Source organism: Clarias gariepinus, chromosome 27, assembly GCF_024256425.1.
Source record: "Clarias gariepinus isolate MV-2021 ecotype Netherlands chromosome 27, CGAR_prim_01v2, whole genome shotgun sequence".
Lineage (NCBI taxonomy): Eukaryota > Metazoa > Chordata > Actinopteri > Siluriformes > Clariidae > Clarias > Clarias gariepinus.
The window spans coordinates 22,701,762-22,773,850 of record NC_071126.1 but is presented as its reverse complement, the minus strand read 5'-3'; the positions used below and the strand labels follow the sequence as shown (position 1 = coordinate 22,773,850).

The following is a 72,089-nucleotide window of genomic DNA, read 5'->3' as shown; positions in this document are numbered from 1 at the left end:
CCTGCCATGTTTCAGGATGCCGAACATCTAACATCCCCCCCGTTTAACCAAGCCGCTGAGCTTTGCCCCTTTCTGAGAAACTGGCAACGTGGAAGCTACTGCCAAGTATATCTCCTTGGGTACTAAGCACTGTACAGAGAAACTACAGGATTCAGTTCTCACATCACCCTCCGCGTTTCAATGGCGTGGTCTCCACTTCCATGAAACCGGAAAGTGCAAGAGGAACGGGGGGCTGCGTCCAATTTTTTAGATTTTGCGGGCTTTACCACTATCTAAAAATAAATCAATGGAAATATTGTCACAACACAGGAGGTTCCTAAGGGGCGCTTTCGGGGGCGAAGCTTACCAGTATCGGGTCCTTCCATTTGGTCTAGCTTTTTCACCCGCACATACACAAAATACATGGATGTAGTTCTGGCTCTTACGACTCCAGAGCATCCGTATTGAATTACATGACTGGCTGGCCCAGTCTCAGTAGCTAGCGCTTCGACATCAGCATGTCGTTCTAGCTAATCTTTGTTTCCTAGGATTGAGATCCAATGCCATGAAAGCATGCTCTTTCCTGTTTAGAGGACAACATTTTTGGGTGTCACATGGAATTTGAGCGTAAGCGGGCACAGCTGTCTCCCGCTCGTGTCGAATCCATTCTCAACACCGTCAAGGAAATCAAGCTAGACCAGAAAGTGACCATCACTTTCAAAGATCTTAGCTCTCATGGCAGCTGTATCCACGGTGACACCTTTGGACCTTCTGCACATGAGAGCATTTCAGTTGTGGCTAAGAACCAGGGGATTTTACTCTAGGGCCAATCCCCAATAAGGGCTACGCGCCAGGTGCTTCGTACCCTTCCTATGTGGTTCAGACCCCGGTTTCTGACTCTGGGTCCCACTCTAAGTTCGTCTTGTCGTCGCAGATGCTAACGACAGACGCTTCCCTCAGGGGCTGGGGTGCGGTCTTAGATGACCGTCCCGCCCAAGGGAGCTGGAGAGGCCATCTTTTTGCGCTGCACATCAATTGCCTCTAAATCATGGCTCTATTTCAGGCCCTAAAGCACTTCCTCCAGCAGTTGACACTACCATGTCCTAGTGCGGGTGGACAACACTATGGCAGTCTCATATATTAATTGAGACTGTGCTCGCGCCGCTAAATAGCTAGCACACCAGATTCCTGTCCCTCAGGGCGATTTACATTCTGGGAAAATTTCATGTAGCGGAGGTGGACCTCTTTGCCTCGCAAGATCAGCAAATGTCCCCTAAAGATCATATTAACATTTACTGAAACATGTTTCTGGATGATCCCTTTAAAGGGGTCATACAGGCCTACATGCACTTTTTTAAGCTGTTTGGACTGAACTGTGTGTTAGAAAAATGCGTACACAACCACTCTACGATTATAAAGAGCCGCCCAGTGGTTTTCTTTTCATTTATTACAATAACATCCCCCTTCTGAAATCAGGCCAATCACAAATGCCTGTCGATGTGACGCCACACCGACAGAGGACGCTCCTACACTAGTTGATTGACACTGGTGTTTTAGCAAAGACCCGCCCCGAGTGAGAAGAAGCTGTCGGCCATTGTTTTTCGCCGCTGGAGCAAAATGGCGCCTAAGCGAGTGTTGTGTACAGTTGTTGGGTGTAATAGCGAACACAGAAGTTGTCATTCACTACTTAGGGTTAGTGGCCTAGGGTTCCTACCTAGGGTTAGGTATCTGAGCCACTGAGGACGCAGTGGCTGAATTTAGTTTTTAAAGCTAACGTCCCCGCCGATTTACCTAAATGCGTTCATGTTTGCGATAATCATTTTTCACCAGACTGCTTTATAAACGCGGGTCAATATAAAGCAGGTTTTACTAGGAAGCTGCTCCTAAAAATGGATCTGTACTAACGCTTCGTGTTCCTGCTTCATCTTCACCCGGCTCGGTGAGTGTGATTTATTTTACTATGACTCTTTGCAGATCGCCTTTTCTAATAATCACGATGAATGCGGAGTGTAAGTTAACTTATACTCTCATAGAACATGGTTATGGCTTCTTCTCTATGTACATCCGTCTCTATATAATCCCTAATCGCCCGTTTATAATAAACAATGCATTAAAGTGATTGTCTAGTTGCAAACTGTGTACGTAGTCGGAAAACTATATTATGCTTACCTTTGTTACGTTAGATGGTTTATAACGATGTCTGTCGAAGATTAAGAAGTCATGTAAACACATCAGTAAACACATCGCGTCCGTATCTCTCTCAGTAAGCTTCCCTGGTTTTTGTTGTTGTTGCTCGCGGCAGCGCAACAGCCCGTTAATTCATGCCCATGCAGTGATGAGAAAGACAAATTGAGTCGATGCATGTCCATTCTTTTAATTTCTGCGTTGTCAGGCGATATTACAAACTTCCGCGTAGGTTCTGTACTTAAATCAAACCAAAAACGACTGAAGAAAACAGGCTCAGGCTCTATAATCCAGCGTTTTCCAGTTTGGACTGCATTACCCACTAAGCACTGCGTTGTGGGCAATGCTTTGTGGGTAATGCAGTCCAAAGCATTGCCCGCACTGGACTACACTTCCGTGGCTATACCCCACGTGTGTTGTGAAGACACGCCCCACAGAACTGGGGGGGGGCGGGCTCAGCAGAGGTCATGAGCATTTAAATTAGCATGTACTGAAACAGGTTGCTGAGAACAGAGCTAGTTTTTACCAGGTAAAATTAGTGTTTTTTTTACACAATAATTTAGAATTTTTAATTAACGTATAATACAAACTTTTTATTAGGACCCTAAGGATCATATTAACATTTAATGAAAAATATGATGTGTAGGACCTTTAAGGTGAGTGATTTTGTGTGTGTGTGTGTGTGTGTGTGTGTGTTTATTAGTCCAGTCTTTTTGTGTTGAGGAGACAGATGGCTTGTGGGTTAAAGCTATCACATAGTTTGGATGTGAGTGCCAGAATGGTTCGGTACCTTTTTCCAGATGGCAGGAGGGTAAGAAGTGAGTGTGGGAGGTGTGTCCAGTCAGCCACAATGCTGGTGGCTTTGCGGATGCAGCGTGTGGTGTAGATGTCTTCGATAGAGGGGAGAGAGACCCCGATGATCTTCTCAGCTGTCCTCACTATCCGCTGTAGGGTCTTGCGGTCTGATAGGGCACAATTCCCAAACCAGACAGTGATGCAGCTGCTCAGGATGCTCTCAATAGTTCCTTTATAGTAATAATTGAATTGAATTGAATGATCCAGTAACAAAGACAGCATGCCACTCTTCCTTAAATGCTGGAAGAAATTAGTGGTGAATGAGAATCCGGTGTGCAGGCAGACCAGTCCTGGGGGTGTGAAAAACGCATGACAGCCCGGGAAAAACATGGCAGCATGGGAAAAAACATGATAGCAGGGCAAGAAACGTGACAGCGGGCAAAAAAACATGACCAATCCAATCTGGGAGCAGAAATGGCTTGGAGGTTTTCTTTTCTCACCAGAGGGGAGTAAGCTGCATGCCAGATGTCTTCCTAGCATAAGTCAGAGAGTTAGGGTGTCAATTGGAAAAGTTTCTTAATTTTCTGGATGTCAGAGCGAACTAACCTGGAGTGACCAAAAGACGTAGCTTAGCGGTTAGCCCTTTGTAGCGTGGATGGTAAACCCAAACGCGGAAGCAAGCGAGTAGGCAGGATAACCACGCGAATTAGACTCTCACAAAAGGGGAGCGAGGGAAAAAAAAAATAATTTAACCAGCATCCTATAAACACACACTCAAATCAGAAAGCAAAACTTGAATTCTGTACGAAGATGCAGATTCCTTGTAGACAGCCAGACTTTGTCACCTACATCGTATAATCATCCCGGTGGGGGTCGACGGCGATGTTGGGCGATGTAGCGGGTGTTGGCTCGTTGAATGGCTGCATTGGCTTGGCGACATGCCCGTCGACACCTGCGGACCAACTGTTGAGCCGAAGGTATGTTAACCTCCGGTTCTTAATGTTTGAACATCGGAGGTTGGAAACCGTAGCGCTCCTCAAATGGGCTTAACTTGGTGCCGGTGGACACGTGAAGATTGTGAGAAAGTTCCGCCCAAGTGAGGTGGTGGGCCCAGGGGCGCTGGCGATCAGCTACAAAACATCTCAAGTAATAAAAACTATTTATTTAATCAAGCATTTTTATAAATAGATTTGCCTTAGGTAAAGGAGCAGATCTGGGGGACTCATGGACGTAGAGTATTATGGTAAACTGGTATGTTTAGATGCTGTCTTCCCCACTCTCATTGATCACTCAGGTTTTTTGACGGTGAGGTGATTGTTTGCTTTCATCTCAGAAAGCCCTCATGTCTGTGTTTCCTTTTCGCTCTCCCTTTTAGTTATGCTGTCATACTCCTGCCGGAGTCTCTGCTTGCACTCTACAGTAAATATACATTTACATTATACATTATGTGACTGTGACCATACCTAACTGTTATCTCTCCTCTTCTGCTCTCTCTCCCGCTCTTACTCTTCCCTCTCTCACCCTCTCCCCCCTCTCTCTCCTCCTCTCTCTGTCAAGCTACACATGTCGTTCCTGGGCTGCCAGTGATCCTGACTCCCTCTACCCTCTGGACCTGTCTGACCCACCCTGGTGCCCCGCTTCTGGTTGGAGATCTCGTCACATGGATGCCGTGTGTGTCTCTTTGGGATGCGTCTCGTGTCTGGGGATGTTTCTCTCTACCTAGAAGACGGTTTTGGCCTCGACTGGTGTTGGCAGCTGTTTCTCTGAGGACCTGACAGTTCGATTGTCCATACAAAACGACCTGAGTTTTCAATAACTAACTGGACTCCATATTAACATCAATTAACATCAACTGTTATGCTGAACTGCCTGCCAACCAACACACAGTATGAATGCAGATCAATTACCTTTCTCTGTTTCAACCAAATGAGGATGGGTTCCCTGTTGAGTCTGGTTCCTCTCAAGGTTTCTTCCTACTACCATCTCAGGGAGTTTTTCCTTGCCACTGTCGCCCTCGGCTTGCTCACCAGGGACTATCTAACTATCTGACCATTTTGATTTATACACATTCAAATTCCATACAAACTTAAATAATTCTTTTAATTGTATAAAGCTGCTTTGGGACAATGTCAATTGTTAAAAGCGCTATACAAATAAATTCAATTGAATTGAAATTGAAATTAGACGGCAGAAGGCCTTCCAGAACCGGGCAGTGAACTGGGGCCCCCTGTCCGAGATGATGTCCTTGGGGAACCCATGCATACAGACTACGTGCTCTAATATCAGAACGAACTCATTAATGTCCTTGGCCATGAATGATCACCAGAAGGCGTGTCGGATGAATTGGAGGGTACGCTGGGTGCCTGGGTGTCCGGAGAGGGGAGTGGAGTGACCCCACTGGATGACCTCATTCCTCACGGCATTGGGCACGTAGAGTCGTCCAGGCGGCACAACTGCCGGTTTTCCTTGGAGTTCTTGGACCCCAGGCGGTAGGACAGATGGAAGTTGAATTGTTCGAAGAACAGGGCCCACCGCGTCTGTCTGGGGTTTAACTGCTTTAGATTGCAGATAGTGATAAGATTTTTATGATCGGTCCAGATAATAAATGGCTCTCTGGCGCCCTGGAGCCATTGTCGCCATTCTTCCAATGCCCACTTTATGGCCAGCAGCTTGCGGTCCCCTACCCTGTATTGCTGCTGAAATCTTTTGGAGAAGAAGCTACAAGGGTGCAGCTTCTGATCTGGACCTCGCTGGGATAAAATGGGCCCAGCCCCCACATCCGAGTCGTCCACTTCCACAACGAACGGTTAATTTGCATCTGGATGGAGGAGAATAGGGGCGGTGGTGAATCGGCGGCAAAGTTCGTGGAAGGCGGAGATGGCAGCAGGGTTGAGTTGAAAGTGATGAGCTGAGGGTCGTGTCAGAGCGGTTAAAGGGGCCGCAACTGTACTGTAGCCCCGGATAAAGCGACGATAGAAGTTCGCAAACCTGAGAAACCGTTGAAGCTGCTTGAGGGTCTTGGGTAGGGGCCAATGATGCACAACTTCTAGCTTCTGCGGGTCCATGGCCACACCCTGGGGCAAGATGACAAAACACAGGAACATGGTGGAGTTCTCATGAAAGCACATTTTTCTAACTTACAGTACAGTTGGTGGGCGATCAATCTTTTCAGCACCGCTCTGATGTGTTGGATATGTTCTGTGGGGGTGCGTGAGTAGATGAGTATATCGTCTAGGTAGATGAATACCCACCGGCCAAGCATGTCTCTGAGAACATCATTGATGAAGTGTTGGAAGGCTGCTGGTGCATTGCAAAGTCCAAACGGTATGACTAGGCTCTCATAGTGTCCTGTGGGGGTGATAAAGGCCGTCTTCCACTCATCGCCCTCTCTGATACGCACCAAGTTGTAGGCGCTCCGGAGGTCCAACTTGATAGTTATGTTGTTGAGCCCCCGATAATCGACACATGGGTGTAGTTCGCCGCCTTTTTTCTTCACAAAGAAGAACCCCGTGGCAGCAGGTGATGAGGAGGGCTGGATGGTACCATGGCGAAGAGCAGAAGACACGTACTCCTCCATCGCCTGCGTCTCGGCAGTGGACAGCGATGAGCCGCGTGGAGGGACAGAACCAGGCTGAAGATCTACACTCAACAAAAATATAAACGCAACACCTTTGTTTCTGCTCCGATTTTTCATGAGATGGACCTAAAGATCTAAAATTCATTCCAGTTACACAATATTACCATTTCTCTCAAACATTGTTCACAAATCAGTCTAAATGTGTGATAGTGAGCACTTTTGCTTTGCTGAGATAATTCATCCCACCTCACAGGTGTGCCACATCAAGATGCTGATCTGACATCATGAGTAGTGCACAGGTGTACCTTATACTGCCCACAATAAAAGGCCACCCTGGAATGTGCAGTTTTTTGCTTTATCGGGGGTCCGGGGACTCAGAACCGGTCAGTATCTGGTGTGACCACCATTTGCCTCATGCAGTGCAACACATCTTCTTCGCATAGAGTTTATCAGATTGTTAATTGTGGCCTGTGGAATGTTGGTCCACTCCTCTTCAATGGCTGTGCAAAGTTGTTGAATATTAGTGGGAACTGGTACACACTGTCGTATACGCCGGTCAAGCACATCCCAAACATGCTCAACGGGTGACATGTCCGGTGAGTATGCTGGCCATGCAAGAACTGGGACATTTTTAGCTTCCAAGAACTGTGTACAGATCCTTGCAACATGGGGCCATGCATTATCTTGCTGAAACATGAGGTGATGTTCATGGATGTATGGCACAACAATGGGCCTCAGGATCTCATCACGGTATCTCTGTGCATTCAAAATGCCATCAATAAAATGTACCTGTGTTCTTCGTCCATAACAGATGCCTGCCCATACCATAACCCCACCACCACCATGGGCCACTCGATCCACAGCATTGACATCAGCAAAGCGCTCACCCACACGACGCCACACATGCTGTCTGCCATCTGCCCTGAACAATGTAAACCGAGATTCATCCGTGAAGAGAACACCTCTCCAACGTGCCAGACGCCATCGAATGTGAGCATTTGCCCACTCAAGTCTGTTACGGCGACGAGCTGGAGTCAGGTCAAGACCCAGATGAGGACGACGAGCATGCAGTTGAGCTTCCCTGAGACGGTTTCTGACAGTTTGTGCAGAAATTGTTTGGTCATGCAAACCAATTGTTTCAGCAGCTGTCTGAGTGGCTGGTCTCAGACGATCTTGGAGGTGAACCTGCTGGATGTGGAGGTCCTGGGCTGGTGTGGTTACACGTGGTCGGCGGTTGGATGTACTGCCATATTCTCTGAAACACCTTTGAAAACGGCTTATGGTGGAGAAATGAACATTCAATGCATGAGCAACAGATCTGGTTGACATTCCTGCTGTCAGCATGCCAATTGCATGCTCCCTCAATGCTTGTGGCATCTGTGGCATTTTGCTGTGAGACAAAACTGCACATTCCAGGGTGGCCTTTTATTGTGGGCATATAAAAGGTACACCTGTGCACTACTCATGATGTCAGATCAGCATCTTGATGTGGCACACCTGTGAGGTGGGATGGATTATCTCAGCAAAGCAGAAGTGCTCACTGTCACACATTTAGACTGATTTGTGAACAATGTTTGAATTTTAGATCTTTAAGTCCATCTCATAAAAATTGGAGCAGAAACAAAGGTGTTGCGTTTATATTTTTGTTGAGTGTATTTCGAGGTCGTAAGGTCGATGAGGCGGCAGGTGGGTAGCGTGTCGCTTACAAAAGGCTTCAGCCAGGTCCTGATAGGCGGCTGGAATGGCGTTGGTGTTGACGTCGGGGGCCTCGGACTCCCTAAAGCATGTCCCAGCCGAAGCCCGCAGGCAAAGTTCGGAACAGGTCAGCCCCCATTGTAAGATCCGGTTTTGGGTTTCCCGGTTTTCCAGGAGATCAACGGGTCATGTTGTAGGAGCCAAGGGTATCCAAGTATGATGGGTGGTGATGAGACGGAGGTGAGGTGAAACTGGATCGATTCATGGTGCTGGTCGATGATGAGGGTGATGGGTTGAGTCTGGGTCGTGATGGGGCTGGAGGAGAGAGGCCGACTGTTGACTGATGTGATTCGAACCGACTAGGATAACGCTTCCAACTCCATTCCCAGTTTTTTGGCATAAGAAGAGTCAATGAAGTTACCTGCGGCACCGGCGTTGATGAACGCGGTACTTCTGACCCGTTTCTGGCCAAACTGGAGGTGTACCTGTACCATGAGCTGAGAGACGCTAGGTGTCGTGACAGAGAGGTGAAGATGGCCCAGCAAGCTGCTCCCATCGCTCACCGGGCTTGGGCATTTCCTTGGCGACGTGGACAGATGGCTCTATGGTGTTCCGCTGACCCACAATAGGCACACCCTCTCTGAAGCGCCGTTCTCATTCTGCAGCGGTCAGGGATGCGCGTCCTAGTTGCATGGGTTCCCCGGCCCTGGTGTTAACCACGGCAGGAGGTGGAGAACCGACATGTCCATGGGTGGTGTAGGTGGCGGAGGTCGAGGGTCGTGGGGTGGTGAAGACGAAAGTGGATGCTGGCGGCAGGGTTCTCGGGGCTGGCTTCAGGCGAGAGAGGAGGCGTTGGTCAATCTGGAGGGCGAGTTAAATCAATCCCTCCAGCGTGGCGGGAACCCCTTGCCCGGCTAGTTCATCTTTAATTCTGAAGGCCAGTCCCTCATAGTAGGACGTCCGGAGCGCGGTGTCTCCCCAGGTAGTCTGGACGGCGAGAGTGCGGGATTCCGCGGTGTAGCGGCTCACGGACGATCCTCCCTGCCGCAGGTGGTATAGCTTGGTGTCGGTCTCCACCTCGCCCGCAGGGTGTTCAAAGGTGAGTTTGAGCTGCCGGGAAAATTCGTTATATAAATGAGCGGTATCCGAATCAGATCTAAGAACTGCCGTGGCCCACTCAGCTGCCTGCCTGTATAGCAACGAAACGAGTAGCGCGATGCGCAACCGATCGGTGGAGTACTTGGTGGAATTGAACTCAAACACCAGATCTAAAGCCGTCAAAAATATACTGCACTTCCTGTCCGTGTCATTACATTTCTCTGCCGCGACAAGAGGCCGGCTAGCCGCGTTAGCAACATCTGCGCGGAGATCCGCGTTCTCCTGCCGGACGTCTTGGAGGCCCCGGCGCAGATTAGCAATCTCTCCGGTTAGCTGATTGATAAGCGTGGCGTGCTGATCTACCACATCGCAGAGGCGCACGTGATCCGCTGGGTTTACCGTGGAGGGCTCAGTCATTCTGTCAGAGCAAACTAACCTGAAGTAACCAGAAGACGTAGTTTAGCGGTTAGCCCTTTGTATCATGGATGGTAAACCCAAACGCGGAAGCAAGCGAGTAGGCAGGATAACAACGCGAATTAATCTAAGGATTCTCACAAAAGGGGAGCAAGGGAAAAACACAAATTTAACCCACGTTCTATAAACACACACTCAAATCAGAAAGCAAAACCCTGATAACCCTGAAAAAAGCCTGAACCGACTTGGGCGAACTCAATGACTGAGTGAAGTTCCATGGTTTGTTTACCTCTTTTATACTTCCTGGTTCGCGACTGCATTACTTTCGGGTCTTAGTGCTGGTCGCGGATTGAGTGTGTATGACACTGGAGCACTGAAAGGTTTGCTCTAGTCTCTACTTTAAATGGCAAGACCAGCCTTGAAAGCCATATCTGTATCCTTATCATTTAGATAACTGCTGCCTAATATTCTTTGGCAAAATCCAAAGTCTAAAAATAGGCCTGGCTATTGGTTATCCAGAGGCAAGGCTAGGGAGCAAAAAAAGTTTAAAAAGGTAACCTTCTGTTAGCAGCCTTGAGTCATCCCTGAAGAAACATCACTTTAAAAATGTGTCTTTTTCCAAAGATGGACAAAAATGTAGTAATTCCTAAATTCTATTTGTAATTAAAATAAAACATTTACACTTTATATATATATATATATATATATATATATATATATATATATATATATACTGTGTAAATAATACTTTTTAGGCAGCAAAGTGAGTAGTTAGCACTGTGGCCTTGCACCTGAATGAATAATATTATTAACACAAAACTCAGCAACAAAATTAGCTCATAACCTGATAAAATGTTTAGAATTAAACTGTTCTTGAAAATGGAATGAAATTAAATACATTTTTATTTGTAAAGGATTATGTGCCACTAACCTTATTTATTAATGTATGTTGTTAAAATTAGATTTTAGTATCTTTAATTAAATGTTTGATTTAACTAAAAGAAAGCATGAATTGTTATAAGCTATCTCATAATTTATAAAATAATCCATTTAGCAATTAATTAATAAATTAGGTAATTAGTCGTTTATTTATTATTATTATTTTTAAATAAATAAAAAAAACATTTGGCGCTACATTTCGATGTTAGCCTCTTAAAAAGAAATTCATGTCTTTTAAAATTTATACAGATACAATCCCCAAGCAAGACCACATCCATCTTACATTTATTTCATGTATTTGGATTACATTTTAGACACAAATTAATAATCACATACACTTAATACATGAATGCACGGCCTATTACAAATGCAGGATGATAATATAAAATAAATACTAATAACTGCTGCATATATAAGGGTAATGAGGAATAACATACTGTAAAAGCACACTGCAATGTCTGTTTTTCCCTAAGTTGATATTAAATTCTACTGTTTTATTTTAACTTGTGCATAAATAACTTGGCTCGTGCCTCTGGATGTTCTGGAGGATGAAGGTCTCACAGCTGCATAGTTTAAAACATCTTCATCATCAGCCTGATAAAGAACAAAAGACATTTATAAACCACGTTCATTAAAAATGTAAAATTATTCACATGATAAAACTCTGGATTACCTGGTTTGTGTTGTTTTGTGGGTCGCAAGCCCCTAAATATAACAATAATAATAAATATCAATAATGTTTTAATGTAATAAGAGTTTTTGTGTTACTGAGAATAATTTAATTTAAAACAAATAAAATAAATGTAAACAAACCTTTTCTTTGTTTTTTAATTAAAACCCCAACCAGAACCATGATTACAATAAGAAATATTAAATTGGAGGTTGTTAAAGCAAAAGTAATCCAGTGGCTATTTTCTGAAAAGATAAAGCATAATTTGGATCAGTTTTACCATAGCTCTCTGGATTCTAATCAAAATTCTTATTAAATGTCTTACCTTTCATTTGATTTTCTTCCACTTTAATTCCGTTAGTAAAGAGGATTTGTCCACATGCAGCCACAGCGCAGTAGAAGGTTCCATTATCCGAGGTTGTGAGCTTCCCCTTGGGGAGAGTGTAGACACAGCTCTGTGTAGGAGAACCAGCCTCGGAGATCTTCTTACACTCATCACTGCCGTCTCCATGAGTGTAAATGATTCCTGAATGAGGTTCTCCTGAGCGGTGTCTGAACCAGTACACACTCTGTTCTTCACAGCTTGGAGTAAACGCTTGTACTGAACACTGGAGTGTGAGCGACTTTCCGTCCTCCATCACCGTTACAGTCGGGGGACGCTGCCTCACCTCCTCAGCTTTAACATCAATTATTCATATTCATATTAATAATAACATTAATAATAATAATAATAATAATAATAATAGTAGTAGTAGTAGTAGTAGTAGTAGTAATAATGAGTGTTGTGAAAATATAGAAAATTCTGAACAAAATGTTGATCTGAATCAAGTTGAAGAAGAAGAAGCAGTTATCAGAGTAAAACTGTTTACCTTCAACAACTAAAAAGGTTCCAGGTCCAAAGTGTAGTGAAGAGCTCTGCACATCTGCACAGAAATATGTTCCTGTATCCTCTTCTTTGAGATTTGTAATGTTGAGATGAAATGGTTCATTTATGCTGAATCGTTTATTAGACAATCCTAATCCAACTCTGACTGAGGTTTCGTCTCGTCTCACTATCCACTGAGGAACGTTTCCATAACTCTGTTTTAACCAAACTGCATTATTTGTGTTACAGTTTAGAACTACATTTTCACCCCGCTTTAATTTTTTTACTTGAATCTCCTTTATGCCAGATGTTTTCACTGGAACACATGGGTATATTTGGTTTAATAAGCTATCTAATATTTAAGTTAACGGTAATAAAGACATTTATAGTGAAAATATTTTAAATATAAATATAAGATAAAACTCACCTGAAGTGAAGAGAAGGAGGGTCATAAAGAGTGTGATCATTGCTCCTGGTTAAAGTGATAGTGAGGTAACGTACTTGTTTGTTCAGTAAAAAACAGATGCAGACTAATGCCTGATTGGATGATTTTAAAGCTGTGGACTGATTTGATTGGTGCATATTTATATGGTATGATATGATATGGTATCATACAGAATGTCTGACTCTTCCTCTCCTAAAGAAATTTTCATGTCGCACAACCACTATATTTGGTTGATGATGGTGATAATAATAATAGTAATAATAATAATAATAATAATATTATTATTAATAATAATAATAATTACACTAACAGTTTTGCCATATTTACAGGAAGGAAATACACATTATTAAACATTTTCTGAGACATTTAGGGTAAAGTTGTTCACTGCCTTGTGCTTCGCAATTTTTGGTTCCCAGGTGTTTTGCGATCACTTACTGTAAGTAATATTACTTAAGGTCCTATGTTATTACTGTGGCTGTCATTGCATCTTCTTTTTTACCTGATGCTTTTCAATTTTTTACACTTTTCTTGGTTTGATGTTTTGGCCATGGATACAAAAACTTAAAAAAACAAAAAAAAAACGTGTTTTTATCTAACACACACACACACACAGCACACTCTGTGGCAAGTTTCTCTTTCAACACAAAGAAAAACACCTAAATAAAGCTTCCTAACAAGCCACAGAAGAAATGCATTATGTTACCTGTTAACTTCATTTCTGTCTCTTCAGGACGAGAGGATGAAAGTGCACCCCAGCAGGTAGTGCCAGAAGCTGAGGACCACTCAACTGATGGCTAGACACTCCTTCTCAATGATTCTAGACAACAGGCAAATGCCACAACAGGCCCCTACACAAGACCAATTTTACCTGACTGAAAGCCTGTTTACATGGCTCTGTTTATTGGACCAGATCTGGTGCTCCTTTTTGACTGGGGTCAGTCATCGGACTGGTGACATCAATTTAGGGATGCACCTGCACATAACTTGAGCTGAACTGCAAGTACCATATTTCCACCTTCCCAAATGCACACTTCTTTGAGCTTACTGTGAGCCCCACTGGATTTTGTGATCTCAAGACAGCCTTGGGGTGTTGTAGGTGCCACTGGCAAATGTTAATATAGATGAGGGTCACCTAATTATGCTGTGGCTACTTTGATTCCATTAATTTATGATTCCATTACATCCATATAAAACATTATCTTGAGCTCTTCTTAAACCACAGTTTTATTGTGTTTGGATAGTCTGCATGGTCAGCTGGATATAACCACACCTGCAGTGGTCTTAGTGAGGTGCTTTATGAAGTTAGTACAACCTGGCAGAGGCAAAGTTTCTCCTGCAATACAGCAACTTGGCTCTCTTTGATGGTGAGAAGTGGTCTCCAGAGGGAACTGTGGTGAAAGAGTTTTTTATTCATTCATCTAATCTCATAGGTGACTTTTAAGGTGTAAGTTTTTTTTAGGTTACATGTCTAACTATTCAGACTTCTTCTTTACTCATCATACACTAACAACTCCCTATTCCAAGATGGCGCCGGTGAGGTCGGCTGCCATCATGGCTGCTCCGACCACCTTTTCTTTGTTTTTTAAGTTAGTTTTCAACCGACAAACTCATCACCATTGAGTACATTAGGTATGATAGAGACACGCTTGTTTCTATTGGTATACAATGTACTCAAGTTTTTAACTCCGGGTCTGAGCTGGCCTAGTAAGATCCTGATCCGAGCACGATGTGAGGAGAGCCTTCAAGAGAGTGAACACCAGGAAAGCAGCAGGACCAGACGGCATCTCAGGTCGTATTCTCAGAGCCTGCGCAGATCAGCTAGCACCTGTGTTCACAGAGATATTCAACCTCTCTTTATCTCGGTCGGTGATCCCCACATGCTTCAAAGAGTCCATCATTGTTCCTGTCCCGAAGTAACCTCATCCTGCTTCACTCAACGATTATCGCCCTGTAGCCCTCACCTCAGTAGTGATGAAATGCTTTGAACGACTGGTCAGAGACTTCATCATTTCTTTACTACCCGACACACTGGACCCATTACAGTTTGCATACCGCCTGAACCATTCCACAGACGATGCAATCTCTCATCTCCTCCACACATGACTCACTCACCTGGACACTTGGAAAGGGAATTATGTTTAAATGCTCTTTATCGACTACAGCTCTGCATTTAATACCATAATTCCCTCCACACTCACCACCAAGCTGGAGCACCTGGGACTCAGCTCATCTATGTGTCAGTGGATCTCCTTCCTTCCTAACTGGCAGACCACAGGCAGTAAGGATGGGCGGACATGTCTCAGCCTCCCTCACTCTCAGCACTGGAGCCCCCCAGGGCTGTGTTTTGAGCCCCCTGCTGTACTCTCTGTACACCTACGACTGCGTGGACACTACTAACTCCACCACCGTCATCAAGTTTGCTGACGACACTGTCATGGCCTGATCACAAACAATGATGAGACGGCCTACCTAGAGGAGATTGGGAATCTGGAGAACTGGTGCCAGAGGAACAATCTCCTCCTGAACGTCAGCAAGACAAAGGAGCTGATAGTGGACTTTAGTACAAATCAGGAGAGGAACTACCAGACCCCAGGAGCCCAGTGGAGAGAGGACAGCTACTAATACCACGGTGTTCACATCATGCAGGACCTGTCATGGTCCTGTCACATCAACACCGTGGTAAAAAAGGCCCGACAGCGTCTCTACCACCTCAGACGCTTAAGAGACTTCAGACTGCCCTCTAAGGTGCTCAGGAATTTCTACTCCTGCACCATAGAGAGCATCCTGACGGAAAACATCACGACCTGGTTTGGAAACAGCATCATGCAGGACAGACGAGCTCTACAGAGGGTGGTGCGATCAGCTGGGCACATCGTCTGCACCGAGCTCCCTGACCAGCACTCAATCTACAACAAGCAGTGCTGGACTAAAGCCAGGAAGATTGTGAAGGACCTCAGCCATCCCATCAATGGACTGTTCTGCATGATGCTGTTTCCAAACCAGGTCGTGATGTTTTCCGGGATGCAATAACTGATGTTAAGTGTGATTGCTGGTGGAAAACGGAACGGAACGTGATTGCTGGTGGAAAATGTTTTCAAGGATGCAATAACTGATGTTAAGTGTGATTGCTGGTGGAAAACGGAACTCAATGTCAGGTTTTGGAGAGTCGACTGAAACAGATAACTGGGGAAGGAGGTGAGCAGTACGGTAAGCATGTACACATAGAGACTGAATTATAAAAGATAAACAGGTTCAGAGAAACTTAACACTGGCTTTTAGTCAGGAAGGTAGAGCAACAACTCTCCCCTGAGCATCAACGGCTTCTTTGTGGAGATCATCAACAGCACCAAATACCTGTGTGTCCACCTGGAAAAGAACCTCACCTGGTCCCTCAACACCAGCTCTCTGCTCAAGGAAGCCCCAACAGCATCTTTTCTTTCTAAGAAAGCTGAGGAAGGCCGAGCTTCCACTACGGATCCTCACCATCTTTTATAGACGGACTATAGGGAGCTGCTGCATTACTGTCAGGTTTGGGAATTGTGCCATCTCAAGACCCTACAGCGAGTTTGAGGACATCTACACCACCTGCTGCATCTGCAAAGCCACCAGCACTTTGGCTGATTGGACACACCCATCACACACACTCCTTACCCTCCTATCATCTGAAAAGAGGTACCGAAGCACTCGGGCACACACATCCAGGCTGTGTAACAGTTTCTTTCCACAAGCCAACCGTCTCCAAACAAAAAAGAACTGGACTGATAAACACACACACACACACACACACACACACACACACACTAATCAACACTATCAAACTATCATACAAACCAACCTGTAAATGCTCTTTTGCACAATATTCATCACTTGTTCATTTGCAAAAATTATTTTTTATCTTTGCTGCTACTTATAGGGAACGTTAACTGTTTCTCCTCCTGTTACCTCAACTCATTACCACATTTGCACATGCACTTCATGTTGTCTCTTTTGTAAACATTTAGATAGTTTTTCTTTTAACTTTAAATGTCAATCTGTCAGTCGGTCAGGTAATTCGGTTACTTTGATCGCTGGTTAGTTTTTGTAATTTATGTTGTATCTAGTACCTTGGAGGAACATTGTTTCGTTTCACTGTGTACTAAACTGTATATGGTTAAAATGAAGTGTCACTGACTGCAGCATCGCTCTCACATCACACAATGTTTTCACACAAACAGAAACAGCATTGTGGTTTCATGCCTCAAACAGAGACCAAGTGTTATAGCCAGGGCCTCAGACTAACTTACATCTTATCTTTACTAACTTTGCATCACTTATTTTGTCACAAAAAGTAATGTTTTTGTTCTAATCTTAGCCACAAATGAATGGGGCACATTAATAAAAATTAAGAAAAAAAATATGTATAGGTTCAGACTGTGAACGAGATTGTGCTTCCAGTTTGTGAGGGGTATTTAATGCTCAAGTTCAAGTTCAAGTAGGCTTTATTGTCATTACAACCATATACAGTTAGTACACAGTGAAACGAAACAACGTTCCTCCAGGACCAAGGTGCTACATGCAACATAAACTTACAACATAAATTAACAGACACACTAAACTAGCTAACCAAGAGGCCTAGTTAGCTGGCTAGCAGAGACAGGACAGAGAGACCTAACATAAATTACAACATAAATGAACAAAAACTTCTTTTGCACTCTAAAAAAAGCATTAGATTTTAATATCTTAGAAAAAAATGGGACTAATACTACTGCACCTCTTGTAGGTAATAATCATTATGGTATCGCCATGAATCAAACTGTTACACGTCCGAACTTATTTGTGCAAAACATTTGTCTGCAGTGCCGCTGCACTCTGAGCTTCAGCACCTTTGATGTGGTGAAAATGGTTTCATGCTGCTGTTTGTTTTAAGATGTTTGTTGTCTAGTTTCCATTTCACAAAATAGAGTACGTGTCATGGAAAGTAATGCGGTCAAAGTGAGTTACAAACATGTGAAGCCCCAGTTGGGGACATTACCAGAAGAGCACTATATATAATCACCATTTACAACAGACAGGCAGACCAAATAAAGTAAGGTAACATAATAAAACCTTAAACGGAGACACGGACATACATAATAATCACAATCACAGCAAGAAGAAAATCAAGCTACTGTTTGTGCATTCCATCTAGAAGCTTCCTTAATAACACTTGGTTTAAGTCCTCTTGGTGCTTTGTACTTTTTTTTTTCAAGATATAAAACATGAAGACCTTTAGCCAAGTTAAAAAATTCACATTGTAATTATACTGACCTGTCCCTTGTTCAGTTTGATTTCTCTCTCTCTCTCTCTCTCTCTCTCCCTATATATATATAAAATGATGCACTGTTAAATTTACTCATATTGTTCACTTTTGGTATTTTCTGTTGGTCAACATTAGTATTAACCCTCGTTGTGAGCCATAGTTCCTGTATTCGTCTTCATGCTTGTACATTGTTTGTTTGTTTTGTTTAATAATGTTTTAACAACATTTTAATAAACCACCATCTGCACTTGCATTCTGCCTCTACTCCACATGTGACAGGTAAAGCCATGGATAATGACTATTACTTACAATTAATGGGGCCTTGTTAGGCCACTGGGCCTTGTTTTTTTTCCTTATTTGTTTGCATTTATCCACAAATAAGTGTAAACAGTTTTGCAGTCCCACAATGCTTCACAATGCTTCACAAATTGTAACGGTTAACCCCTAGAGGGCGCCAAAGCGCATGGGTTTGTTTGTTTTATGTTAGAGTTTATGTTTAAGTTGGACTGCGTGTCCCAGACTGCACCTCGGTCAGGTGACGTGGGAATTCACCTGAACCGAGGTAAGATAATTAAGTTGATTATAAAGAGCCTGACTGGAGCACAGTCAGGCGTCTAGCTTTTGTTGTAGTTGTTGTCCTTGTAAGATTTATGTTGGTGTTTATTTTATGTGTTTATTTAATAAAAAGCAAATACTAAACCGCCAGCTCGCCTCCTGCAAATTATGCCACGCACACTCAAACGCCGACTGAGAAATCGTGACAGAAAGCTAGACCGTCGAAGTGGCATAGCGGAGGTCACTCCCCCAGATGTTTTTTGGGGAGGCGCTATCACCATCTCGCCCGAGCTGGCGGAATGGCTGGAGGATAGCGAGGAGCAAGGTGAGAGAGAGCTCTTGCAGAGCTGGGAAGGATGCAGGCTCATCGAACCGGCGGACTGGCTGGAGGACAGCGAGGAGCAGCGAGAGACAAGAGCGCGGCACAGCTGGGAAGGCTGCAGACTCGCCATTCGGCGGACGCCGTTTAAAGGTGAGGCAGCGGGGAGATACACGGTCCCAACCACCATCCAAGAGGAATGGGCCGAGGAGGCCTGGCAGGACGGTGACGTGGATCTAACGGTGGAGGACTACACGTTGTTGGCGCAGCAAAACAGAGAGCGCATTTCCGACCTGCGGGAGCAGGTGGCGCAACTCCAAATGCTGCTCGTCCAGGTTCGAGAGAACCACGCTGTAGCTCCGGATACTCTCCCTCTCTCTAATCTGGACGACGCGCTCCTCCTCCCGCTCCCGCCTGTAGTCAACGCAGAGGTCTACGCGCCGCAGCTGCACGGCGACGTGGACACGTTTCCTACACCGCCTCTGCCAGACATGGGGGACGTCGCTCCCGCTCCACCGCCGCCAAGCGTCGTGTGCGGCACTGCCGATCTGCCGCCGCCAAGCTGCACGAACTTCGAGCCAGCGCCTCAGCCGGGCTTCGAGGACGGCCTGCTGCTTCCTCCGCCTCCCGGCTTTGAGGACATCGCGCCAGCTCAGCAGCCGCCGACGGACGCAGCGAACGACGCTCCGGCTCCTCAGCCGGGCTTCAAGGTCGGCCTGCTGCTTCCTCCGCCTCCCGGCTTTGAGGACATCGCGCCAGCTCAGCAGCCGCCGATGGACGCAGCGAACGACGCTCCGGCTCCTCAGCCGGACTTCAAGGTCAGCCTGCTGCTTCCTCCGCCTCCCGGCTTTGAAGACATCGCGCCAGCTCCTCAGCCGCCAGCGAGCGTCGCTCCAGCTCCGCCGCCGCCGCCGCTCAGCTCAGCGAGCGTCGCTCCAGCTCCTCAGCCGCCGCCGAGCGTCGCTCCAGCTCCTCAGCCGCCGCCGAGCGTCGCTCCAGCTCCTCAGCCGCCGCCGAGCGTCGCTCCAGCTCCTCAGCCGCCGTCGAGCGTCGCTCCAGCTCTTAAGCCTTGCATGCGGGCATGGATTACGCAGGCTTGCCAACCCTGCTCGCGAGAGGAGATCGACCGCCTCGATGTTGGGGGTCCAGACTGGGACCGCTGGGGAGGGAGTCCGGGTCCTCCGGTAACGCTCCGGAGGAGCGTTTTTTAGGGGGGGGGTACTGTAACGGTTAACCCCTAGAGGGCGCCAAAGCACCTGGGTTTGTTTGTTTTATGTTAGAGTTTATGTTTAAGTTGGACTGCGTGTCCCAGACTGCACCTCGGTCAGGTGACGTGGGAATTTACCATCTCGCGCTGATTTCACCCAGCTTATAAGGAAGCGCAGCGCGCTGCCTCGCCGCTGGATTATTGTGTGTTGTTTCGCCGCAGTTTTCTTGCGTTTTGTTCATGTAGTTTCACGTTGCCAACCTCACCTGTTTTCTCGATTCCGCCTTTCGTCTCACGATTCTGATTTTGTTACTTCTCTTGGATTTAACGGCTTCGAACTTTCGCTTTCGTTACTTGACTACGGCTTAGTCTCACGTCTCGGCATTGACGCTACGCTGACGGATTTTACGGCTCAGACCCACGCTCGCGCTCTCTCGACTACGGCTTGTCCTCACGTCTCGGCATTGACGCTACGCTGACGGATTTCACGCCTCAGACCCAAGCTCACGCTCTCCCTACTACGGCACACCGCCACGCCTCTGCATTCACTCCGCGCATACGGATTTCACGGCCCCGAGCGCGCGCACCTGCTGACTCAGTCACGCCCCTACAGTGTTCGACCAGAGCTACTCGCGTGCTGCTTCTGCACCTGCTCCTGGATCCATCCACCAAGCCCAAGAGTCTCTGCCTTTGTGACAAAACCTGTGTATTCCTCCCCTCTTGTTCCTTCCTACCTCTGTGACGTCACTACCATCCCTCCCACTTCCTCTGTATTGTTCTATTAGGATGATTTCACTCACCTGTCCCCTTTGGTTTCATTTTAATTATTTGCTCTATTTATTCCCTCTTCCCTTTTGTCCTGTGTTAGATGTTGTTTCACGCTGGCAGCCGCTTGCTTGCTTTGTGTCCAGTTTTGTCCCGCATATGTAATTTCTTACTTTGGCTCCTGGTCAGTATTTTCTGGTCTGTGTTTTAATCCCCCCCCCCCCCCCCCCTTCTCTCATTGTTTTTGTCTCTTTTGCATCCAGGCCTGATCCTGTTTTTTCTTAGTTTGGCCTTATATGAGTTTGTGTGTGTGTGTGTGTGTGTGTGTAAGTGAAAGTTGTCATACACAGGGGCCACCCCCCAGCCCCCAACTTATCTGCAAGCTAGTGGGTTTGTGTGTCTATGTTTTTTTTCCGCTGTCAGGCCTAAATTAAATCACCTATATAGGTATAAATAGGTAAATCTTTCTAGTATATACTCGTTCCACTGCATCGTAACGGCTTAGGGCATTGGGGTGCTACAGTTAATTTTACACGTTTAGACTTCACATCTTAATACAACAATAGGACCAATCAAATCAGTCCACAGCTTCAAAACATCCAATCAGGCGTGAGTCTGGACCTGGTTTTCTACTGAACACACAAGTTCATTACCTCACTATCACTTTGTCTAAACAGGAACGATGATCACACTCTTTGTGGCTCTTTACTCTCTGCTTTGTCTCTGCACAACTGGTGAGGAACATTTTAAACTTTAATGTATAATAGTCATTTTACATGTTTAACCCATTTATTCACATCATTAAACATAAAATATAAACATTTTTACAGCACAAATTTTTGACATCAAGGATCTGCAGGTGAAGACAGTGAAGCTCAGAGAAGATGTAATTATGTAGTGTAACATTAGCGGGGTCACAAACACAAATAATTTGGTTTGGTACAGACAGAGTTTTGGAAAAGTGCCTCAGTTTTTTGCGAGACCGTACGCTAGCCCTCCTGGCTACATATTGGCTGAGCGATATAATGATAACCGCTTCAGTGTTACTGTAAAGGACCAAAAGTTTGATCTCAACATTAACAACATCAGAAAAGATGATAAAGGAGAATATTTCTGTGGATATGTGGAGGGAAGTACAATAAAGTTCACATCTGGAACACGTCTGCAGTTTGAAGGTAAACAGTTTTACTCTGATAACCTGCTAATTCCAGATCAACACTTTAACCAGAATTATGTGTACATGTGCATTAAATGTTGAATATTTTACATTATTCATATTTAGTATCATTTCTGTTTATTTGCTACTTTTCCAATTTATTTGTAAAGGTGAAGAGATGAAACCCTGTCCTACACCTGGAACACTTAACAGCAGCGATGGAGAAGGTAGGGGTTTTGGTTGAGTAAGCTTAATGTTACTTTCAATAACTAAACTTTGTAGTTAAACCATTTCCTGTTAGTAAATCATCCAATATTATATATAAATATATAATATAAAAGTTGCACATTTTTATAGGTCCAGGAGACAATAATTGGATTATTGCCTTAATAGCCTCCAATATAATATCTGTTATTTTAATCATGGTTCTGGTTGGAGTTTTATTTAAACATCAAAGAAAAGGTCTGTTTATTGTTATTATTATTATTATTATTATTATTATTATTATTATTATTATTATTTATAGAGTTACTATATAAAGTTGTCACTAAAGTATGTATCCTTTCTCCATTTAAACTTTACTTGTGTGTATTATTGTTCAGGTTCTTCATCAAGCAACCATCAAACTTCCACCAATCAGGTAATCCAGTCTTCTATTCATTGTGATTCTGTTCTGTTAAATAAATACACATCTGACCTACAATCCACAATGTACAGAGAATTTTAATAGAAAAATATTTACAAAATATCAATGTAATCATTATTTTTAGTCTTTTATTTTCCCCATAATTTATAAACGTCTCTTGTTCTTTATCAGGCTGATGATGAAGATGTCTTGAACTATGCAGCTGTGAGTTTTGCTAAGAAACCTTCATCCTCCAGAACATCCAGAGACACGAAAAACCATCAAGACGTTTATGCACAAGTTAAAATGTAATAGAAAAGAAATACATTTAGACTTAAATTTGGGTTGCTTTTATATTTGATTGTTTTATTGATTATTTATGTTTAAGGTCAGGGACATAAAAATATTCTACTTATAAATGTATAAATGTGAATAGGCAAATTTACATTTACAGGTAAATTATGTCTGTAAATTGTATTGTGGCGTGGGCGGGGCGGCGGCTGACGACCAGCATGCCTTGCGGGGATGTCGGTGTGTGTTCACCATGTTGGGGAAAGGTGTTTGGGTTGGTGGCTTCGGCCCTGTTTGTGTGAGGGGTGTGTGACGTGTGAAATGTGCTCCAGTTTAAGCTAGTGCTGAATTGGATGTAGGCTCCTGAGTGAATGTGCTGCTCATGCCTTACATGCTGTGTGCTTAATAAAGTACTCCCAGCCATTGCATTGGGTAGCAAATAAGCTCACTCGTCTCTCCAGCATTCTTCCCGGCGTAAAAACGCTACAGTATAATAATAATAATAATAATAATAATAATAATAATGTGTATATACACGATAACAGTCAGTTGTTATTTTCTGAAACAGTTTTTACACTGTATCTGGTATTGTTTATTTTTGTATTTTTTTTATATGCATTCAGATCTGCAAATATTCCACTTTAAAAAATAAAACTGTGCTGTACTCAATTTTTTGAGTGAAACATTTTTACACTTAAAAATATTTAAGTAAATATAAAAGTTGAGAAATCGTGTAAAATATACTTCATGAATTGAGTTCAAGTCAGTAAAAAAAATTAAGTAGACCTGAATAACTATATTTAGTACAATGATGTACAAAATTGAGTAAATATAATGTAAATCAATAGTTAATGTAATAGTTACCCCAAGTGAAATTGAGTAAAATAATTGAGCAATTTAATTAAAATGCAGAGTAGAAGAAACTGAAAATTAGACTATTATTTAACAAACAAATGTGCTACATTTACTAAATATTTTAACTACTCATACAGAATTAATATGTTAATATGTTTAAAAAAAAATTTAACTATATTTAGCTTTTACTCAAGGGGTATTTTAATTCAGGTCAATGTGTCTAATGACACCAAATTATAAACAATACACACATTATTATTTAAATTAAACATTTATTTGCCAAATTTGCAAATGACATGTAACAAGATCATAAACAATGAGCTGATTTAATCTTATTAGTAAACAGTCTCACGAACTGTAAGTGGCCTCTAGGGGTCACTATAAGTAATTCTTCAGTCAGTTTATTCATGTGATGAGGTTGTGATTATAAACCCAGAGACCTGTATCATTTCTCAACAGTTTAAAGGTTCAAATTTCCTTTGTCCAAGAAAGTAAGTAAGTAAACATAGTTTGTGTAATTCTAGTGCTGTGTATTTAAAATTTGTTTAAGTTGCTCTGCCTCATGTTCACATTTGTGTGCTGTTTAGCCCCGAGCCTGTAAAGCTAACTTCTACCTCAGGAAGCAGTAAGTTTAAAGTTTGCACCCTTGGTGAGCGGAGCGAGGTGTGTGTTTTTGATTCCATGTTTAAGACAGGGAAAATCTTTAATGATGTTTCTGGAATTTTGTTTTGTTGTGTCTCTCTTACAAGAAACGTTTGTGTGTTTATATTGTTTAAATACTGTAGTTTTAAGGTTCATGTAATGTGCATAACATACAGTATGTATAAATGCATGATGATGTAGTGTAAAGATGTGAGGGTTTTATTTGTAAATTTATGTTTTGCCAAAGGCTTATTTAACCAGCTATTTATGTGTTTATTTTTAAAATAAAATCAGTTGCACCCGTTAGAGACTCTCTGCCTTGTATTCAGAAGCCAAGGGCTGCGACACAAACAATACTTCTGCCACAAATATTATACAGTTAACACATGGAAAGTAGACTTTTTTATTAGAATCTAATGAGTCACATTTTACATCTGAAAGATTGCACACCTTCACACTTCAGTTTCCTGCAAACTGTGGGATCCATACAAATGTGTGTGCAGACCTTCTCAGGTCTTAAAGAAGCAATGACAGTCTAAATGAACACAGGACACTAAATATCCATGACCAACAGTACCATGCTTCACTCCATAATGATCGAAATTCCTTTTGATGATGCAACAAATGTGCAGAGCTTACACCGCCATCCCATAAGCTCGCACCTAAAAAAGGCTTTGATCACCAAAGGCATTTTGCTCTTGCAGAACAATGCACAACCTCTCTCTCTCTCTCTCTCTCTCTCTCTCTCTCTCTATATATATATATATATATATATATATATATAGAGAGAGAGAGAGAGAGAGAGAGAGAAATATTGAGAGAAATAAAGGGAGCTTTTACTATAAAAAGTGTGTTCAGTTATTTTGCACAATCAATGGTCCCGCTTTGACTTGAATGTCCGTTGTATAAAAATGATACTCAACTTTATTTACGTATTACTATCAACTATATAATTCACCAGTGCCCGGTGTCTAAACAGTACAAGAGTCCGGACACTGCACCTCATTTCTGCTGTTTAAACCCGCTTTCTAAGTTTTATCCTTAAAGTGTCGGAGTGAAACGAGCAGACTCGCGGTTCAGTGTGTGAGGTGGACCCGTTACACTCATTATTTAAACATGCTAGTTTTATTTATATAGGCATACTAGTTTTTATATATATATATATATATATAGGCAATTTACTCAATTATTTAAGGTTTTGTTGTTAAACATAAAGAATATTGAGTTGAAATGAGTGATAATTGTAGTTCTTGAAACAAATCTATATAATTTTTCCATTATCAAATATTTTGATTAAAATGTATTAAAAAATATTAAGGGCATGTTAAAAATATAATTCAGTTAGTCAAATACTTATTTCTATTTGTGAAATAAACTTGAATTATAGTTTAAATTTAAGACAAAATTAATCGTTGTTTTTTAAGCATTTATTTTGATTTGTCAACTCGAACAATCATGTATGTGACTTTACAGATTTTATTAAGGTAACAACCTTTTTATTACTGTGAAATTTACAAGGCTATAGAATCATTTTGTCTGTCAAGATTTGACTTAATGTAAGCCAAATATTGAGGCATAGTGAATCCTCATCATCACCTCAAATAAGTTAACACAACAAATTGTATTCTGAAAACTGCTGATCTACTCTGTAGGTGTATTAAACCCTGTCTTCCATCTTTCTTGGCAGCCCACATCCCAACTGCTAAGCCTTCACTCTTTGCCCAGTTAGGCTTAGCAGATAAGACTTTACAGAATGATTCTATTATTTATTATTGTAATAAATAAGTTTTTACATTGTTTTGTATATTACATGTGTATTGTTTGTCATTTCCATGCATTTCTCTTTTCAAATGTCAGTTAAGCTGTCGCTTTCTGCTTCATTCAACATTTCGAAAGCAATGAATCATGCTTTAAACAAAACAGTAAAATAATATTAATAAGAAATAAACTAAAACTAATGTTTTGCTGAATAAAAATTTAAATGTATTTAAGTAATGATATAAAATATACTCTGGATGTACAGTATTTGTATTGACACTGTCACATAAGTGACCACTGTCAGGAGAATTCCCTGATGTTCTACCTAATGCTAGAAAACTTCTGAAATACTGTACTTGAAATTTATGAATTTTATGATAAATGATCCCAAATTTAATATAGTTTACAACATATGGTGTTGACCTGTTATGGCTGTAACCATAGCTGTATCAATATCAAATCTAAAAAATAAAAAAAAGATTAAACTTACAAGAGCCTAAGTATTTAAACAGATTATAGAATAAACAGGGAGTCATGAAATAGTCCCTGTTGACCACAAGGGACTCAGTCTCAGATCACAAGATTGCCTGACTTATTATTAATCATAATAATAATAATAATAATAATAATAATAATAATTAATTTCTCTTTATTTATTTTATTATTATTATTATTTTAAATTTTTTTATATTTCTGATGATATTGACAGAAACTCTGGACACAAATTCAGCAAGTTAAAAATTAGATTAAAAATGTAATTATTTATTTTTATCAGATATTAAGTAATTAATATTATAGTAAGTAATTATTTTACTTAGTATGCAATAAGTTGTAGTGGCAGTAGTAGATACTTTTATCCAGAAGAGGCAGGAACATACGGTGACATATAAGAGTGGAGGTAGAAGCACTCAGGTCGACTACATCTTGTGTCGACGTTGTAATCTGAAAGAAATTAGTGACTGCAAAGTGTTGGTAGGGGAGAGTGTAGCCAGACAACACAGAATGGTGGTGTGTAAAATAACCCTGGTGGTAAGGAAGGTGAAGAGGACAAAGGCAGAGCAGAGGACAAAGTGGTGGAAGCTGAGAAAGGAAGAATGTTGTGTAGTCCTGTGGGCCAGGGGTAGCTTAGTGGTTAAGGCATTGGACTTTGGTTCGGAAGATCCCAGGTTCAAATCCCACAACCACCAAGTTGCCATTGTTGGGCTCTTGAGCGCGGCCCTTAACCCTCAACTGCTCAGATGTGTAATGAGATAAAAATGTAAGTCGCTCCGGATAAGAGCGTCTGCCAAATGTATAAATGTAAATGTAGTCTTCAGGGAGGAGTTGAGACAGGCTATGGGTGGTTAGGAGGTGCTTTCAGTTGACTGGACAACCACAGCCAATGTGATCAGGGAGACAGGTGATGGGAAGATGGAAGGAGTACTTTGAAAAGTTGATGAATGAGGAAAACGAAAGAGAACAAAGAGTAGAAGAGGTGACTGTTGTGTAACAGGAAGTAGAAAATATTAGTAAAAGTAAGGTAAGAAGGTCGTTGAAGAGGATGAAGAGTGGGAAGGCTGTTGGTCCTGATGACATACCTGTGAAGGTCTGGAAGTGCTTGGAAGAGGGGGCAGTAAAGTTTCTAACTAGTTTGTTTAACAAGATCTTGGAGAGTGAGAGGATTCCAGAAGAATGGAGGAGAAGTGTATTGGTGCCGATTTTTAAGAACAAGGGAGATGTGCAAAGCTGTGGCAATTATAGAGTTATAAAGCTAATGAGCCAGACAATGAAGCTGTGGGAAAGAGTAGTGGAAGCTAGGTTAAGGGCAGAGGTGAGCATTTGTGAGCAGCAATATAGTTTCATGCCTAGAAAGAGTACATCAGATGCAGTATTTGCTTTGAGGATGCTGGTGGAGAAGTACAGAGAAGGTTATAAAGAGTTGTGTTGTGTCTTTGTAGATTTAGAGAAGGCGTACGACAGGGTGCCGAGAGAGGAGCTGTGGTGTTGTAGTCTGGAGTGGCAGAGAAGTATGTTAGAGCGGTGCAGGACATGTATGAGAGCTGTAAGACAGTGGTGAGATGTGCTGTAGATGTGACATAAGAGTTCAAGGTGGAGGTGGGTCTGCATCAAGGATCGGCTCTAAGCCCCTTTTTTTTGCTTTGGTGATGGACAGGTTGACAGAAAACTAATTTCTTGTTTAGTGAACCCATTTTTTATGTCTACTGCTCATGTATTTTTGTGTATGGTCTTCAATTCAAACTCTTTTATATTGTTGGTCAATCAAAGTCACAGCTTTGATTTATCGTCCAAGCATTGCCTTGTAGGTATTTTGAATTTTATGCTGATGTCTTGGCAACATATTCAAAATTAGCAAATTCTCTCCATTCTGCTCTCTGTTAGCAAATGCTCTTCAAGATATCATCCTGTGTGCAGTTACTGTAGGGTTGAGGATACAGTGTTGTAGTAAACTGAAACAGGTACAAAACAGTGTATAAGAACCCCACACATTGTACTGGCATATAATGGGTATAAACAAGGAGCAGTCAATAAATAAATCAATAATAATAATAATAATAATAATAATAACAACCTCTCTCTCTCTCTAAGAATTTAATAAAACTTTGCCAGTTCTTCTGTATTTGCCTGAAGATAAATCTGTACCATAAATGAACTCAAAATGTTGAGTAGAAGGGACGTTATGAGTTGTTATGTACTAGATTACCTCACAGCATCTAACGCTTTTTTGGACAAATACAGTGCTTTTGCCTACAAAGTGGCTATTTGCGTCACTCAACAGTGCCAATCTACATGATAGTATACTGTTGATACATAGAGTATGCAAAACACACAGAAATGACCGTAATGCAACTACGATGCGCCCAAATTCTCACCAAGCACAAACAAATGTGCGACACAGCTGTTGACAAATGATGATGAATGAATAATGATGAATGAACAGATTATTATATGTTTATTCTTCCTGCGGGACTTTTAAAACCATATGTTTTGAAACCATGGAGCTAATTAAAGCAGTGATGTGAAGCACCACTATGAGATGAAACACGGGTCATTAGAGCAAACATGTCCTCAGCAGTCCCAGGTGAGAGCGTGTAAAATAACCCAACTGAAAGTGTTATGTGCTCAAATCAAAATGTTGAGTAAAAGTAATGTCATAAACAGTTGTGTGCCAGATTTAATAATCTACTTTGAACAGGGAGTGTATTTGTCTGAGCACCAAAGAAGGACAACTTAGTGTAAACAAGGCGTAAGATACTCAACCTTACAGAATGGGATTTCTTTGTATTAATAAGTTAGACAGAGAGTTCTGCTGTACAGAGAGACACACAGACATGGACGTGGGCTTCAACCTCAAATAATAATAATAATCATAATAATAATAATAATAATAATAATAATATCACTGATTACATTAAAGCTGATTATGTTATCTTTTGCCTTAACATTTTAACCATTTCTAAAAACTCTATACTGGTCAACAACACTATTATTAAATTATTATTTAAATTATGTTATTATTTAAATAATAGTTATTATTCATATCTACCAAAAGATTATAGAGATTATCCTTTTACTAATACCACTTTAAGTATTTCTCTGTTGTTGTGTCCTTTATGGTGGATAACAGGCCTCACACAGATAGAGCACAGTCTCTAGTACAGTTTAAATAAATAGTCTCTCAACATTCTACATGATATTTTTAGAAACATTTTTTATTAATGAACTCCAGCTCTTTTTCAACATAAAGACATTCAGACTGTTGAAGTGACCCAAAATAAGTCAGTGTGAGCTGCTGATTAAACACTCAGTCTCAGAAAACCACAATGCTATTTCTATTAAATTAAAACAACTTTAATCAGTAACACTTCTAAAAATATGTTAAAAGTGCTTTCACACATGCTATGAACACTCATGTAGGTGGGCCTTATAATCAGAGGTTTGCTTTCATACAGAGTGTAAATAATAACCACTGGAGGGCGCTCTGCACTCTTTCACATTTTTTTTTTTTTTTTTTATATTTATTTATTGGTTGCTGACCTAAAAGCACTTCATTAAACTTCTTCTATCAGAGAGGTTCCAGCACACAGGACTGATAGAGCTCCAGTAGATCATATCTGTAAAGTCATGTGACTCATCACAGCATCAGAATAGACAAGAATTCACTGTGAGCTTCACATCTCATTACAGCTAATGGACCAATCAAATCAGTCCACAGCTTCAAAACATCCAATCAGGCGTGAGTCTGGACCTGGTTTTCTACTGAACACACAAGTTCATTACCTCACTATCACTTTGTCTAAACAGGAACGATGATCACACTCTTTGTGGCTCTTTACTCTCTGCTTTGTCTCTGCACAACTGGTGAGGAACATTTTAAACTTTAATCTAAATACTGTAGTAAAATTGTATATGTAACTAATTTACTGACTTCATTAAACTTATTTTACAGTAAACTCTTCTGGCATCAAGAAGTTCGATGTAAAAATAGAAAAGCCTGGAGAAAATGTAACGATGTTGTGTAACATTAATGGGGTCAAAGACAAAAATAGTTTTGCTTGGTACAGACAAAGTTTTGGAAAAATGCCTCAGTTTTTTGTAAGACAGTACGGACAAAAAAATTACATATTTGCTGAGGGATTTAATGATAGCCGCTTCAGTGTTACTGTAAATGACCATCAATTTGACCTTAGAATTAATGAAATGAGAGAAGATGATGAAGGGAATTATTTCTGTGCAGAATTAGAGACAAATAAATTAAAGTTCACATCTGGAACACGTCTGCAGTTTGAAGGTAAACAGTTTTACTCTGATAACCTGCTAATTCCAGATCAACACTTTAACCAGAATTATGTGTACATGTGCATTAAATGTTGAATATTTCACATTATTCATATTTAGTATAATTTCTGTTTATTTGCTGCTTTTCCAATTTATTTGTAAAGGTGAAGAGATGAAACCCTGTCCTACACCTGGAACACTTAACAAGAACACACACTCTGTTACACACCAGGGTCCAAAAGATAAGATGTTTGGTAAAATATGCTTCTTTTCTCTTTTATAAAATGATTTTCCATAAGTAAAATATTTTTTGATTAATCTTGTTAAAATTTTAATAAAAGCTTAATATTTTTAAACGGATTTCAGCTTTTAGTGTTTTTTTCATACAGGTGACAGCTGTACTGATCAGATGCGTGTGCTGTTCTGGCTGTCTGTTTCTAGAGTTGGAGTTCTTGCCTTCATTATTTTTCTAATAATCTGGATTGTTTCAATTAAATCAAGATTAAAATGTTTTATAAAGTAGAAGAAAAAACTAATTTAAGAAGATTCTTTTTTAGATTACCTTGATATGGTTAAATGATTAGATGATATGGTGTTTACAATAAATAAATAAATAAATAAAAAAAATACCCTGACAACGATGTGTACCTGCTGTCACGGCGTGCGCCTCAATTATTACATACAAGATTTAATTACTTGTCATAAGTAACAAACATTCAGACAGGGGAAACATTACTAAAAAAAAAATGAAATCAACTATATTCAAATTTAAAGATAAGCTCGCTAAATATAGATGATGACAGGTTGATAATGTGTACTTCATGTTAAATAAATAGATTTTGAAAATGTATTTAAATTCAAATTTTATTTGTCACATACACAGTCATACACAGTACGATATGCAGTGAAATGCTTGTACGACCGCCGGTGACCTTAAAAAGAAAATAAAAACTATATGTAAAGAATAAATATTAATAAAAAGAAATGAAATACGAAAGAAAATAATGTAACTAGTAAAATAAACAAACTGTACAAATAAGGGCATAATAAAAATATTACAAATAATAGAAATATAGGGGGGGGAATATAAAAATTTTAAAGTGTTTTATTATATATTTTATATAAAAAAATTAAGTATAAGACTTTTCTGAGCTGGAGCTCATGGACATCTGTTGTTTTCGCTCTTAGCTAAGTATTTTATTAGATAAGAGAAACAATGACAGAGGCAGATTAAAAAAAATTATTTTTGCAAAGACAAATAAAATCAGATTAAGAAATATACCAGAATACAAAAACACAAAAAAAGTCAGAGCCATTTTAGCGTTAGCGCACAGAGATAAAATGCTTTATATAGACAGGTACATTGAGTGTGCAATCAGAATAATGGTGATTGTGAAGGTAAGACAGTGCATCATAGGATGGTTGAAGGGCTGCTCTAAGATGACCCAGGGAGCACTGCAATTTCCTCTGTTAATGTAATATATACACTGTATGGCAAAAATGTGCATGCTAACTGTACATTTTGGTATGCATTCACTATTCATTGTTTTCACAACCTTATGCAATGTCACAACATTTATTTCCATCCAGAGTTTACTTAAATTTTTGGCCATCTATTTATGATGAGGAAGTCAAGCAACTCCATTACCCCATTTCCACTAAAGCAATTTCAGGACTAGTTCAGAGCAATTGTTTAAAGGAGCACCGGCCCTCAGACAGAAAAACTGGTTTAATAGCAGCACAAAAACCTAGGCTAAAACAAAGAACCTCACTGGCTGGGGGCGGGATTATCACAACAACTAAATCTTTGTGACATCATCTTTATAACAGAACAGTGTAGTGTTGTATCTGCCAAAAAAAGATTTAAATTAATATAAATTAAAAAAATAGACTCAAAATGCAAACAGCAGTGGGCCAAATTGTCACCTTGCACTTTGTTGTTTATTTGAAGTCTTAACAAACTATTAAATTCAATTCATTAAAATTTTATTTGTTTAGCACTTTTAACAATTTTAACAACAAGCAGGTTTACATAGTAAAAAGAAATTATCTGTGTTTAAATGAAATGTAAATGTATATGAATCAGAATGATCAGATTGTCCCTGATGAGCAAGGCAAGGTAAGGAAAAACTCCCTGAGATGACAATAGGAAGAAACCTTGAAAGGAACCAAACTCAACAGGCTGATAGGGAAATATAGAGAGAAGAGAAGAGATAGAAGAGAAGAAGAGAAAACACTTAGATATGGTTAAAGTCACACAATGTATAAGGTGAATGTACAATGTACATGTACATATTGTATATGTAGTGCAGAGTGCAAGCACAGACTCCAGCAGGAATAACTATGACAACTTAACTAAAAGCGAGAGCCAGAAGGAAACACAGATATGAGGGCTTCCTGAGATGTAAAGAGTGTGTTTACCGGGCGCTGTTGCATGTGAGACCGAATCATTGCCAGTAAAGGGCCACCGCTCAGTGAGGACATTGAGCATGTAGCGGGACGTTCCCTGGTTATATCAATTTACATTTATGGACTTGTGGAAAGCTCCACCCCCTGCTGAAGTGTTCATAATATTCAATTCAATTCAATTCAATTTTATTTGTATAGCGCTTTTAGCAATTTTCATTGCCGCAAAGCAGCTTTACATAGTCAAAAGAATTATTTAAGTTTGTATGAAATGTGAATTTGTATGAATCAAAATGGTCAGTTTGTCCCTGGTGAGCAAGCCGAGGGCGACAGTGGCAAGGAAAAACTACCTGAGATGGTAATAGGAAGAAACCTTGAGAGGAACCAGACTCAACAGGGAACCCATCCTCATTTGGGTGAAACAGAAAGCAGTAAATGATCTGCATTTATACAGTGTGTAGGGTGGGAGGCAGTTCAGCTATAATAGCTGATGTTAATTGATGTTAATATGGAGTCCAGGTAGTTATTGAAGACCCAGTTAGACTTGTAGGAAGTTCCAGTCCTGAACTATCGAACTGTCAAGTCCCCAGATAAACAGTTGCCAACACCAGTCAAGGCCAGAACCATTTTCTAGGTAGAGAGAATCATCCCCAGACACCAGACGCATCCCAGAGAGACACACGGGGCATCCATGTGACGAGATCTTCAGCCAGAAGCGGGGCACCAGGATGGGTCAGACAGGTCCGGAGGGCAGAGGGAGTCTGGATCACTGGCAGATCAGGAACGACATGTGTAGCTCGACAGAGAGAGAGAGAAAGAGTGAAAGGGGGGGACAGGAGGAGAGAGGAAAAAGAAAGAGGGGGGGAAAGAGAAGAAGAGGAGAGATGGCAGTTAGGTATGGTCACAGTCACACAATGTATAATGTGAATGTATATTAACTGTAGAGTGCAAGCAGAGACTCCGGCAGGACTAACTATGACAGCATAACTAAAAGGGAGAGCCAGAAGGAAACACAAACATGAGGGCTTCCTGACATGTAAAGCAAACAATCACCTCACCGTCAGCAAACCTGAGTGATCAATGAGAGTGAGGAAGACAGCATCCAAACATACCAGTTCACCATAATACTCTACGTCCATGAGTCCCCCAGATCTGCTCCTTTACCTATGGCAAATCTATTTATAAAAATGCTTGGCTAAATAAATAGGTTTTTAGCCTGGACTTAAACACTGAGACTGTGTCTGAGTCCCGAACACTATTTGGAAGACTATTCCATAACTTTGGGGCTTTGTAAGAAAAAGCTCTGCCCCCAGCTGTATTTTTCATAATACGCGGTACTGACAAGCAGCCTGCATCCTTTGATCGAAGTAGGCGTGGCGGATCGTAAGACACTAGCAGTTCGCTCAGGTACTGCGGCGCGAGACCAATTAATGCTTTATATGTCAAGAGTAGTATTTTAAAATCAATGCGAAATTTCACAGGGAGCCAATGAAGTGAAGATAAGATAGGGGTGATGTGCTCATATCTTCTGGTTCTGGTGAGGACTCTTGCTGCTGCATTCTGGACTAGCTGAAGCTTATTTATGCATCTAGCTGAACAACCAGACAGTAAGGCATTACAATAGTCCAACCTAGAGGTGATAAAAGCATGAACTAGTTTTTCTGCGTCGTTTAGCGACAATACATTTCTTATTCTGGCAATATTTCTGAGGTAAAGGAATGCTATCCTGGTAATATTATCTACATGTGCTTCAAATGAAAGGCTGGAATCAATAATCACACCAAGGCCTTTCACTGTTGCATTTGATGGAACAGAAAGGCCATCTAAAGTTACGGTGTGATCTAAAATTTTACTCCTAGCTGTATGCGGTCCTATGACTAGAACTTCTGTCTTATCCGAATTTAGCAGAAGGAAGTTAATTAGCATCCAATTTCTTATGTCCTGCACACATTGCTCAATTTTAGTAAGCTGTTTTTTCTCATCAGGTTTTGCTGAGACATATAACTGAGTATCGTCAGCATAACAATGAAAACTAATACCATGCTTACGGATTATGTTGCCCAGAGGAAGCATGTAAAGGGAAAAAAAGCAGTGGACCTAAAACTGAACCCTGCGGAACGCCAAACTCCACTAGAGAACATACAGAATAATCACCATTTAAGTCTACATACTGATAACGATGGGTCAGATAGGATCTGAGCCAGGAGAGGGCTGTACCCTTAATTCCCACTACATTTTCTAATCTGTGAAGAAGAATAGCGTGATCAACAGTGTCAAAAGCTGCACTGAGGTCAAGTAATACAAGCATAGTTACACAACCCTGATCAGAGGCCAATAGAATGTCATTTACTACTTTAACGAGCGCTGTCTCTGTACTGTGATGAGGCCTAAATCCTGACTGATACAGTTCATGTATGCCATTTCTATGTATATATGAGCATAGCTGCTCCGCTACTATCTTTTCCAGGATCTTAGAGATAAAGGGGAGGTTTGATATTGGTCTGTAACTGGACAGCTGACAGGGGTCGAGGTCAGGTTTCTTAATTATTGGTTTAATAACTGCTAATTTAAAAGATTTTGGAACATATCTAATGCTGAGTGAAGAATTAATTATTCTCAACAGGGGTTCTGTTATTGCTGGTACTATCTGTTTAAGAAAATGTGTCGGTACAGGATCTAATATACAGGTTGATGAATTTGAAGAAGAGATGAGTGAAATTAGTTCATTCTCTTCAAGGGGAGTAAAGTATTCTAGGTTCTGGTCTGACATGGCTAGATTAACATCTGCATCAATTACATTGTTCGGTTTCAAAACCTCAATTTTATGCCTAATATTTACAATTTTATTATTAAAAAAGTTCATGAAGTCCTCACTATTGCATGATGTTGTTGTGGAGATTTCTGCAGTGGTCTTATTTCTGGTTAATTTGGCTACAGCATTAAATAAGAATCTAGGATTATTTTTTGTTATTTTCTATAAGAGTGGAGAGATATGTTGATCTAGCTACACTAAGAGCTTTTCTATAGTTCAGGATGCTCTCCTTCCATGCTATTTGAAATACTAGTAATTTAGTTTGACGCCATTTACGTTCTAATTTCCGAGCGGTCTGTTTTAAAGTGCGCGTGTGATCGTTATACCAGGGAGCAAGTTTTTTATCTCTAATAATTTTTCTTTTGACTGGAGCTACATTATCTAGGGTATAGCGAAATGTCGACTCTAAATATTCAGTCGCCTGATCGAGTTCTGTGGGGTCAGACGGTGATCTAATCGAAGTTGGGAACTCTGGGAGATTACTGATAAAACTCTGTTTGGTAGTTGATGTGAATGTACGTTTCATACGGTAGCGCGGCGCTGTGTGTACATTATTATTGTGACACACTTGAATTGAGACAAGATAGTGATCTGAGATAACTTCAGATAGTGGTATTGTGAATAAATTTCTTATACTTAATCCAAATAATATTATTAAATCTAAAGTGTGACCTGCTTTATGAGTGGGTCCTACTACACACTGATTTACTCCTACCGAGTCCAGTATAGACATAAATGCAGTTCTCAGAGGGTCTTCTGGGTTTTCAAAATGAATATTAAAATCTCCAGCAATTAACACTTTGTCTACAGAAACGACTAGGTTTGAGAGGAAATCTGCAAATTCACTAAGAAATTCCGAGTACGGCCCTGGAGGTCTGTAAATGACAATTAGCGGGATCGACTGAGCTGACTTAATATAGTTAAATACACTTATGTTACTATAAAGAATTTCAAATGAATTAAATTTGTGTCCGTGTTTTTGTACAATAGTCAAATTATCATTGTGAATAACTGCGACGCCTCCTCCTCTACCAGTTAACCGAGGCTGGTGTATGTAGCTGTATCCAGGAGGACTAGCTTCATTTAGAGCTACATACTCGTCCTGTTTAATCCAGGTTTCTGTATATCAAACTCCTGATCTGTGATAATTCCATTAACTATAACTGCTTTAGATGCGAGAGATCTAATATTTAACAGTCCTAGCTTCAGATCAGAGGTGCCGGCTGCGCATTCAGTCTGATCCAAGTTTGTGGTCTTTATGCTAATTAAATTACTAAAACAGACTTTCTGAGTCTTTCTAAATTTGTTTTTAGCTCGGGGAACAGACACAGTCTCAATAGAGTGAACCCTGAGTGACGACTCTATGCAGCTAGCAGACGGTTGGTTTAGCCTGTCTGTCTGCTCCCTGGCCTGGGCTCTGGATTGTCACCGATTAACTAGGCCTTTTCTAAGACTATGAGCTATAATATATGCGGTACTCACCAAGGCAGCTGACCTCACCAAGATGGCGCTGGTGAGGTCGGCTGCCGTCACGTCTGCTCCGACCCCCTTTTCTTTGTTTTTGTTTTTTAAGTTAGTTTTCAGCATTTAAAACCGGCAAACCACGATTGAGTACATTGGGTTCTATTGGTATACAATGTACTCAAAATTTAAATTTTTTAGCTCCGGATCCGAGCTGGCCGAGTAGGTCCTGAGGGAGAACAAAGGACGCGAAGCAAAGCGGCGGCCCCGAGGGAAACGTGCCAGCATCAGGAACAGGCTGAGAACCCGTGCACACTGCACACATCTGCCTAGCATCCTGCTCGCCAACGTTCAGTCACTGGAGAACAAGCTAGATGACCTAAGGGCCAGGATAAAGTTTCAGAGAGACATTCGGGACTGCAATCTCCTCTGCTTTAACAAGACATGGCTGAACCCAGCGGTGCCGGACCACGCCATCCAGCCGGCCGAGTTCTTCTCGGTTCAACGCATGAACAGGACACGGGACTCGGGGAAGTCAAGGGGAGGCGACGTGTCCTCAATAGTGAACAGCAGCTGGTGCAACAGCGCGAGCGTTGTTCCACTTACACGCTCCTGCACACCAAACCTGAAACTACTGTCCATCATGTGTCGTCCTTTTTATCTACCTCGGTAGTCGCTGCGCTTATTGTGGTGGGGGACTTTAATAGTGCCAACCTCAAACGCGCAGCGCCAAACTTTTATCAGCACATCACCTGCCCCACCAGGGGCGAAAGGACACTGGACCACTGTTACACTACAGTCAAGGACGGCTGCAAGGCACAATCTCGTCCACTGTTTGGTAGATCCCACCATGCCGCCATCTTTCTCATGCCAAAATACAAACAAAGGCTGAAACAGGAAGTTTCCGGTTTAGAGGGAGGCCGCGTTACAAGACGCACTCGATGATGCAGACTGGGACATATTTAGAAACAGCTCCGATAATGATGTCAGCATGTTTACGGAAGCGGTTGTGGGATTTATTGGGAAACCAGCGGATGATACCATGCAGAAAATGACTATCAGAACGTTTCCCAACCAGAAGTCGTGGACACTGCCAGCACCGGAAATGCGTTCATCGTCTCCGAGCACGACGTGAGGAAAGCCTTCAAGTGAGTGAACACCAAAAGCAGCGGGACCAGACGGCATCTCAGGTCGTATTCTCAGAGCCTGCGCAGATCAGCTAGCACCTGTGTTCACTGAGATATTCAACAACTCTTTATCTCAGTCGGTAATCCCCACATTCTTCAAAGAGTCTATTTACATTTACATTTAGGCATTTGGCAGACGCTCTTATCCAGAGCGACTTACAAAAAGTGCTTTAAAGTTTACATCATTGGATACATACTTACATTGAGTTAACTAGGTTAATAACTAAGTGTCAGTAGTGCAACACAACTGGGAAGAGTTTTTTTTTGTGTGTGTGGGGTGGGGGGGTTAGTCCAAGTACTGGAGAAACAGATGCGTCTTGAGTCGTCGTTTAAAGATAGTCAAAGTCTCTGCTGTACGGACATCTAGAGGAAGTTCATTCCACCACCTAGGTGCCAGAACAGAAAAGAGCCTGGATGAATGCCGCCCCCGATCCCTGAGAGATGGTGGGATGAGGCGAGCAGTTCTGGAGGATCGGAGAGAACGTGGTGCAGTGCGTGGTGTGATTAGAGCAGAGAGGTAAGGGCCCAGAGGTATGGGTGAGGTATGGGTGCTGGGCCATTTTTTGCTTTGTAGGCAAGCATCAGCGTTTTGAATTTGATGCGGGCAGTTTCAGGAAGCCAGTGCAGGGAGTGGAGGAGTGGTGAGGTCTGAGAGAACTTGGGAAGGTTAAAAATGAGACGTGCTGCTGCATTCTGGATCAGTTGCAGAGGACGAATCGTGGACAGAGACAGGCCTGCCAGGAGTGTGTTGCAGTAGTCCATCATTGTTCCTCTTCCCCATCTTGCTTCTCTCAATGACTATTGCCCTGTAGCCCTCACCTCAGTAGTGATGAAGTGCTTTGAGCTGCTGGTCAAGGACTTCATCATTTCTTCACTACCGGACACATTGGACCCACTACAGTTCGCTTACCGTCCAAATTGTTCTACTGATTATGCCATCTCTCATCCCCTCCACACATCACTTACTCACTTGGACAGGAGGGGGAATTATGTTAAAATGCTCTTTATTTAATACCATAATTCCCTCCACACTCACCACCAACCTGGAGCACCTGGGACTCAGCTCATCTCTGTGTCAGTGGATCTCTAATTTCCTAACTGGCAGACCACAGGCAGTAAAAATGGGCGTACATGTCTCAGCATCCATCACTCTCAGCACTGGAGCCTCCCAGGGTTGTGTTCTGAGCCCTTCTGCTGTACTCTTTGTACACGTATGACTGTGTGGCCACTACCAGCTCCACCACCATCATTAAGTCTGCTGACGACGTCGTGGGCCTGATCTTTGATAACAAGGAGACGGTCTACCTGAAGGAAATTAAGAATCTGGAGAACTAGTGCCAGAGGACCTTTTTAACATCAGTAAGACAAAGGAGTTGATAGTGGACTTCAGCACTAAGCAGGAGAGAAACTACCTGACCCCCATCATCAATGAGAGCCCAGTGGAGAGAGTGGACAGCTTCAAATACTTCGGTGTTCACATCACGCAGGACCTGTCATGGTCCTGTCACATCGTGGTGAAAAAGGCCCAGCAGCATCTCTACCACCTCAGACACCTGAGAGACTTCAGACTGCCCTACAAGGTGTTTAGGAACTTTTACTCCTGCACCACAGAGAGCATCCTGACAAGAAACATCACAACCTTGTTCGGGAACAGCACCATGCAGGACAGACAAGCTCTACAGAGGGTGGTTCAATCAGCAGAGTGAACCATCTGCACCGAGCTCCCTGACCTGCACTCAATCTACAGCAGGTGCTGCTGGACCAAGGCCAGGAAGATTGTGAAGGACCTCAGCCATCCCAACAATGGACTGTTTTCTCTGTTGAGGTCAGGAAAGTGATTCCACTCCCTGAAGGTCAACACAGAGAGACTGAGGAGGAGCTTCTGAACTAGTAGTTGAGAAGACAAATGTTTGGCGGGTGTGTGGAAAAGGTAAGCAGAAATTAATTCCCATCTTTCTAAATAGAAACGAAATACTGAAAAATTAAAAATCGCTAAACAGCAGGTGACAATTGTCCTGTTATTTTGGTTTAAGCTATTTCTTGTATTTTTTATTCAATTCAATTCAATTCAATTTTATTTGTATAGCGCTTTTAGCAAAGCAGCTTTACACAGTCCAAATAATTATCTAAGTTTGTATGAAATGTGAATTTGTATGAATCAAAATGGTGAGTTTGTCCCTGGTGAGCAAGCCGAGGGCGACAGTGGCAAGGAAAAACTCCCTGAGATGGTAATAGGAAGAAAGCTTGAGAGGAACCAGACTCAACAGGGAACCCATCCTCATTTGGGTGAAACAGAAAGCAGTAAATGATCTGCATTTATACAGTGTGTAGGGTGGGAGGCAGTTCAGCTATAATAGCTGATGTTAATTGATGTTAATATGGAGTCCAGGTAGTTATTGAAGACCCAGGTAGACTTGTAAGAAGTTCCAGTCCTGAACTATCGAACTGTCAAGTCCCCAGAGAAACAGTTGCCAACACCAGTCAAGGCCAGAACCATTTTCTAGGTAGAGAGAATCATCCCCAGACACCAGACGCATCCCAGAGAGACACACGGGGCATCCATGCGACGAGATCTTCAGCCAGAAGCGGGGCACCAGGATGGGTCAGACAGGTCCGGAGGGCAGAAGGAGTCTGGCTCACTGGCAGCTCAGGAACGACATGTGTAGCTCGACAGAGAGAGAGAAAGAGTGAAAGGGGGAGACAGGAGGAGAGAGGAAAGAGAAGAAGGGGGGGAAGAGAAGAAGAGGAGAGATGGCAGTTAGGTATGGTCACAGTCACACAATGTATAATGTGAATGTATATTAACTGTAGAGTGCAAGCAGAGACTCCGGCAGAACTAACTATGACAGCATAACTAAAAGGGTGAGCCAGAAGGAAACACAAACATGAGGGCTTCCTGAGATGTAAAGCAAACAATCACCTCACCGTCAGCAAACCTGAGTGATCAATGAGAGTGAGGAAGACAGCATCTAAACATACCAGTTCACCATAATACTCTACGTCCATGAGTCCCCCAGAACTGCTCCTTTACCTATGGCAAATCTATTTATAAAAATGCTTGGCTAAACAAATAGGTTTTTAGCCTGGACTTAAACACTGAGACTGTGTCTGAGTCCCGAATACTATTTGGAAGACTATTCCATAATTTTGGGGCTTTGTAAGAAAAAGCTCTGCCCCCAGCTGTATTTTTCATAATACGCGGTACTGACAAGCAGCCTGCATCCCTTGATCGAAGTAGGCGTGGCGGATCGTGAGACACTAGCAGTTCGCTCAGGTACTGCGGCGTGAGACCATTTAATGCTTTATATGTCAAGAGTAGTATTTTAAAATCAATGCGAAATTTCACAGGGAGCCAATGGAGTGAAGATAAGATAGGGGTGATGTGCTCATATCTTCTGGTTTCTAGTGAGGACTCTTGCTGCTGCATTCTGGACTAGCTGAAGCTTATTTATGCATCTAGCTGAACAACCAGACAGTAAGGCATTACAATAGTCCAACCTAGAGGTAATAAAAGCATGAACTAGTTTTTCTGCATCGTTTAGCGACAATAAATTTCTTATCCTGGCAATATTTCTGAGGTGAAAGAATGCTATCCTGGTAATATTATCTACATGAGCTTCAAATAAAAGGCTGGAATCAATAATCACACCAAGGTCTTTTACTGTTGCATTTGATGGAACAGAAAGGCCATCTAAAGTTACGGTGTGATCTAAAATTTTACTCCTAGCTATATGCGGTCCTATGACTAGAACTTCTGTCTTATCCGGATTTAGCAGAAGGAAGTTAATTAGCATCCAAATTTTTATGTCCTGCACACATTGCTCAATTTTAGTAAGCTGTTTTTTCTCATCAGGTTTTGCTGAGACATATAACTGTGTATCGTCAGCATAACAATAAAAACTAATACCATGCTTACAGATTATGTTGCCCAGAGGAAGCATGTAAAGGGAAAAAAGCAGTGGACCTAAAACTGAACCCTGCGGAACGCCAAACCCCACTAGAGAACATTTAGGCATTTGGCAGACATTTAGGCATTTGGCAGACTCTCTTATCCAGAGCGACTTACATTTTTGTATCTCATTACACATATGAGCAATTGAAGGTTAAGGGCCTTGCTCAAGGGCCCAACAGTGGCAACTTGGTGGTTGTGGGGTTTGAACCTGGGATCTTCTGAACTATAGTCCAATGCCTTAACCACTGAGCTACCCCTGGCCCCATAATTACTAGAGAACATGCTGAATAATCACTATTTAAGTCTACATACTGATAACGATGGGTCAGATAGGATCTGAGCCAGGAGAGGGCTGTACCCTTAATTCCTACTACATTTTCTAATATGTGAATAAGAATACTATGATCAACGGTGTCAAAAGCTGCACTGAGGTCGAGTAATACAAGCATAGTTACCCAACCCTGATCAGAGGCCAATAGGATGTCATTTACTACTTTAACGAGTGCTATGTCTATGTACTGTGATGAGGCCTAAATCCTGACTGATACAGTTAATGTATGCCATTTCTATGTAGATATGAGCATAGCTGCTCCGCTACTATCTTTTCCAGAATCTTAGAGATAAAGGGGAGGTTTGATATTGGCCTGTAACTGGACAGCTGACAGGGGTAGAGGTCAGGTTTCTTAATTATTGGTTTGATAACTGCTAATTTAAAAGATTTTGGAACGTAACCAATGCTTAGTGAAGAATTAATTATTCTCAACAGGGGTTCTGTTATTGCTGGTACTAATCACACTTTAAATACCGACGGTTATATGCGCGTGCTCAATCTGCAGTTCGGTTCTGGTTTCGGTCTGTTCTCATGAGTTGTGAAGGGAGAGGAAGAAAGTATAAATATTGTTCATTTGATAAATTAAGTATCATGGATTTTAATTAAATCTATCTCTGTATTTTTTCACAGGAGTTTGTGAGTGAAAGTGTCCTGTCTGCATCTGACTTCAGGAGTTTCCTGACCAACCGTCTCTAACGGTCATATTTAAAAGTCATAACGTACAGTTATAAAGTACAAAACGTTTCTGTTGGTGTTTAATTTTTTTTTTTTGATTAATACTTATTTGTGGTGTTTTATGTTTTGTACATATTTTCAAATTGAGACCTCATTTGTAAGTTGCTGCTGGTGTAAAACAGGGTTTTTATTAAATATAAAATAAAAATCTCAGTTTTATCCTGTTTGTTTTATGCTTCCTTTCTTCACAGAATTCTGTTGACCATGGTTAATTATAATTAACCAAGGGTATTTAATTAAAATAATGGGACGGGGGTGTTTTAATAAAACGACGTCTATCCGACATGAATCAGACATTTGGCAGATGTATGAGCATCTAATTAACATCGTGTAAAGCGGATCAGGGACTTTTTAATTTATTTATGTCTTAAATACGTAGGCTAAGCGTTGTTCTAACATCTGCCACGTCTCGGCGACATCTGCCAGATGAGCAAACGTCCTCTGCCAGACATCTGCCAGATAAAAAAGATGACGTCGCATAGACATCTCCACGACGTGTGTGTGCTATCTGGGCCTTTACAAAGATCTTTGGGTCATCTGTTCATAGCAGGTGGCTCACTCTGTGATCCTTGTGGAAAACAGGAGATTGTCGTTCAGCATAATAATGACCAAATCAGCAAAATTAATGCTATTCAGAACAGTAGTGGTGAGAAGAAGTTACCTTAAAAGATGCAAAAATGCTGCTGTCCAAGCACTAAAGCTGCATCTCAGTCTTCATGCAGTCTCTCATAGCAGTCTTGAGGACTTTGCGACAGGTTGGGATAGTTGCCATGTCAATCAAGATCCATCTCTTATTGCCTCTGTTGGTAATCCACGTAGCTGGCAATCGGGCAGATGTACATATCTAGCATACAAAGCACTTTGGTTATCTCAGGTCTCTGGGTATGGATCTGCAACCCCCAGCACACCATAGAGCTGTTTTTAATTTACTCATTATCTGGGGCCTGACTGTTCCACATCCATATGGCATTTTGCCTTAGCTCTGTCTTTATAGGTCCATTGCTGTGGCTTAGCTAATGATGTTACAGCAAGTTAGAGCCACATCAAGCCCAGTTTTCGGAACTGTGGTAATCATAGAAATGTCATAACTGCGCAAACATTCCACTATTTACAAACCTTTAAGTGAGATAATGATTTAAAGCATAATAAAGTTTATCACTTAGACACAATGAGTGTTGACATTCTGTAAATAAACTTCAGCTTTTCTCATGAGTAAGTGTGCACATGTAGCCAGTATCTTCCTGTGCAGGGACGTCAGTCACAGTGACTCTTTGTGTTGTGTCTATAAAGAGAGGCTCAGGAGTCTTGGATTCTGCTGTAAAAAAATAATATAGATACCATAAGTTTACCATATAAAACCATATGATGTTCGTGAAAAGCTTACAAGATCACACTGACACAATCCAACCAAAACCCAGAGCTGAAAATCTGGCTAACTTGAGAGGTGAGCCATCAGAATTGATGAATGCTGTTAGACAAAAAAAAATCCTCCTAATGGTGAAGTGATGGTGCCAAGAAAAACCTTCCTGAGACCCCATAAGGACTAAACTTTCAGTGGAACGGCTTCCAATAGGGAACCCATCCTTGTCTGGGCAACTCCAGGAAGTGCAGTTCTAATCCAGTACGCTTTGAGACGTATGTAGAGACAATATACTGTAGAGTCAAGCAGGACTAAGTGTCCTGAATTGAGCTCCACTTATGAGCTTGTTATATAGTAGTACTGTATACCCAGTTGAAACTTTGCTTTATTCTCCTCAGATCAATGCCAATGCTGTCATTCTACCTAATTGTAAGATGAAAAAAAAGGCAACAGTTGATTATTAGAGTTGAAAGTCAACTGTGTGTGTGTGTGTGTGTGTGTGTGTGTGGTTGTGTGTCCAGTGATGGATTGGCATCCCATTCAGGGCGTACCATGCCTTGTGCCCTGAGTTTCTCCAGGTCTCCCACAACCCTGTACAGAATTAGCAGTATAGTAAGTGTTCTTAAATAAATAAAAAAAAATCTAACTTATCAAGTGGTGGATAACTTCTAAAGGAAATTGAACACAGAAGTGGAAGGTTAGGTATATTACACCTATCAAGAAAATTAAAATTAAAACAAAAATGCACCTCCTAAACAGTGAAATGTGTGCATTGTGTGAAATGATGGAAAAAGTACAGAAATTAAAACAAGCAACATGGCAGTTAACCTGCTCCTCATTTCACTATAGCAACTACTTAATAGCACTTTCTTCATACTGCTACTTCCTATTTCACATTAACAGGAAATTCTGCAGTCGTCCCCTCCTACCGTTAAGGTTTCGAACATGATTAAATTCTCAGAAAGTTTCTTCTAATAATCTAAATACTAGAACATACAATTATCATCACATGCGCAGCCAGTACATTTTATTTCCATGTAATGTGTTCTAATCTGTTCCATTTAAGGCTCTAAAAAAAACACACCACAGTCACGGGGGGAAAGAAAGTACACCATCCTTCAGTTTTATGTTTTTATTTATCAGAGCTAAGTAATAAATGCGTGGTTCTCGCCAATTTCTGTAAACAAACACATGACCTACAAAGACGCAAACAAAAAAATAAAACGCTATAGATTTCAGTATGTAGTGATTTTTTATCCAAAAAGTAAACCTGTACACATGTGCACCCCATAATTCAGTAACATGTAAAACCACATTGAACAACAACCACTTGAAGTAAACATTTAGTACATAGAAGGAGTAATTGAAAAAAATGCAAGGCTGCATGCCCATGAACCCTCCACATCTACAGCTTCACTAAAGGAAAAAAAAAAAAAAAAAAAAAATTAGTTTTCAGTCTAATTTTACACACTGAGATTAAGTGCTCAAAGAAATATTGAAAAATGAAAGTTTGTTCCATAACTTTGGGCCTTCTTCTGTGGACCATCTGTGGACCCTGTCCATCAATGAACGCCACAATGGTGGTCTGATAATCATGTTTTCTTTTACACTGTGGATGACTGCGTGCATATTAGTCACCAGCCTGAAGAAGAGATGGCACCAGGATGTACTATGGGAAGTCCCTCTTGGCCAAAACATCTCAGTCATCACAAATAATTAGAGTCAGAGGATACAAAACGAAAAGTGATGCTGGTGTTGACCTTAACAGCAGGACCAGACGGCATCTCAGGCCGTATTCTCAGAGCCTGCGCAGACCAGCTAGCACCTGTGTTCACTGAGATATTCAACATCTCTTTATCTCAGTCGGTGATCCCCACATGCTTCAAAGAGTCCATCATTGTTCCTGTCCCAAAGAAACCTCATCCTGCTTCCCTCAATGATTATCGCCCTGTAGCTCTTACCTCAGTAGTGATGAAGTGCTTTGAACGCCTGGTCAGAGACTTCATCATCTCTTCACTACCAGACACACTAGACCCACTACAGTTCGCTTATCGTCCAAACCGTTCCACGGACGATGCAATCTCTCATCTCCTCCATACATCTCTCACTCACCTGGACACTCGGAGGGGGAATTATGTGAAAATGCTCTTCATCGACTACAGTTCTGCATTTAATACCATAATTCCCTCCACACTTACCACCAAGCTGGAGCACCTGGGACTCAGCTCATCAATGTGTCAGTGGATCTCCAATTTTCTGACTGGCAGACCACAGGCAGTAAGGATGGGCGGACATGTCTCAGCCTCCCTCACTCTCAGCACTGGAGCCCCCCAGGGTTGTGTTCTGAGCCCCCTGCTGTACTCTCTGTACACCCACGACTGCGTGGCCACTACCAGCTCCACCACCATCATCAAGTTTGCTGACGACACTGTCGTGGTGGGCCTGATCACGAACAACGATGAGACGGCCTACCTGGAGGAGGTTGGAAATCTGGAGAACTGGTGCCAGAGAAACAATCTCCTCCTGAACGTCAGTAAGACAAAGGAGCTGATAGTGGACTTTAGTACAAAGCAGGTGAGGAACTACCAGACCCCCGTCATTAACAGGAGCCCAGTGGAGAGAGTGGACAGCTTCAGATACCTCGGTGTTCACATCACGCAGGACCTGTCATGGTCCTGTCACATCAACACCGTGGTAAAAAAGGCCCGGCAGCGTCTCTACCACCTCAGACGCTTGAGAGACTTTAGACTGCCCTCCAAGGTGCTCAGGAATTTTTACTCCTGCACCATAGAGCATCCTGACGGGAAATATCACGACCTGGTTCGGGAACAGCACCATGCAGGACAGACGAGCTCTACAGAGGGTGGTGCGATCAGCTGAGCGCATCATCCGCATCGAGCTCCCTGACCTGCACTCGATCTACAACAAGCGGTGCTTGACCAAGGCCAGGAAGATCGTGAAGGACCTCAGCCACCCCAATAACGGACTGTTTACTCTGTTGCGGTCTGGGAAGCGATTCCGCTCCTTGAAGGCCAACACAGAGAGACTGAGGAGGAGCTTCTTCCCGCAGGCGATAAGGTCTCTCAACCACAACCACACCACTATGCAGAACTAACAATCTTTTCATAATTGATCAAATCTATCAATCTTCTTACATCCATGAACACTATGGACAATTACACGCTCACCTTCCTTCATATATACACTACATGTCGTACGTTTACATCCTGGACCATTGCACAAAGACACTTTAATAACTTTGCACACCTACCTTCACAACTACACTACATTTTACAGTTTTACGTTTACATCCTGGACCAGTGCACAAAGACACTTTAATAACCTCTGCACTAAGACACTTTGTTCTATGCATATTTGCACACACAGTACAGTATATTTCAATTTGTACAGTATATTTCTATTTTTGTACATCATATTTCTATTTCTATTTTTAGTTCTATTTTTCCTAGTCTAATTTTTTTTTTATTTAATTTCTATCGTATTTCTTTTATTCATATTTATTTCTTATTTGTAAACTTTAATTCTCTTTTAGGGTCAATGGCAGTCGTATAATGCATTTCACTACATTTCGTACTGTGTATGTTTGTGTATGTGACAAATAAAATTCGAATTTGAATTTGAACATTCCTTTCAAGTTCAGTGTAATGAACTGGATGAAGTATGAATCTACTGTAGGGGTGATGTATGTGAAGTATGTTTTCATTTTAATTTACTCATTCATTGTGCTGATAGATAGATAGATAGATAGATAGATAGATAGATAGATAGATAGATAGATAGATAGATATTCTTTTATTTCATTACATCAATAACTGAAGTTGTTGTTAGTCTTTCGGCTGCTCTCATCGAGAGGTCACCACCATCTGACAACTTGGCACAAGTAATAGTGAAGTTCAATTAAATTAAATAAAATTAGGTTTGAATTGAATTTCTTCTTGGCACGGTGGTGTAGTGGTTAGCAGTGTCGCCTTGCACCTCCAGGGTCTGGGTTCCATTCTCGGCCAGACTTGATCCCCGTATCTGTGTGCATGGAGTTGGCTCAGTGGGTTTCCTCCAGATACTTCAGTTTCCTTTATAGTCCAAAGACCTGCAGATTAGGCATTCCTAAATTGCCTGTAGTGTGTAAATGTGTGTGTGAGTGAGTGTGTGTGCCCTGCAATTGATTGGCACTCTGTCCAGGGTCTACCCTGCCTTGTGCCCTAAGCCTCCTGGAATAGTGACCCTGAATACAGAATAAAGTGTATAGAAAATTAGTGAGTGAGTGAATTTAATTATTGAGAGACTTCAGTAATGAGTGACAAAGAAAAAACTGCTTAAGATGACAATAGGGAGAAACTATAGAAATAATGCTACTTTCACGCTCTCTAACCCTCTCTGAAGTCTGGATGCTCTCCTTCAATAATATCTTCTCCGTCAGTATGTTACTAATAAAAACCAGTTATCACTAATGATGGAGAAAGAATGTCTAAACATCCTTCACTCAACACACCAAATAAACTGATTATTAACCATTTTAATGCAAATGAGTTGGAGTTTTGTTGTTAGTGGATGGATTCTGCTTGTTCTTCTTAGACAAAGAAACTAGTCTAATGTGGTACTGATTCAAACACAGTAAGCTACGTTACTGAAAGCCCAGGCTAATGTCTAGCAAATTGCAGTCCATCAATACCCCATCAACAAAGTCCTGGACATTCTAACAGAGACATCTGGCCTTTTAAATGACTGCTGGTGTGAGCTGGTGATTAAACACTCAGTCTTAGAATCTCATAAACCACAATGTTATTTCTGTTTAACTTAAACAACTACATGATGTGAGAGAGCGCTGCTGCAGTCAATAACACTTCTACACGTGTGTTAAGGGTGTTCTCACACTAGGGCTTAACAATTGAGGCCACTCTTATAAATCTACGCTTGTTTTCACGAGGGCTTACTTTCAACAAGCAAAACATGTTAAACTATCTTAATTTATGTATATGTCAGAAATAATGAACTACTTAATTACTGTTACTATTTATACGGCAAATGACTATGAAACTGAAATTTAATGATCAATTGTCAACTACAGTTGTGTAGGAACTCTAGTCTGTGTATAAAATCAAAATCTTTTCTTTTTATTTTTTTAATTGAATGTAAAGGCAACATATTAATTTACTATAGTATACACTTTCCTATTAACTGCTGTATGCATTTAAAAAAAAGAAATATCTTTCTCACTCACTCACTCACTCATCGTCTATACAGCTTTATCCTGTATTCAGGATCCTGGAGTCTATCCCAGGAAGCTTAGGGCACAAGGTGGGGTACACCCTGGACAGGGTGCCAATCTATCGCAGGGCTCACACACACATAAATACACTTATTCACACACTACGGGAAATTAAGGAAAGTCAATTAACCTAACCTACATGTCTTTGGAATGTGGGAGGAAACCCACCAAACACGGGGAGAACATGCAAACTCCATGCACACAGAGACGGGAATCGAGTCTGGCCAGGAATCGAACCCGGACCCTGGAGATGCAAGGCGACAGTGCTAACCACTACAACACCGTGCTGTCTAAAAAGAAATGTGCTATTTTTAATAAATTTCTATTTTTAAAACCTTTTCTGCGGTAAACCGTTCTAATGTTTACATCTTAATTACCACTGAGGAGCTTTTCCCCCAAGCTTATATAAAACTCTGTATATAGGCTTACTCCAGTTTCTACTTTAGACAAATGATTAGTGAAAGAACGGCAGAATTACACATTATTCCCCTTTGAGGATGATATATCTTCACTTCATTAGACTTCTTCTATCAGAGAGGTTCCAGCACACAGGACTGATAGAGCTCCAGTAGATCATATCTGTAAAGTCATGTGACTCATCACAGCATCAGAATAGACAAGAATTCACTGTGAGCTTCACATCTCATTACAGCTAATGGACCAATCAAATCAGTCCACAGCTTCAAAACATCCAATCAGGCGTGAGTCTGGACCTGGTTTTCTACTGAACACAGTTCATTACCTCACTATCACTTTGTCTAAACAGGAACGATGATCACACTCTTTGTGGCTCTTAACTCTCTGCTTTGTCTCTGCACAACTGGTGAGGAACATTTTAAACTTTAATGTATAATAGTCATTTTACATTTTTCATCTTATTTATTGACATAATTAAATTTAAAACATTGAACACTTTTTTACAGTACAAACTTCTGGGATCAAGGAGCTTCATTTAAAAACAGTAAAAAGTGGAGAGGCCATAACTATAGAGTGTAACATTAGCGGGGTCAAAAACAAATATTTTTTACTTTGGTACAGACTGAAATTTGAAAATGTGCCTCAGTTTCTGGTGAGACATAATGGGAAAAATAGTTACAGTTTTGATGAGGGATTTAATGATAGTCGCATCAGTGTTACTGTAGAGGACCAAAAGTTTGATCTTAACATTAATGAAACGAGAGAAGATGATGGAGGAGAATATTTCTGTGGGGAATTAGAGGGAAGTATACAAAAGTTCACATCTGGAACACGTCTGCAGTTTGAAGGTAAACAGTTTTACTCTGATAACCTGCTAATTCCAGATCAACACTTTAACCAGAATTATGTGTACATGTGCATTAAATGTTGAATATTTCACATTATTCATATTTAGTATCATTTCTGTTTATTCGCTGCTTTTCCAATTTATTTGTAAAGGTGAAGAGATGAAACCCTGTCCTACACCTGGAACACTTAACAAGAACACACACTCTGTTACACACCAGGGTTCAAACAGCAGAGATGAAAAAGGTTCAATTATTCTATTATTAAATTTATTTTTATTTATTTATTTATTTTTATTAATTTCACTGTAATTTATTTCATGTCAATAACAAATGTTCTACATCATAATACATTAATCTACATTAAATATCTCAACACCTAATTTATTTATGTATTTATTTATTTCCCCATACAGGTGACAGCTGTACTGATCAGATGCGTGTGCTGTTCTGGCTTTCTGTTTCTAGGGCTGGAGCTCTTGCCTTCATGACATTATCAATAATCCTGATTGTTTTTAAATTAAGATTAAAATAGAAATTTATATATAATTGGAAGAAAATACTGATTTAAAGAATTTACTGAGAAAATATTGTGTAACATTTTAAATAGAGCTATTGGCTTTATATTGAAGTGAGTTTTGTTGAACTGAAATGTGGAAATCTTTACCAACTGTAATAAGGTTGGATTTAAGTGACCCCAAGTGTGTTATGTCGTCCCCCTTGTGTTTCAAAAGATGCAGTTGGAGGGTTTCACACGTTTACATGTCTCTGGGGAAGCTGAAAGTCCTGTGCAGTAGCCCTGCACTATGCTGTATACACACACACAAGGTGACACAAAAAAATGGAAACTTTTTTACAATCCAATAAAACTAGAAGTGATAAAAGAAATAAGTTGATTGCCCGTTCCACTGATCCATGATTACTAAAATGACGGAGTGTTTACTTGCTAAATGTCACCAACCCGCAGTGCTACCACCTGCTAATGGCTATCAAAGGCTTTTCAAAAATTCCCATTATTTTGTGTCACCTTGTGTGTATATATATATATATATACATACATACATACATACATACATACACATACATACAGTATATATATATATATATATATATATATATATGTATGTATGTATGTGTGTGTGTGTGTGTGTGTGTGTGTGTGTGTGTGTTGCACAGGGAATTGGGTAAGAAGAAAAATAGAAAAGTCAATAAAAATAAAAATACCATTATTATTCCTTATAAACCATTTTAATATTCAAGTCAATCAGCCGATGCTTGCTACACTTTGACAGCAAAAAATTATTAAAGCAGATGTCTCAAGTTTGCTTTATCTGAATGTTGGTCTGCTGCTCTTCATCATGTGTGTAAGCTATCACTGCCTCACTGCATGCCAAGTAATGTGATTGGTTCTACTTGTCACCTTACTTCCTGTTTAAGGCTTTGTGATTATAGAAACAGTCAGACTTTTTAAGACTCAAGCCTTGTAATTAGCTTCCAGGTTGACTTGCAGAAGCACTTTTCTGTTATTACACCATTGTGGCAATGTCATGATGTTGGAAAACCATTGGCATTAGATCAGTTGTGATAGAAGTCCATTAATAACATGAGATTGGGATAAGGTTGAGCAAATAACCTTGGCACAATGTTGCAAATTCCACTTCAGAGTAGCAGTATATCAACATCTAATTATATATTTTTCTTTTTTCTCAACTGAAATACACCATAAACATTCCCATAATTTTTTGTAAAAGAACAAAATATTATTTGTCAAACAGTGAGCTTCATAAAACAAGTAAAAATATTGCAAAACTGCAAAATCTATTGTAAAATCTGAGCTTATATTGATCTGAATTAAAGTTCTTACAGTTTTAATAAAATACAGTAAAATGCTAATGCAATGGATTGATGAGAAACTGTGGCATGGTAGGCTTTTCTTTGTGAAATTTATTTAAACATTTGTGCCCTGAGACTGAATGGTTCAAACTTTGAATCGGTTAAACTAACACTGGGCCTCTTTCAACAATAGCCCAAAGTTAATAAAAAAATGGACAGTTCATTAATTAGTTAATTTATATAGTTAACAGGCATGACTTCCGAGGACTGGACTTGTTTGTCCAGAGCACTCCACGACTGTTTAATCAGATTGGAATCTGTGAAGTTTGGAGACAGGCTCGACAGCCTTGGGCCCCTAGGCTACTGGACTCATGTGTAACAGGCTGTTGTGTACTGGGTGTTCTGGGACCTTTTTTCATGGCCAGCATTAACATTTGAATTTCTACTATATTGACTTTTCTGTCAGATCAGACTGGACAGGCTGGCCTTCGATATCCATGGGTGAGCCTTGGTTGCCCATGATCCTGTCACCAGTATGCTGGTATATAATTGATAATGTATTAATGTTATCTGGTGTTAATGTTATGCCTGATTGGTGTATACTGAAATATAACACAGTACCTCCACCCTGCTCAGTACTTTATGATAATTTTGTCCATTTGCGCAACACCAGCTCAATGGTGGGGGCCAAAGATAGGTTGGTCCAACGATGGCACAACGTTGGTTAGTACTGTAGATAATTACAAGTTTGGGATAATGTTGGCACAACGTTGGTTCAGTGGGTAATGGGAAGGTTGGAAATTTGAAATTTAACTTTTTCCCACAGGGCTATGTAGTTTGGGATTTTGTTTTCCCTTAATAATAAAAACTTTCACTTAAAATCTGCATGGTGTTTACTTGTGGTAATTTTAACTAATATTTACATTTCTTTTACTAATGACTTTCAGTTTGATCATCCGGTTGAGTTCATCAATTATTTTGTCTTTCATTGCCAATGGCACTCGTCTAGGAGCACATATTGTTGGGTGCACAGAGGGGTCTAGGCGCATATAATAAACTATAGACAGTTTTCCTACAGTGCTGCAATCAAATAGATCTTTTTTACTCTGTAAGCTCAGGGGACACCTGATGCACAAAGCCTTTGACACTGTCTCTGAGGTCCAAAAGAGGTTTTACATCACTGTCAACAACATGGAACTGTACTGTCCCTTAAATTTAGTTTCAAATTCAAATGAATGTTCAGAATGAGTGCAAAAGCAATTGTCCATAAGTGTTTAATGTGCAAAAAAAAAAGAAAAGGTTTAGTCCTGTGTGGTGTTCTGATTTAGAGACCGTATCGTCTGTGGAAAGAAGCTTCTCCTCAGTCTCTCTATTTTAGGCCTCAGAGGGCGAAATCGCTTTCCTGACCATAACAGAGATAACATTCCATTTTTGGGGTGGCTGAGGTCCTTCACGATCTTCCTGGCCTTTGTCCAGCACCGCTTTCTGTATATTGAGTGCAGGTCAAAGCTTGGTGCAGATGATGCGCTCAGCTGATCTCACCACCCTCTGTAGAGCTCGTCTGTCCTGCATGGTTTCTTTATTATTTCCTTTTTAGACCGCCCATGTACCATGCATATTTCAATAGCTGAGCCCAAAGTTGGATTTTTTCCTTTAGCAGCAATGTGCAGATATTATCATTGTAAATACCACACACCATTTGATCTCGTATCAGTTCATCATATCAAAATTAGCATTTTGCGGCTAGTGTTTAAAACTTGGCAACGTACGACAGGACTGTTTATTGTCAACCTGTATATTGCCTCAACATGTGCTCTAGGCTAATGAATAATGTCACGCGGTCTCAGAATTAACATGTATATGTACATGAATGTTGTGGTGTTTAACCGTGTCAGTTACAGATCTCACAAGTCACAGTACTTTAAAGAGAGATTCACATTAAAGTTGCAAGTGTGACTATATTAGTCAAATATACACCTACATTATACGTATCTGCCTGTGCTATATTTTCAGTGGTTGTTCTTGGTTAACACCCTGTTAAGTATGATGAACACAGTGATGTTCACATGCAGTGTAATATGTTACCTGGTTCGGGACATTATGTAAGTTATCTTATTTATTTATTTATTTATTTATTTATTTATTTGAGTGTGTGTGTGCCTTTACAGCCCTCTCCCACCCCCAACTTCTTTCAGGTTTGCACACACAGACACACACACTCTCTGCCTTACGCAGAAACTCCGCTCTGTCGCGAAACATGACAGGCTGATACAGGGAGGGAGAGGAAAAATAGATCTTTACCCTCTATGAGACTTGCTTTTAATTTATATGCGCGCTGTACAAACACGCTTACAAACACAAAATAAAATATGTTTTACACACACACACGTGGTCACAGTGTTATAGTAAACAGTACTCACGTGCACGGATGTTGATTATACCAGTAAAAGACGAGCACTAAGATCTAGCAGGGGAGACAATTACCTAAAATTCCGCGGCGCAAGAGAGAGAAAAACAGTTGGCTCAGTTGTGATCACGTGATGCTCGGCATCAAAACAAGAAGCGCATGCGTGATACATGATACTTGGTGCTCGTAAACCAAAACAATGCTCGTTTTTAAGTCAAAATGTATTTAAAATATTTGCTCGTCTTGCGGAACACTCGCAAACCGTGTTACTCATAATCCCAGGTTCCACTGTTCTAGCAAATTAAGCCACGCTTGTTTTTCAAGTCAAATTTTATTAAACATTTTTGTTCGTCTTGTGCAATGTTCGCAAATCAGGTTACTTGCAATCCAAGGTTCCACTGTATTAACAATGTTCATATGAACATTGGGCTGTGTCTCTGTTTATTGGTGGTATTGTATTCATTACTTACCTCATTCAGATTTTCAGATTTGGTTGACCCTGAAGATGAATCATAGAACAAAAGAGGCCTTGATGTAAAATTTGTCTGAACATGAGAGCAAGTGAGAGTGTGTGTTTTACCCTGAGCTAAAGGGGCTCATCTGTGCTCTAATTCCAAATTCTAACAAATACTAAATTCATATGCTAACATTTATTGTGTCAATGTGTTGAAATGTATACTATCAATAGAAAAATGTGTCTCTGAGCTCCAATGTCACAGCATTAAACTTAAATACACTTTCGTAATTGAAGCATAAACATCTCTTACAGCCCTGATAAAGAAAGAATTAAAGTCTTTGGTTTAGATCTCTCACTTTAGACCACAGTGCTGTTTCCATTAACACTGACACACACTCTCTGGTGTGAGATGGAAACTAGAGGACACACGTCTCAAACCAAACAGCAGTGTGAGGACATTAAGGTTTTTACCACATCAAAGGAGCTGAAACTGTCGGACTCATAGACTGCAGCAGCACTTTGTCTAAATGCTTTATATAAATACTTTTAAATATATTTTATATAGGTTAATCAATAATTAGTTAATAATTATTAACATCAACCAAATTGTGTTAGATTATATTTTAAATAATACAACAAATTGTTTCCCTGTTGTTATGTCCTTTAGAATGGAAAACAGGCCTGAGACAAATAGAGCCCAGTCTCTAGCACAGTTTGAATAAATCATGCTCTCAACATTCTATGTAATATTTTTAGAGACATATTTAAATGAACTAAAGCTCTTTTAAGTTTTGTGCCATTGGAAAGTAAAAGGGACCCAAACAGTAATTCAGTGTGAGCTGCTGATTAAACAATCAGTCTCAGAAACTCAGAAACCACAATGTTATTTCTGTTCAACTGAAACAACTGCATGATGTGAGAGAGCGCTGCTGCAGTCAGTAACACTTCTACACGTGTGTTAAGAGCGTTTTCACACTCGGCCTGTGTGACTCCATATAGACACGTGACTCCTACAGGCTGCATGACATTATCCTATTCAGACTGCTCCAATCATAACTGTTGAAGCCAATATAATACAGCTGTTACTTATACAAAGATATTACTTATTGGCCCAAAAACCGGTACACAACAGCTCTCATAATTCAGCCTGCGATTACAAAAATGTAATGTTACTACTAGCTCAACAGGAAAAGACCTGGGCGTAAATTAGACAGTAACTTGTCCTTCGAAAATCATATCTCCAATATCACAAAAACAGCCTTTTTCCATCTTAGAAATATTGCCAGGCTTAGGAGCATCTTATCCGTATCTGATGCAGAAAAGCTACATTCTCTTATGAGTCTACTTAAGCTGTTTTTTTTTCAACGAGCGCTGTTTTGACTCTGTGCCATAACACCAATGCTCAGGCTGCCAAAGCAACTGCAAAAGAAGGCAAATATAAATGGACAGACGTCAGCATCACTGAGATGTACCACTACATTGGGATCATATTTTACATGGCCATGGTGAAGTTGTCCTCCATCACAGACTACTGGAGACATAACAGTATTTTTACAGTACCCTTTCCAGCTACTGTTATGTCAAGGGACAGATACCGGATGATATCCTGGAACGTGCACATGATGCAGACAAGGAGAATGACAGGAAGAGGGGCACATCCGAACAGGATCGTCTTAGACCTCTTATGGACACTATACGTCATGCTTGCAAATCTATCTATCATCCTAGAAGAAATTTAGCTGTGGATGAGAGAATGGTGGCATGCGAAGCACACACAGAAATGACACAGTATATGAAAGCCAAGCCGACTAAGTGGGGATTCAAGTTTGTTCTTGCTGATTCTTTAAATGGGTACACTAAGGACTTTTCTGTGTACACAGGTAGGAACAATTTTCCCACAGGCCATGGCCTATTATATGATGCGGTGACGTCTCTTTTGGACTGTAAAGTTTTAGGCTCGGGGTACCATGTGTACATGGACAATTTCTACACCAGTCCAAAGCTCATTAAAGACTTGCTTTCCATGAAGTTTGGTGCATGTGGGACTTACAGAGACAACAGAAAGGACTGTCCTCGGAATCGAATAATGCACTCTCTAAAAAGTCTGCCAGGGGGTCCGTCAGGTGGATTCGGAATGAACCTCTTGTGTTTGTGAAGTGGATGGACACACGAGAAGTATCTGTCTGTTCTACCATCCATTCTGCTTATACATTAGACACTGTGTAGAGGAGAGTGAAATTACAAGGTACAGTGGAACCTCAGATTACGAGTAATGCGGTTTACGAGTGTTTCGCAAGACGAGCAACAATTTTTAATAATTTTTGACTTGAAAAACGAGCATTGTCTTAGTTTACGAGCACCGAGTATCATGTTTTACGCATGCTCTTCTTGTTTTAACACCGAGCGTTACATCATCACAAGTGAGCCAACGGTTTTTCTCTCTCTTGCAGCAGAATTGTAGGGTGCTGGGTGAATACACACGCTGTGTGTGTGTGTGATGTACGTGCGCGCGCACACACATTAACGGAGAGACCATTTTTAAAACCGTTTAAAAATTAGCAAAGAACATTCCTAGTCACACTCACGTGAGCGCATACTAACAGGATCACTGCTATAAGTAAAACAACAACAACAACAACAAACAAATTAAACAGCTCCTCACCTTTGAAAACAATCGCGACAGAGAAGCGTTTGTGTGTTTGTTTGGCAACCTGAGAGAAGGTAAGCTGTAAAGCCGAGACCTATCATCTCCCCTGCTGGGTCTTAGGGCTTGCAGGGTTTTTGAGTGTGTGTGTGTGTGTGTGTGTGTGCGTGTGTGTTTGTGTCTGTGTAAGGCAGAGAGTTTGTGTTTTTGTTCGGCAACCTAAGAGAAGGGGGCTGTAAACGCGAGCGAGCCCCCCTTCATCCCCCCTTCTCTCAGGTTGCCAAATAAACACATAAACTTCTCTCTGTCGCGATTGTTTTCAAAGGTGAGGAGCTGTTTAATTTGTTTTGTTGTTGTTGTTTTACTTACAGCAGTGATCCTGTTAGTATGCGCTAACGTGAGTGTGACTAGGAATGTTCTTTGCTAATTTTTAAACAGTTTTAAAAACGGTCTATCCGTTAATGTGTGTGTGTGTGTGTGTGTGCGTGCGCGTGCGTGTGTGCACATATCTGTCGGGATTTATTTTTAAATTTTTTTTAGGTAAAGTACAGGTTAATTTGTTTTATTTTTACTTTATATTTTGTATTAATTATATTTATGTATTTATTTTTTTGGGCTGTAGAACGAATAATTTAAGTTTCCATTATTTCCTATGAGTAAGTTAAATTTGGTTTACGAGTGTTTTGGAATACGAGCCCACTTCCGGAACGAATTAAGCACGTAATCCGAGGTTCCACTGTACATGGACTACAAAGTCATTTCCATGTCCTGACCCTGTGACTGTGTACAACCAGCACATGGGGGACGTTGATCTCTCTGATCAGCTGTTACAGTACTACACTGCACAGCACAAAACAATGAAGTGGTACAGAAAGATTTTTCTACACTTTTGCCACCAATCTTTTCATTGTGCATAAAGAACTATATGGTAACCTGTCCCATAAAGAATTTATGGAAAAACTCATCAAAGAGCTTTGTGGTGTCTCACATGAAGTAGCAACAAAATAGACAAGTAGTGACCTTGTACCAGTTCCAGGAGCTGAGTTAATCTTGGATGCCAGAGATGTTGCCACTGCTGGCCGCAGGTCATGTGCTCATTGCAAAGCAGTGCATGGCAAGTGGCAAAAAACACCTTGGAAATGCCAGGCATGAAATGTTTCCCTGTGTCTTCAGTTGAACAGGAACTGCTTTCAAGAGTGGCACAGGGATGTGTGACTATACTGTACAAACCATTCACCCATTTTATCTTGTACTTTTCCTGTTCACACCATTTGCCTTAAAATGTCTGTTCCCTTTCAAAGGCTACACTAAATGCTATGTGAAAACGCTATAGAAAACATCTTGTCATGTTGCCGGTTGTGATGCATGTGTGTATCAAACACGCCAAATCTTTTTGGGTACTAAGCACTGTAGAGAGAAACTACAGGATGCAGTTCTCACATCACCCTCCGTGTTTTAACGGCGTGGTCTCCACTTCCGTGAAACCGGAAAGTGCGCATCTGCTGACAGAAGTTGCTGGGGAATGGGGCCATAAAATATGTTCCCCTACCAGACAGTGAGTCAGGCTACTACAGTCTGTATTACTTGGTTCCCAAGAGGAACGGGGGGCTACGTCCAATTTTAAAATTTTCACGGGCTGTTCCGCTATCTAAAATAAATAAATACAGCTTTAAAATGTTGACTGTCAAAGTAATTGCTGTCAAATCCTACCAAGCGATTGATTTCGGACAATCGATTGAAGGACGCTTACTTCATATAGAAATATCGCCACAACACCTCCTTCTTTCTTAGGATTAAGACCCAACGCCACGAAAAGCATGCTCTTTTCTGTTCAGAGGACAACATATTGGGTGTCACATTGGATTTGTAAGCGGGCACAGCTGTCTCCCGCTCGTGTCGAATCCATTCGTGACACCCTCAAGGAAATCAAGCTAGACCAGAAAGTGACCATCACTTTCAGAGATCTTAGCTCTTATGGCAGCTGTATCCACGGTGACACCTTTGGGCCTTCTGCACATGAGAGCATTTCAGTTGTGGCTAAGAACCAGGGGGTTTCACTCTAGGGACAATCCCCAATAAAGGTTACGTGCCAGGTGCTTCGTACCATTCCTATGAGGTTCAGACCCCGGTTTCTGACTTTGGGTCCCACTCTAAGTTCGTCTTGTCGTCGCAGATGCTAACGACAGACGCTTCCCTCATGGGCTGGGGTGCGGTCTTAGATGACCGTCCAGCCCATGGGAGCTGGAGAGGCCATCTTCTCGCGTGGCACATTAATTGCCTTGAAATGATGGCTCTATTTCTCGCCCTAAAGCACTTCCTCCAGCAGTTGAGAGGCTACCATGTCCTAGTGCGGGTGGACAACACTATAGTAGTCTCATATATTAATCGCCAGGGCGGACTGTGCTCACGCCGCTAAATAGCTAGCGCACCAGGTTCCTGTCCCTCAGGGCGATTTACATTCCAGGGCATATGAATGTGGGAGCAGTTGTACTGTCCAGTCAATCTCTGACACACGGGGAATGGAAACCCCACCCCGAAATAATCAGTCAGTCTGGGAGAGATTTCAGTTAGAAGAGGTGGACCTCTTTGCCTAGCAAGATCAGCAGATGTCCCCTTTACTACTCTCTGACTCTTCCAGCTACCCCGGGTCTGGACGCCTTGGCCCGTACATGGCCCTGGTTACGCCTTTATGCGCTTTGCCTGATAGCTCTGCCTTCCGAGAGTCTTGGCGAGGGTCCATCAAAAGCGTTTGCACCTCTTATTGATAGCACCCTGTTGGCCGACCAGAGTGTGGTTCTCGGATCTAGTGTCCCTCTTCAGCGGCTCACCATGGGTGATTCCAATAAGGTGGGATCTTCTGTCTCAGGCGCAGGAGCCAATATTTCATCCCCCGCCGCCACTACACTGGGTGAGAGATGGTATTGCCCTCTCCTATGAGGCGCGTGGGCTGACTTCGCCTCTAGGAATCAGGGCTCATTCAACCATGGGGATCGGCTAATCTACTGCACTAGCAGGAAGTATTCCCCTGCAGCAAGTGTGTGACGCGGTGAGGTGGTCCTTTCCACACACATTTGTTAGATTTTATAATCTGGATGTCCATGCCACTCCGGGCTAATGGGTCCTCGAGTCAGCTTCCCAGATATAGTTCTGAGACCTTCTCGGCCTTGTGCGCACATGCTACACAACCTTGGGGTCCAGACACTTGCAGTGCGGCGGCGTTGGTACTCTCGTTCCCATAGCGTTTTCACGCAGCATCGAGTGTAGCCTTTGAAAGGGAACGTCTCGGGTTACTTTGTTGTAACCCTGTTCCCTGAAAAGGCGGGAACGAGATGCTGCGTCCCAATGCCGCACTGCCTACGTGACCGGACGTCCGTTCAGACAAATCAATCTGAGGAATGTTTCCGGTTCACTCCTATTTATAACCTGCAGGTGCGCTTCATCAGATGACGTCACCCAACCGAGGTTATATAAGCCAAAATTTGGCGTGTTTGATACACACATGCTTCACAACCGGCAACATGACAAGATGTTTCCCATAGCGTTTTCACGCAGCATCTCGTTCCCGCCTTTTCAGGGAACAGGGTTACAGCAAAGGAACCCAACATGTTTTTATTTATTAGTTTTTATTTTGCACTGTTCCTGTTTGCCCTATTTGCCTTTAAAGTGCCCCAATTATGCCATTTTAAAGGTTGCTAATATTGCTTAATAAGTCTCTTAAAATAGGTTTACATTTATGCAAGGTCAAAAAACACATTAGTTTTCTCCAAAAATAGATTTAATTTCATCCCATTTCTAAATTATTCGTAAACGACATGTGTGAAGCAGTTCGAAGATTCAGTCTGTCTAAACCCCTCCTTTCCGTGAGCCCTCACTGCTGTGATTGGTCAGATTTACGCAGTGCTTTATGATTGGTCTACCGCTACAGCGTGTGTCGGAAAACAAAACGCCCATTACCATAACTGAACGACGGCTCTGGAGACCCGTCAATACATAGAAAAGATGGCGTCGGTTTTACCGTGTAACGACCATCAAAAATCGAAAACAGATAGTGCAGATAGTTTATGTTTACATACAGCTACATGACACACTGCATGAAAAAAAATATTCGAAAAAGCATAATAGTGGCACTCTAAGTGTCTGTCTTTTTTTCCCTGTTTTACTTTTGTACTGTTCCTGATCCAGTTTAACCCTGCATGTATGTTTTTGGACAGTTTATATTCTACACTGTTTTTGGTTTGCACCATTTCACCCTGAATGGTGTTCGCACTTTTTATTTATTTTAAACTGTTCCTGCAATTTTTGGAAGTGAATCTTAAGTTATTCTAAATAAACCACAAACAAAGAAATGTTTCTGTCCTCTAATTATTTTCTTGTAACACTTTCCTCTGTCCCATACCTGACTGAAAGGGGTAATTCTACAGCTCATTATGCGAGTCTTTGTCTTCTCTGGTGTGAATTACAGCATTATTCATGATCATTCACGCCTCCTCGCATACTGCCTTTCTAAACAAAAAGTGTCTTAGAAAATTTAAATGAATGTATTGTTTTCTGTAAATGAGTGAGTGAGATAATCGTCACATCATTTTAAAGTAAAACTTTGAAGATCCAGGTCACAAAAGTCTTGTACACAAATGTCATAAATGTGTTTTGTGGTCTTATTTCAGTGACTTATTTTTTTTGTTCTTTTCAAAAATCACGCATAACTGTTTTTTTCTCCAATATAAAAACTTGTACATAAATGCTGCTCATATATTATTGTTGCCCAGTTTGTGCTGAATAAAATGATATAGGACTTTAGACATTTATATGTTTATAAGTAACTGAAAAATACACAAATGTCAGGACACGTCAGAATCTCTTCAGGGCTCCAAAACACCCTCAGACTCCTGGTGGTTAACTCTGTGGTCCCAGATACCATTAACCCGTTTCAGTTCACCTACTGCCCCAGTAAATCAATGGATGACAAAAGTGGTGGCCCTACACTTGAACTACACCTGCACAACAGCAGAACATATAGTAAATATGTATGTCTACTCTTCGTAGGCTATTATTCTGCCTCCAATACCATATGCAAAGCCTTTTGTGAGGCTGACAGACCTGGACGTCCAATCTCCCACTTAAAGTAATTAGATTCTGGACTTTCTCCAGAATGAGGGTCCAAGGGGAGACAAGGTCTGTCCTGAGTTTACAGTCAGCACAAGAACACCTGACTGGGGATGGTCCCACTTTACCGTGAAGACGGTCCTAATATTGGCTGATGCTGACAGCTGTTCTTGGAGGACTTGTGACTGGTAGTCGCTCGACAGCTCAGGACGTGAATTTCCTACAGTCTACCTGAGCCTTCAATAATGAACTGGACTCCATATTAACTTAAAGATATCATGTGTTTCTGACTTCATGTGTTTCAACTTCTAGCTGTCCAACACACAGTATGATAGCATAACAATTCCTGCAATCCATTATCCCTGAAATGAGGATGGGCTCCCTGTTAAGTCTGGTTCCTCTTAAGGTTTCTTCCTACTGCCATCTCAGGGAGTTTTGCTTGGCCACAGTCACCATCAGGGACAATATAATAATTTTTTGATTCATACACATTTTCTTGCATTGCATACACATCTTTATAACTTTCCTTTGATTCGGTAAAGCTGCTTTGTGACAAATATCTGGACATGGTATGTGTGTCTGTGTGTGTATGGGTGTTTTTTTTTTTTTTTTTTTTTTTGCTTAAAATTTTTATTTGCACAAAAAATTCAAACACGTGTGTAAGGGCCATATTTCATTCTTGTGATTTGTTGTTATGTTTATCTTATATTAGTTTATTAGTTAAGCATTAAGCATTAAGTATCATACTTATAATTTGTATTGTGACATCATTTCATGAGTTGTTCTGTGACATCATCCCACAGTTATGCAGTTTCATGTTTATCACGCACATTAGTTGTTAGTTGTTGTTAAGACACGGAAGGATACAGAAAGGTGTGGAGCACACAAGCTTTTGACCGTGATAACGTGAGACAGTAAGCTAAAAGGAATACAGTAAAATAAGTTGTTGTAACTGTAATCTATCGAAGCTACAGAACACAGCGAGCGACTTGTCGTGACTACAGTGGATTTATGCAAGAAACTGTGACAACCGTTGTTTTTGATGTTGAAAATAAAAAAGAGACAAAGAAATCAACGAAACGTCTGATGTCGTCAGTGACACTGTGTAACAAAAGACACGCATCAGAACTTGTGAATAACATGCACCTACATTAAAGTCAAAAGCTTGTGTGCTCCACACCTTTCTGTATCCTTCCGTGTCTTAAGTTTAAGTATAACCGCTCCTTTCACAAAGAGTATTTAAACTTCATGAACGACATGTTTGAGAAGGGTCATGCAGTCAAGGTCCCCACACCCCACCTAAGTCGACAAGACGGGCAAGTGTGGTACATACCTCACCATGGTGTGTACCATCCTCAAAAGAAAAAGCTAAGGGTAGTCTTTGACTGTGCTGCCAGCTATCAGGGAATATCATTAAATAGCGAGCTTCTGCAGGGACCCGATCTGACAAACTCACTCATTGGGGTGCTCACACGCTTTAGACAAGAGGAAGTTGCCATGATGGCAGACGTGGAAGCCATGTACTATCAGGTTAGAGTTCCGGAAAAGGACACAGACTTGTTGCGTTTCCTGTGGTGGCCGAACGGAGACGTGAGTCAGGACTTGGTTGAGTATAAAATGGTTGTTCATTTGTTTGGTGCAAAATCATCTTCAAGCGAAGCTAACTTCGCCCTTAGGAAAACAGCAGAAGAAAACCGCGGCAATGCATCTGACGAGGCAGTCAACACAGTACTTAAAAACTTTTATGTAGACGACTGCTTGAAGTCTGTCTCTAGTCATAGTCAAGCAGTTGCGCTATATAGTAATCTCACCAAACTGTGCGCAAGTGGAGGGTTTCACCTCACCAAGTGGGCAAGTAATAGTCGTACATTGCTAGCTTCCATCCCTGAGAGTGAGAGAATTAAAGACGTGAGGGACTTAGATTTGAGTAAAGACGCACTCCCTGTTGAGAGAGCTCTAGGGGTGCTGTGGTGTATTAATTCAGACACGCTCAAGTTCAAGATTAGTTTAAAAGAGCGGCCCGTGACTAGAAGAGGAATCTTGTCAGTCACTAGTTCAATTTATTACCCCTTAGGCTTCCTTGCACCAGTCATACTGCCAGCTAAGATCTTAATGCAGCAGTTATGTAAAGAGAGACTCGCTTGGGACGATGACATTCCCGAACAATTTATAAAAAGATGGAGGGCCTGGCTACAAGAGTTGCATCAATTGTCTGAGTTTAGTGTAGCAAGATGCATAAAACCAGTTGACTTTGGAGTCACAAATACAGCACAACTTCACCACTTCTCAGATGCAAGTGAAATGGGATATGGAGTTGTCTCGTATATTAGGTTAGTAAATGCTGATGGACTCACACACTGTGCATTCATGATGGGGAATTCTCGCGTTGCGCCCTTGAAACAAACTACTATCCCCTGAATGGAATTGACAGCGGCAGTGGTTGCTGTAAACAACGATAAAATGTTGAAAGGTCAACTGGAAATAGAACTGCTGGACTTTGTGTTTTGGACCGACAGCACAACTGTCTTGAGATACATTGTTAATGAAAAACTTCGCTTTAAAACCTTTGTCGCTAACAGAATCTCCATCATACGAGAGTCAACCAAGCCACAGCAGTGGAGGTATGTCAACACTTCAAAAAACCCAGCTGACGCTGCCTCCAGAGGAGTCTCCTGTGAAAAATTCATGAAAAACAACAATTGGATCCATGGTCCCCCCTTTCTTAAAACACCAGAGAGTAAATGGCCTGAGAACATTCACGATCTGTCGACGAAAGAGGATGACATTGAGATTAAACACTCAGCCTCAGTGAATCTCGTAAAAACTACAGAGAGCACAGATGCCGTGAGTAAACTGATTAACTATCACTCTGACTGGTATAAGCTAAAAAGGTCCGTTGCCTGGATTCTTTGTGTTAAAGACATGCTTAAACAGAGAACAAAAAGAATTAAGGGACAGGCAAACAACTCAATAATAGAAAACCATAAGTCTCTAACAATTAAGGACTTAACAATGGCAGAAAACGAAGTCATTAAGTTCGTTCAAAACCAAAAATTCAAAGACGAAATTTCCATGTTACAAAAGGGTAATGCGTCCGTAAAAAGAAACAGTTGTCTTTTCAAACTAGATCCAGTACTGCAGGACGGAGTGCTAAGAGTTGGAGGACGTCTTGGTAGGTCTGCAATGCCTGAGCATGCAAAACACCCTGTTATTATACCCAAAGACTCACACATTACAACTCTAATTTTAAGAAACACTCACGAACAGGTTGGACATTGTGGAAGGAATTATATGCTTTCAAAATTGCGGCAGAAATACTGGATTCCGACAGCAAATTCCCTTGTGAGAAAGTTTCTGTCCAGTTGTGTGACATGCAGAAAGATCAGAGCGAAGAATAGTGAACAAAAAATGTCAGAACTACCACGCGATAGAATAACACCAGATCACCCACCATTCACTAACGTAGGGGTAGACTATTTTGGACCCTTCGAGGTCAAACGGGGTAGAAGTAATGTTAAAAGATATGGCGTATTGTTTACTTGTCTGACAACAAGAGCCGTGCACATTGAAGTCGCGCAGTCATTAGATACAGACTCCTGCTTAAATGCTATTCGACGCTTCATGTGCAGAAGAGGCCAGGTGTCAGTTATGAGAAGTGATAATGGAACAAACTTCATAGGCGCTGAGACTGAACTGCATAAAGCTATCCAACAGTGGAATCAGTCAAAAATTGAAGGCGTCCTCATGCAAAAGGGGATACAATGGATATTTAATCCTCCTGCTGGGTCTCACTTCAGTGGAATATGGGAAAGGCAGATAAGGTCAGTTAAAAAAATCTTGAGGTCTGTACTAAAAGAACAAACACTAAACGATGAGAGCTTGCACACATTTCTGTGTGAGGTGGAAGCTATAATGAATGACCGTCCCCTTACCACCGCTACAGACGATCCCACAGACCTGGAGCCCCTGACACCTAACCACCTGCTGCTGATGAAAAAACAGCCAAACTTGCCTCCTGGACTTTTCAAAAAAGAGGACATTTACGCACGTCGCAAGTGGAAGCAAATTCAGTACCTTGCCGACCTATTTTGGAAGCGATGGGTGCGTGAATACTTGCCCTTGCTTCAGGAGTGCCAAAAATGGTCTCAGGTGAGAAAAAACCTTTCGATTGGAGACCTAGTTCTAATAATTGATGAGTCTTCTCCAAGAAATTCATGGGTCGTCGGACGGATCACGAAAGTGTTCCCTGATAAAAAAGGACTTGTGAGACGTGTACTGGTCAAAACTAAAACCAGTACCCTGGAAAGACCCATCGATAAGCTGTGCCTCATATGTGAAATGGACTGTTAATTACCTTATAAAGTAGTCATGTTCCTTTCATTTGGTATGCAGCGATATGAATACCTTAAGTTAAACCGTTAACAAATGTCTAAAGTGTTAAGAAAGTTAATTCTAAAGTGTTAAGAAAGTTAATTCAAATTTTAATCCAATAGTAAATGTTGTGGCCCAATTGTAAAAAAAAAAAGAAAAAACAACAAAACAAAAATGTGTGTAATTGTCAGTCTTCCTGCCTGTCAATTAGGGGCTGGAAATGTAAGGGCCATATTTCATTCTTGTGATTTGTTGTTATGTTTATCTTATTTCAGTTTATTAGTTAAGCATTAAGCATTAAGTATCATACTTATAATTTGTATTGTGACATCATTTCATGAGTTGTTCTGTGACATCATCCCACAGTTATGCAGTTTCATGTTTATCACGCACGTTAGTTGTTAGTTGTTGTTAAGACACGGAAGGATACAGAAAGGTGTGGAGCACACAAGCTTTTGACCGTGATAACGTGAGACAGTAAGCTAAAAGGAATACAGTAAAATAAGTTGTTGTAACTGTAATCTATCGAAGCTACAGAACACAGCGAGCGACTTGTCGTGACTACAGTGGATTTATGCAAGAAACTGTAACAACCGTTGTTTTTGATGTTGAAAATAAACAAGAGACAAAGAAATCAACGAAACGTCTGATGTCGTCAGTGACACTGTGTAACAAAAGACACGCGTCAGAACTTGTGAATAACAAGCACCTACAACGTGTGCTCTTAGTAAGCACTGAAATGTGTGCAATGTGAAAATGGTGCAGAAAGTGAAACATGTTTAAACTGAGAGCAGAGTCAATATGGAAGCAAGAAAGTTTCATTAATAATTCACACAAAAGACACGATGCACACATGCGTATCCCAATTCACATGCATGAAACCAAATTCATGTGCACGAAATAAATATATATATATATATATATATATATTCATAATATACGGGTCAAAATTGCAAAACACAATTCACGGATGTACAACTGTGTATAAATGTTTTGACTGTTTAAAAGTGTATCATGGACTTTAAATGTGAAAATCGTCTTTCGTGTGTAAATATCCCTGGATTTGTATGCGTGTATTTTTAAACCTTTGCTGGCACCAACGTGAGTCACTCGTGCTCTTTAGCCAATCAGATGCGACCTCACCATTCAACCAATCACAGCCCTCCAGGAGCGCTCGAGTATCTCAGCTTTACACATCTTTTGCACAATCTGAGTTAATTACAACGGAAATAAAGTTTTACCGACTCAAACCAAGAACAGGATGCACGTCTAAATTATTACTTTATTTTGTGATGTTTCATTAATAAACTTCACCGGAAATAACACAGTTAACCAGTTTATCATCTTTATAAACACTTCACCCTCATTACATGTTTGTCAATTAAGACAGTCACAGTTTTTAATTTGGAGAATAGATGTTTCTATGGGTCACAGGGTGTTCTGATATATCTGAATGCCACCAGATTTGCTCTTATTTTATTAACAGCTCAAATGTTTATAACATAATGGATTAAAGCTGCATGATTTCAAAGTTGCTTTTGTGCGTCACTGAGCCAGAGAGCGGGTGTCAATACATAAGTATTATTAAACATCTTCACAAACAGTCTCTTCAGTCACTAATCAGTCATTAATGAGACTATTTTGCTTCCATAAATCAGAAGTAATAAATGCTCCTCATATTACACTTTAGCAAATAATTGAAGATAGTCACTTTAATACAGCTACTTCCTGTTTCTTAGTAATAGGAAATTATACAATAATCCCCTCCTCCCCTCACACTGATACTTTGCAGGTTCCACCATATTGACACTGTGTCTGATCCCCGAAAACACATTATGAAAGTTTCTTCTAATAATCTAATTACTAGAAGATAAACTGATCATCACATGCACGGCCAGTACCTTTGATCTGAAGCTAGGACTGATAAACATTACATCTCTTACATTTAATGTGTTTATGGAACTAGAACTGATCAGATACTAGAATTAGACCAAATGAGTAGTGAAGCTCTAAATGAACACACTGCAGTCATGGGAAAAAGAAAGTGCACCCTCCTTCATGTACTATGTTCATATTTATCAGGGCCCAGATATAATAATTGTGTGGTCATCATTAACTTTTTACCAAAAATTAAACCATCCTTCACAAACTTAGGGCGAATAATTCAGTGAGAAAGAACAACATTTAGCAACAATAACTCACTCACTGGAGCCTATCCCAGGAGGCTTAGAACACCCTGGACAGGATTCCAATCCATCACAGGGCACAGACACACTTTCATTCACACACTACGGTAATTTGGGAACACCAATTATCAGAAGAGAACCCATCCTTATCTGGGTGTTAGTAATTAATAATAAATTATCAGCTAAAACTGTATACTATTAGTCAAAAAGTGCAGTTGTGTCACCAGTAATTAATTAGGTTATGTGTGTGTGTGTGTGTGTGTGTGTGTGTGTGTGTTGCACGTTATACTATATGTCTTAACATTAAGAGGAAAGGAAATGTACCCAGATCAACTTTTACAACGCCCAGTATGATTTTACACAATATGGATGTTACACACACAAACTACAGCCAACACGTGTTTACAGACACATAAGCTCTCAAGAGGTCTCTTTTGGATCTCAGTCTCATAGTCTAGCTTTGCACTGGGGCTGAACACAAGCTTTCCTCTCTTGACGTTTGTGCAATTTATCCAGTCCAAGCTTCATCTAAATATTGGTTAACATGCCAAGCTGTTGATGCAGTTGATTATCATCTTTTACAAAGATCTTGGGTTCATCCATGTATAGCAGGGGGCTTACTCTGTGCTCCTTGTAAAAAACATAGCAAATATTGTCTCTGTGTAGAACATTAATGAAAGGTATTAGTGATATTTAGAACAGTAGTGGTGACAATGAGTCACCTTAAAAGATGTTCATGCAGCCTCTCAAGCACTAAAGCTGCATCTGATGCTTGATGCAGTCTATTTCATTTTGTCTTCAAGACTTTATGAAAGATAAGGCAACTGCCAAACAATGGTGGCCGACAGTCCTGACTCTTGAGCACGGCGGCAAAGGAATTTTCCGAAGACTTGTTCATATAACTTCGCCTCATGAACCTAGTGGCGACAGTGTTAACGATATCGCCAAACAGGCCGGAGATTCAGCCACAAGTGCAATGGAGCACCAACCTGACCTGCTGCATGAAAAGCTTCAGGGGTAGGGGTAGCTCAGTGGATAAGGTAGGGGTCAGGGGTAGCTCAGTGGATAAGGCATTGGACTACGGTTCGTAAGATCCCAGGTTCAAATCCCACAACCACCAAGTTGCCACTGTTGGGCCCTTGAGCAAGGCCCTGAACTGCTCAGATGTATAATGAAATAAAAAAAAAATGTAAGTCGCTCTGGATAAGAGCGTCTGCCAAATGCCCAAATGTAAATGTAAAAAGCTTTTCCCTCCAGGAAAGATGAAAGTATACACAGCTTGAAAGGAAGTATTAGCTTTTCAGGAAGGATGATGTCCCAGGAGAGAGATAGCCTGGAAGCGTCTCTTCTATTTGGGCGTCATCATATTACTCTGTGCTTCCACATCAACTATATTTAAACAAATAA

General features: G+C 41.1%; 2 protein-coding genes across 4 annotated transcripts; one reads left to right on the top strand and one right to left on the bottom strand.

The window, feature by feature from the left end:
• Nucleotides 1-11,498: 11,498 nt before the first annotated feature.
• On the bottom strand, nucleotides 11,499-12,683 carry LOC128514931 (M1-specific T cell receptor beta chain-like; the record flags this gene model as incomplete). Its single annotated transcript, XM_053488845.1, has 4 exons — nucleotides 12,644-12,683; nucleotides 12,221-12,532; nucleotides 11,677-12,027; nucleotides 11,499-11,596 (listed from the first exon to the last, which is right to left on the bottom strand). Coding segments are annotated over exons 1-4 (801 nt in total), but the record flags the coding sequence as incomplete, so codon positions are not given.
• A 17,580-nt stretch (nucleotides 12,684-30,263) lies between these two features.
• LOC128514857 (uncharacterized) lies at nucleotides 30,264-52,487 on the top strand. 3 transcript variants are annotated; one of them, XR_008356571.1, is made up of 4 exons: nucleotides 30,264-30,471; nucleotides 30,560-30,901; nucleotides 31,053-31,142; nucleotides 31,278-31,401. XR_008356571.1 is itself a non-coding variant. In XM_053488752.1 (4 exons), the coding sequence occupies exons 1-4, from the start codon at nucleotides 30,420-30,422 to the stop codon at nucleotides 52,214-52,216; spliced, it is 606 nt and encodes a 201-aa protein (XP_053344727.1). In that variant the 5' UTR covers nucleotides 30,264-30,419; the 3' UTR covers nucleotides 52,217-52,487. The 3 variants fall into 3 exon arrangements, 2 of the variants coding, with proteins under 2 accessions (XP_053344727.1, XP_053344726.1); XM_053488752.1 differs by lacking the exons at nucleotides 30,560-30,901; nucleotides 31,053-31,142; nucleotides 31,278-31,401 and adding exons at nucleotides 51,343-51,684; nucleotides 51,836-51,928; nucleotides 52,098-52,487; XM_053488751.1 differs by lacking the exons at nucleotides 30,264-30,471; nucleotides 30,560-30,901; nucleotides 31,053-31,142; nucleotides 31,278-31,401 and adding exons at nucleotides 51,190-51,242; nucleotides 51,343-51,684; nucleotides 51,836-51,928; nucleotides 52,098-52,487.
• The last annotated feature ends 19,602 nt before the right edge of the window (nucleotides 52,488-72,089 follow it).

What these genes read in the sequence shown, in the direction of transcription:
- LOC128514857 (XM_053488752.1), top strand. Translation starts at nt 30,420, where the DNA reads ATGATCACACTCTTTGTGGCTCTTTACTCTCTGCTTTGTCTCTGCACA. An exon ending in AACACGTCTGCAGTTTGAAG is followed by an intron (nt 51,685 to 51,835) that starts GTAAACAGTTTT and finishes TTATTTGTAAAG; the next exon opens with GTGAAGAGATGAAACCCTGT. An exon ending in AAACAGCAGAGATGAAAAAG is followed by an intron (nt 51,929 to 52,097) that starts GTTCAATTATTC and finishes TTCCCCATACAG; the next exon opens with GTGACAGCTGTACTGATCAG.